Source organism: Apus apus, chromosome 2 (genome assembly GCF_020740795.1).
Source record: "Apus apus isolate bApuApu2 chromosome 2, bApuApu2.pri.cur, whole genome shotgun sequence".
Classification (NCBI taxonomy): domain Eukaryota; kingdom Metazoa; phylum Chordata; class Aves; order Apodiformes; family Apodidae; genus Apus; species Apus apus.
Window position 1 is genome coordinate 66,643,832 of NC_067283.1, and position 72,089 is coordinate 66,715,920.

At 43.4% G+C, this 72,089-nt stretch overlaps 1 protein-coding gene across 1 annotated transcript; it reads left to right on the top strand.

The window, feature by feature from the left end:
* The first annotated feature begins 22,202 nt into the window (after nt 1-22,202).
* ADTRP (androgen dependent TFPI regulating protein) lies at nt 22,203-56,352 on the top strand. Its single transcript, XM_051611239.1, has 6 exons — nt 22,203-22,368; nt 29,601-29,735; nt 31,038-31,139; nt 42,695-42,810; nt 48,381-48,532; nt 55,409-56,352. The coding sequence occupies exons 1-6, from the start codon at nt 22,216-22,218 to the stop codon at nt 55,450-55,452; spliced, it is 702 nt and encodes a 233-aa protein (XP_051467199.1). The 5' UTR covers nt 22,203-22,215; the 3' UTR covers nt 55,453-56,352.
* The last annotated feature ends 15,737 nt before the right edge of the window (nt 56,353-72,089 follow it).

Sequence of the window (72,089 nt, forward strand, 5' to 3'; positions counted from 1 at the left end):
TTTGGTCAAGCCCCCCTGTTCAAGCAGGGTCACCTAGAGGTGTTTGCCCAGGGCCACGTCCAGAAGACTTTTGAATACCTCTCAAGATGGAGATTATGCCCTTAAAAGCATGTTTTTTCATCATGCAAATGCATGAGGTGTTTTGTTTTACTCAAACCATCCTTCAACAAGAAATAAATCTCATAAATGATGGGCAGGTCTCACTGTAAAGGAAGATTGAACAAGCCTGCAGGTGTTGCATGGTGAGGGGGTGGGCATTCATTTCTCTCATGACACCAACCAATCCTTTCACTGCTTACAGAAGAAACAAATAATCCCACCTTCTCTTTTCTCTGCCCTTTATGTTTTTATCCCTTCACACAGCCACAGTTTGCCTGAGGCACTGGACCTTCAAAGGGGGTTGCTGAGACTGAAGGATCCTTTTTCTAAGATGCCCGAGAACTGCACAGCCAACTTTCTAATCACCTTATCCCATGTTGAGGGGCAGCAGGGGCAACAAACCTGGAAATTTTCCATGGGGCAGATGAGTGTTTTTGTGGACAAAGAAGCAACTTAGCAAGTTTTGGTTCAGCTACAGCCTGCTGCTCTTACCCTGGGGAAATATAGCTCTCATGTATGAATTAAGAAGCAGTTATATATGTGGTGACCTGACCAGATCTCTCACCAGTCTCCAGTATTTAGGATTCCTTCAGCCACTGATGCATGCATTTCTGAATTTTGTTAACACATACTAGTGCAGTTCAGCATATTATTGTGATCCAACTGCCCTATGGTTGGGGGTTTTTTTCGGGGATGGCAGCATTTTTGGTGTTTGATTCTTTGATGGTTTTGGTTTTTTTGTTTTTTTAAATTGAAGTTTACTGACTTTTGGACTTTTCTGACTTGTGGAGTAACAAGCTCTGCAGACAAATGTCCCTTATGTAAGAAAATTTCTTCACTGTATGCACAACAATGTACTTTTTGGAAGCTGGCACAGATTCCTCCAAACTTCCTCATTGTCCTGTTAAGTGCTGCAATATCCCTGCTCTAGCACCAGTTGAAATAATCAGGAGCCATCTCTCTGCACTTCAACAGACTGAGAATGAAGCCTCCAATATACTGTGCAAGACTTTTTGTAAAAGTGTCCCATGATGAGCTGCCCCATGGTGTGAACAAGCCATACAAGGAAAGACATGGAGCTGTTGGAGAGGGTCCAGAGAAGGGCCACCAAGGTGATCAAAGGCCTGGAGCACCTGAAGACAGGCTGAGGGATTTGGGGCTGTTCAGCCAGGAGAAGAGAAAACTCTGGGGAGACCTTACAGTGGCCTTCCAGTACTTGGGGAGGGGCTTTTCATCAGAGAGGGCAGTGGTCAGTGATAGGACAAGGGGTAATGGTTTTAAACAGAAAGAAGGGAGATTTAGGTTAGACATCAGGAAGAAATTCCTCACTATGAGGGTAGTAAGGTGCTGGAATAGGTTGCCCAGGGAGGTTGTGGAAGCCCCCTCCCTGGAGGTGTTTAAGGCCAGGGTGGATGAAACTTTGTGCAGCCTGGTCTACTGAGAGGCATCCCTGCTCACAGCAGGGAGGTTGGAACCTGATGATCTTGTCAGGTCCCTTCCAACCTTCACCATTCTATGATTCTATATTCAAGAATGTGACTGGGGCAGCAGGAGGCTGAAATTCCAAGTTTCTCTTGCAGGACTGAAGCCTCCTGTTCTTCCCTCTAGCAGCGGGGAGATTGAGTACTTCAGCACTGCAGTGCCTGCACTTTTTAAACAACCTTGTCTTGTATTACAGGTTTGCTGATACCAGTTGTTACCACACTTATTTTTGTACTAGAAAGACACTGACTTTAACAGTCCAAATAAATGGGTTAATAATAAATGTACTTGCTCGGGTTCATAACTGAAATTCCTATCAATGAAAAATACAACAACAAGATCTGCTTTGGCTTGTGTCAGGTTATGATTTTCTTTTCTTATATTAATTTCATATTAAAAATGAAGTCAACTTGATTATTTATTTACAGTTAAGTCCCACTTAGCTGGATTCAATGGTGAAGGCTGCAGCAGGGAAGGGACAGAGCCCTGTATGAAAACCAGCTGTTGATGTTGGAATTTTTTAAAAATGAGAGAAATTTTCTGCATTTCTTTGTCTATCATTGCCTAATTTGTGGCAAATCACAAACACATTCTGATAGATGAAGATGATGACAGTGTCAGAAGACCCTCATTGTTCTGGAGGTCATAGGATGTCAATGGCAATGGGAAGATCTGAGGTCCCCCTGCAAAGAGATTTCTAGCGTTTTTAGGAATTGTCCTTAACAAAAGTCCAGGCTGAAATTTAATTTGACAAAATTATTTCAAATTAATGTTTTGGCAAAGATGTTGTGTATGTTTTCATTCCTACCATATACATTTGATTGCTAAGTCAGGTTGTTTTCAAGGCTTTTTCCACAAACACAAACTGTGCCAAGATATAAAATTCTCAGTTAACCATACAGTCTATTGTGCAAGCAATCCAAGTCCAAAGCACAGCGTTACTCTTGTCATTAACCCTATAAAAAACGTTAGACAGTCCAAATTCACGTTTCAAATTACCCTTGATGGGCTTGGGCTGAGATATTGCATACAAAATATCCCCCCTGTGTGATGCCACCCAGCTGAGGGGCACGAGCGAGAGAGAAGACAGCCACGTATGTGCAGGAAGCAGGAAGGGAATCGCAGTAAGGGGCAGGCACAGAATCCACCTGCTTTTATGGGGAGCAAACACTATTTGCAAGCAAATCTCAGAGGTGCTAAAACTCTTTGCCCCAAGGGAAGGCCAGGCCATGGCAGGGAAGGGTGCCAGTCAGTCAGACTAGGTTAAAACACAGCTTGTCCCCTTTGCACAACTCAGTGAGAGCACCTCAGCCACGGTTCTAAGATGCACTTTTACCACATCCCACCCATGCTCTGGGTGCCACACCATGCTGCTTGCATCTGTTTCCTGAGGACTTCCATAGTACTTTTGTACTTGCGCTTGCTCCCTCATTCATTACTTAATTGATTTGGTTTCACATGCTGATGAAGTCTTGCATTTATCTGGCTCTCACCTACCAACCTACTCTTTAACCAGGCTGTTGCTTCTCTCTGACTCAGTGAGCCAGTTTCTATTTCCTAGTTCCACTTGATTAACCATCAGCATTATATAGTTAAGGCTGTTTGTTTTATTCCTGTAGGTTCAAGATGACTTTTTACTAGCTCTGCCTACCACCCCTGCAATCAGCAGCAACATCAAAAGGAGATGCAGGACATGAATAGACCAAATACGCAGCTCCTGGGAAGCAGCTCTGCAACATACCAGCAAGTATCAGCTTCTGATGCCTTAACTTTGAAGGGAGATGGTTCCCCCATAACCATTATGCAGTAAAAACTCAGTCATTCATCAACCGATACTGCTGGAAAATTAAAACCTCTACATGTTGGAATCCAACTCAGAAATGAATATACTATTCATTGGAAATTATATCTTGTATTCCTTCACACCCATCCCCTCCTCTGTTTGCACATTGTCCATCAGCTTATCCCAACTTTGAGATGTATGTGTTGTCTGACAGAATTCATCAAATAACTTAATCTGCATGACAAAAATTATGCAGATGATTTGTGAGCAGACTCCACAAGCATTTAATATTCAAAATTCAAGCTGTGGTGATTAGTCTTGATTGAACTCACAAATCAGCCAGTGTCTTGCTGTTTTTGAATTATTAACTCCATTTTTGTTGTGGAAAAAAACACTTATGTTTATTATGAACTCTGAATCTGCTTTTTTGGAACTACTCTGATATTTGCTTGGTTTTTTGTCACCCTCTCCTGCCCCCTTTTTGTTTTAATTCCACAGCATTCAATATTCTCACCAGTAAACCCACTTGCAGAAAGTAAACAGAAAAGGTGCATGAGTTTCAGGAGATTATTCTAGAATTTTGGAATTTAGTTTTACAAAAGTTTTCTGCAATACTTGCTCTGACCCCAGATTTTTCCAACAAATTATGAATTAACGCTGATGAACAGCAGACAATTTGCTGACAACAAGTCAAAATGCCTTAGAAATGTTTTCTTCCTCCTGCTATGTCTTTCTTGCCTAGGATCAGATCAATGGGCATGAAAGACCATAGACCAGGGGTCTTCCATTTAACTATTTTCAGTGCAACATCTTGAAAGTTTTCATTCTCCTTCTTAAGATGAAAAGTCTTTTTGAACTCCATTGTCACTTCAGCACCAGTAATGAGATCAAAATGAAGGGTTTCTTACTTCCCCCCCTCAGTGTACACTTAGAAGAATATCAGAGGCTATCTCAATCTGAATATCTGCCACCTTTCCTCTTGTGGCAGATGTTCTCTTGATTCTTGGATATTACTGCCCTTTACTAAACTTAGGAGCTCAGAGCCTAGGAAGAACGCTCTAAAACAACAACAAGAACAAAATTGTTTAAAAAATCAACTACTTGAATGGAGAAATCAAAATAAATATCCTATTGCTGGCAGGGTTTGTAGTCAACCTTATTATATTACAGCAAGCTAAACAAATCACCTACATGTGAAAGGCAACTGAAGAAGTAAGTATCTAGTAAAGGAAAATCACCAGGGGAAGGACACAAGTTCCCTTGGAAAACAGCCTTCCAGCAAATCAGAGAAAAGCCTTACCAAGACATCAAGTTTCACTGACATTTTGTTTTGGAAATAACATCAAAGTAAATGTTGTCAATACCAAAAAGGAATCTGATAGTAGTATTTACAGTTGCAGTGTGCTAAAATTAAGTTGTTTAAATTAGTTTCAAAACCACCTTTGCTTCAGTTTTCAGTCAATTAGGTACAAATTGTCAATTGGTACAATCCCTACTTATACCCTCAAGAAAAAGAGTGGAGGTGCTTCAGTTACTCCAAAGCATACAGGGAAGAAGAATTGGGGTAATTTTTATTATTGTAATTATTTTTAATAGGAAGAGTTTAATTGGGGATGTTATTTTGAAACAGCATCAAATCACAACTGGAAAAAAATTCGGACTTGATGGTGAAAGAGCCCCTCAACCCTGCACCCTGCTACCAGTGTGACAGCAAGAGGAGAGTTGTTCAGATGCTGCACATGTTCAAGCTCTTCCTTTGCCTAGCAGGGAAGATCCAAGGATCTTTTGGGTCTTGCAGCTTCTGACCAAGGGGAAAGGAGATGCTTAACCTCCTCCTGCCAGGTTTGGAACAACTTTTGGGACTTCCATGGCATGAACCTCAAGAAGGCAGAAAAGGTAGCAAGTATGTTGGTGGGTATGTAGAGAGTGGTGGGCAAAGAGTGCACCTGCTTCTGAGGTTAGGACAAAGGTGTTCTACTGAGCTTTCTGCAAGATGGAATTCCCCAGCAGCTATTTCTTATCATTTCTGACAAAAAAAACCCAGGACTTGGGGAAATTCAGCACATGGGTAAATGGCACTGAGAAATACCAAACTCTGCATCTCCCATTTCTGCTTCAGATGAGGAAACAAACTGAAGCCTGCTTCTGCTCTTCAAAGCAGCTACATCACACACACTTTACATGCATCTTTTATGCCTCTTTCATGTGCCCAGGAGGAGGACAGGGTGAGGGGAATGATTCCAATAACGGAGGTATAAAGCCTAGATTTGTTTCCCCAAGAAGAGCAAGACAAGGTCAGACAAGGTGCAAGTTGTCAGAGCTGTGCCTGTTTATGCTGCAGGGTATTTTTGGCAGCTTTGAGGGGGAATCCCAGTTTCAAAGTGAGCCTTGTCTTACACACAGGAGCTGTCTTATGATGAGGAGCCCACCTCATGGGTGCTTGTAGGAAAGGGGGAGTCACAACACTCTCCAGGAAAGAGGTGCCTCCAAACCCCAGGGAAGGTCCACGGTGTTGCTGCAACACCCTTTGAGGATGTTCAATCCCAAACCAGTGACTTTTCACATCCCTCAGAGGGGAGGGGAAGGGGCTATTCTGTGGCCAGGGATGGGGACAGGGAGCTCTCCCACACCCTCTCTCCCAGGACAGGGCTATTTCATACACCAAATGACCAGGTGGCAAAGATCAAGTGTTGTGCTAGCCTGTTTCAGAAAAACAGCACAACACAACCCAAGACAAAGTAGCAGAGCAGAGCCAGTACACCATGTGAGCACATGCGCCCACTCACCAAAACACAGCTGGCTGGAGTTATTTTTAGACCCACTTTGACAGGGTCCCTTTAAATTTCACTGGCTTTTGTCCATTCATACCACAGAGCTAAACGTTGTTTAAACAGAACACATTATTTTTGGCCCCTAAATCACAGGACTCACTCAGGAGCCTTTTCATGTAAACCATTATGAGGCCTCTGTTTTCGCCACACTGGATTATTGCTGAAAAAACCTTAATCACCAGGTATGGTGATTGGCTTCAAGGATTTGCAAATTAGGAGTAAGCTATCAAATAGCTTCCTAGGGGCTGGAAGCCACACAAATCCCATTGCCATTAATGAGGGCTTATGCTGCTAAATAATATATTTTCTATACATGCACATATATATATACACAGAGAGAGAGAGAGTGTACAGAGCCTTTCAGCCAAAGGCTGAGGGAGCCCTTGGCTGATTTATCCCTGTAGAGAAGCCACGTGGGGTTTCCCTGTTGTAGCATCCTCACTAAACCTAACCAGCAGGCAAAAGAGAAGGGAAGAGGTCTCCCTGGGACCCCTCACTGGGACCATCCTCAGGGAGCCAGCACCCTGGGAGCAGCAGCAGTAATTGCTCGGCAATGGTTTTAAGGGAGATGCTGGCAGAGGAGCTGTGGGAGTGTTACAAGGGAGGTGAAGCACCAGGGGACTTTTAAGTGCTGCAGGAGGAGGGGGGGGGGAAAAAAAAAACCCAACCAAAACCAAACCACAAGAAAAAAAGGAAAGGCAGTTTGTTTTGCAGCTGTATTCCCAAAGACCTCTGGTAAACGGGTGTGCCTCGTGCCTAACCACTGTCAGCTGTGACGAGGAGCTTTCTGACTCCTCTGTGGCAGGAGGAGGAATATCCCCAGCCCTGAGCTGGGTGTCTACATCAGAGCGTGGTTCCCCTGGGCAGCCTTCCTCCTGCCTTGGAGGAAGGATCACCAGAGCCTGGAGTCACAAGCTGAGGCGGGGCTCAGTGCCTTGGCCTGCAGACCACAGCCTGCGCAACCCTGCTTGGGGAAACCAAAACAAAAACAAGCCATGCGCTCCCCTCTGCTCCTTCCTGGAGCTGGCTGCCCCTTGGATGGATTTACGGGATGATTTGCAGCTGTTGCACAATACCATCGACCTCCACAGCGCGGAGGGGAGGAGGGGGGAAAAGGAAAGCCCCCAGGAGGGTGCAGCTCTGGGAAACCCAGTCCTTTTGCTGAACCATCACTGTTGTCCCTGGCTTTCCTCAGCTTGTGCACATTCAAACCCACTATTTTAGAACGACAGGAACATTCAAATCATGACAGATGTGCGAAAATGAAAGGAATGCAAATGTTTGGGTTTTGGTGTGTTGTGTTGTTTTTTGTTTTTTTAATTTGATCTGGAGATTCTCTGCTGCTCTAAATGAAAAAATAGAGAAGCAAAAAGGAGAAAAAAAAAAAGCATGTATCTTGCATTTCCCAGATTGAAAGAAAAGAATGTGTTTGGTCTTTTGCACTGGGGATTTCCAGGCTCTTCCTTCCTCCTCGAGGACCAGCCCCTTGACCCTGCCAGTGTCCCCAGCACAGCTGGAGCCTGTGGCAGGGCCCAGGCAAAGGGTAGGGCACCACAGGGCTGTCTCCAAAATAGATACAGCTGCAGCCACATTTCCTACTCACCATCCTGTATGTGACAATTCAGGAGTCTTGCCCAATCCTGCATAGCCTGACTGTTCTTAGCAGAGGTAATTTGTACAGCAACTAGTCTGAAAAGGGTAAAGAGAGGGTGGCAGTGATGGATGCGACAGAGCCCAGAATATCAAGGAGGTTGAGAGGGATGAGAAGCAGGAATAAAACTGCAACAATCATTCCCAGAATAAAAATTGTAACTCCGAAGAAGTGCTGCCTTGGAGAGAGTCCAGGCAGACACAGACTTCCAATACTTAGGGTTGTTTTGTGGGTTTTTTTTAAAAGAAAAAGAACCCAGAAGGAAAGGCCATGCCTAGCCATCACCACTATAAAGACAATTATTTGAACATCCAAAAAGGTCCAGAGAGATGAGGCATCACCTCATCAATACCTGGGGTGGGAAGCACAGGATGGGGCAGCATCACCCCATGGTTCAGCTGGGATGTGGGCAGCAGGAGGCTGCAGGTGAGATACCAGCTCTGCTGCTTGCAGGTCATCTCATTTTGCCTTTCTTTGCTTTCCCCATCACAATCATGGACCAAATAAATGCATTCAAGTCTCAGAAGGAAGCCTGTAGCAAGTACTCAAGAAGGACTCAAAGCTATAGTAAGAAGAGACTCATGAACATGAGATGAGATTGGGTTTTTTTGCCCTAAGCAAACATTTCCATTTTGTTCACCCTCTGTGACACTTTCTCACTTCATAAGGCAATCTTGGCCCAACCCAGCTTCTTCTTTGCAAGGCATATAATAATCTGGGCCTTGTGGGTAACTTATCCACTTAAAAAAAAAATAAAAAAAATTTTTTATATATATATCAATCACATACAGTCATCACTGCAGATTAAAAGGGAACATATTCTTTCCAAAATAAATGTTTGGCTACTGAGCTTCAAGTGACTTTCAAAGAAGACTTACCAAAACAGCAACAAATGTGAAAAAGCATGCCTACTTTCTGCTTCTTCCCCTCACTACAGAAATAAACCAGGTTTGTCTCTGATGGAAGATTCCACCAGAAGTTGAGGAGAGCTGGGATTACACTGAGAGAACAAAGCCTCCATCGTTAGGGGAAGAAAAAATAAGTTACTTCTATTAAGAGAAAGGAAGAGTTTGGTTGCCATTAGCTGCTATTTCACCTCAACAGTTGAGCAACAACAAAACAATGATTTAGTTTTGCTGTTCAGGGCACACGCATGGATCTTAGCAGATCCCAGGGAGCAGCATGAGGAGAGCTTTCCATGAGATTCCTGGGACAAAACCATCACAAGGGAAAGAGAAGGAATTAACACCTTAATGCAGAGCAAGCATCTACACAAGCAGCTGCTAAGATCACCTGATTTTTGGGGCAGGTCAGCAGATAACAGGACAGTTTAGTGACTTGCATGGCAGTCCTTTACACTGTATGGCATTCCTAAAGAGCCCAGATTCCTTCCCTCCAGTGTTTCACTTAATTTAAAGAGGCTGGGCTATGCTTCTAATCCTTCGCAGGATACAACCAACATTGGAAACTTCTCCCTTCTACTCCAAAAAAACTCCCTGGGTGAAAAATGAACAAGATGAGAAGAACATGATCTGCTAATGATCCCCCACAACTTTCTGACAAAATAGCCCACAGTGGTGGTGGGCAGACATCCAGCTGCAGTGGACACACCATGAACCAGTGAAAAGAAAGAGAGGTATTTAGGGACGAGGGTAGAGAACAAAACCAAAACACAAGACACCTCCTCTTTTAAGTAGCTCTGAGGCTCCCGAGTGATCTCAATGCCCTTGCAGCCAACTCAGGGGGCTGTACAGCCTATTCCACCCCCTCGAGCAGTCCCAGGATTTTCCTCCTCCAAGTGGAAGCAAGAGGACATGAAGTGCTAGAGGCGAACTGGAGATCTCAGCCCAAGCCTAGCCCCAACCTAGCATCTTCTGATGATGGCCCTCTCCAGGCCACAGCTGAGATGCATCCCAATGCATCTCCAGGGAATAAGATTGAATGGGCAGAAATGCCTGTGCACAGTGTGACTTACATGAATGTCTAAGAGCTACCAGTTACAGCTACAGATATTAACCAGCACACTGGAAATATACTGGTTTTACTAAATCTTTCAATTCACCCTGCTTTAGGTAGAGACTTAGTCACAGAATAAGCAACCTACAAGTTAAATGTGACTTCTGACTAAACAGTGGTTAACACTATGGTCTCCTACAGAAATACAGTCCAGAGGGACCTCTTCTTACATCATAGTGCTGGCCTGATAGAAATGAAGAAATTAAGCAATTCATGCAAGGTCATTAATTATGTCATGGCAATAATTTTTTTCATATATGTAAAAGAAAATGCATACATATATAAATAGAAAAATACAGGGAATTCAGAATCCCCCTTCCTGCTTCACCAAACCATATTTTGATTCTGAAGCAACAGCATTAGCAGCACACCCTTCTTTAAGGAAACAGTACCCAAAAAGTACCAAGGCCATTTGGATATGCCACTCCTCACATAGCTACCTACTTGCATAAGCGATCTCCTACTTTTAAAAAGCAAAACAGTTTGAAAAAATTATACTTCAGCTTCCTGCAGACTCTTTGCCCTTTCCTCTTTCCATTCCCTTATGCTGCTTTCCCCCTTGTCTCCTACTGCTTTTCTCTAGTTCTCACTATATTTTTCATTCCTTGACTTCACCTTTTTTGCCTGCCAAGCTTCTCTCCATGGCCTAAACACAAAGCTAATGACTGAGGCTTATTGAAAGAGAAGGTGCAGTCAGCAAGACCAATTACACAGAATGGAGGCTTTTTTTTTTTTCCTCCATCACAGAAATATACTTCAAATAAATTTTTAAGAGTCTATGTGTCCCACAGAATTACATGGCTAACTTCAGATTGCAGCAGCAATCCTTGAACCCATCATTTAAAGATGCCCAGACCACTGTACTACTGAATCAGTTCAAAGAATTCACTTAAATCTATATTCTCCTATATATCCTCATGGCGTTTCTGGCATTACTTCAGGTTTTTGCTATATATCTAAAACAAAAGATCAATGAGTAAACAAGACATCCCATTTCCTGTTTTCTGAACGTATTCAAAGTCCCTGCACACTGAAGTGCAAGGTTCCTGTTGCAGACTTGAAGGGTTTTTGTTCTCAGAGCTTGTCTGCCTTTCCCCACGGCGTGGGCCTTGCCAGTGAAATCTTTTCTTCTTTCTCCTGTAAGTTGGAGTTAGTACTGCAGTGGCTTTTGCAAGTCCAGCATAGCCATGGATTCTGTGGAATCACCAGGGATCCACAAAAACTAGTGGAAGAAATAGATTTGGGATTAAAATCAACCAATTACTCCCCATGGACAATGTTGTCAATAATTTATAGCAAAGCCCTTGCAATGCCACGACTTTTCTGTTGTTGGGAAACAACCTCCTATCTCATGAAGGTGCAAGTCATCTTTATTGCAAGCCAGATCTGCTCAGTATTTTACACATTAATTTCACTCTGCTCAGGAAGACCTCCTCTGCAACACATATCCAGCGAAGCAACTAGTAAATCTCTCTGCCAGCTTTGGGTCCTAAACCTGCAAGCTGTCCTGGGCAGGAGCCTTTGCAGGACCTCTCCTAATTAATTTTTGCTGTGCTCGTGGAAACCATAGCCTGCGTGATCCAGTCCTTGCTACTCTCACAGGATTTCTGAGTGTTCCATGTATCTGTGCACAAACACCACCACTCTGCATTTCCTGGCTCCACTGGAAGGAGACTCAAGCATGCAGCAGGAGGGAAATTCAGCAGAAAGCCTCATCTGGATGGCTCAGGGAGCAGGGCTGTGGGGTGCACCACAGTTTCTACCTCCCACACAGTACAGATGCAGGCCAGGTGGCTCACAGTCTTTATTACTGCACTGATGGAGAAGTTTGAAGGAATGTAGCTTTGGATAGTCTGGAAGTCATTATCCCATAGCACTGTCTTTAGAGTAGCTATTCTGCCTTGAACAAGGCTCTCTTAAAATGTATGCAGACTAACTTTTATGCTTTAATAAGCAAAATACAGCTCTACTTGCAATTAGCTGCTGGTGTATATAGATTGCTCTTTGAGAGGAATATGCGTTTGCTGAACTAGAAGAGCTGTTGTGGAAAACAAAGTTGCTCTTCTCGAGGTTGCTACAAGGTATGTGTAAAGAAACAGAGGCCCAACTTCATTCAGCACAGACCTTTGCTGTGCTGTGCAGTCAGCAATGTTCACATGTAATACTTGGCCTTCCCAAACCACATGCTTTGCAGCTCAATTTTTATTTTTTTTATTTTTTTTTTTTGGGGGGGTGGGGAAATATGCAAAAAAGGCAGTTCAAAGCATCTTCACCATGTGCTGCAGTCATGTGCCACATCCTAGCCACAGCTCAGGGGATCGAACTAGACATGCTCAGGAGACAGTAGTTTGATCCAATCACTGGGATTCTGAGCAGAACCTTTTTTTCTAGGACAGCATCAGCATGCTTCAGCTCCAACACCAAGCTGGCTAGCAGATCACAAAACTTGCAACCTTTTATTTGGTAAGAGTATATTCTTCTGTTTCCCAAAGGCATTGAAAGCAAAACTTCTTTCCTCTCTAAGTGTCCTAAAATACTGTTAGCTTTTAAGCTTGGAAATTTATGTCCCAAGGGAGAGAAGAGCCAGAGAGAGAGTGAAAAGGATAAGACAAGAGCAAAATAAGTGAAACTGGTAATGATCGTCCTTTTAATGTGGCAGTTTCTGTCTCTCCCATTCTGGTGTGAGCTTTAGGTCCCTTCCTTTAACTAACTATATTTGCTGTTTGGTTATTCCTTCATTCAGTACTACAGACAGCCTGGGTTATTCCCTGCTTTGCTCCTGGCTTCATCATGAAGCACACATAGAATACTGTCTGGTTTCATAATGCTAAGCCCACTTAGATGACAGCATCACCTTTCCTTGCAGCCATGGGAGACTGAAACAGGTCACTTTGCTCCACAGTGACTACACGTTTAATTAGAAGAGCAGTGGCACCTGGATTCATGCTTATTGCATGACCCTTTGGGCTGACATGAGGAAAGAAACAAGGGTTGTGCTTACGTACATCTGTGCAAACAACAGCTTCAGCTACTGGAGTCAGAGGAATTACACCAAGCTAAAACCAAGGGCACCAGCAAGCTCTGGACTCTTGGTATCAGTGCAAGATCACCTGCTTTTCCTCCTGTGCTTTCTGCATACGTGCTGGGCTTACCTCCAGGGATTAATTAACCACCTACTGCGCAGTTTTGCAGAGGAGGAAGGGATCAAAGACTGTTTCAACAACATGAAGCTGTCGCTAATGACGCAGAGGCTGGTATTTCCTCTTGGCAGCCCAGTGTGCAGAGAGAGGTAGCACTGGCACCTCCTGAGGTGGCACCAGCCCTCCTTGCCATGCCAGAGCAGCACCAGAGGAAGGCAGTGCCCAGCCCGGGGTACATTCAGCTGCAAGAGAAGCCTCAGTGTTCCAGGAAAACTCCAGCTTGACTTACATGAGGTTGGTGCTGATGATATCTAGGAAAAGCCTCATCCAGATCTGGAGTCCTTTTGTCTATTTTTCCATTTTTGCCTTTCCCTCTCCCACCCCCCGCAATGTATTTTCCTGCTTTGATCACCAGCACCAAAACGAGTCATCACAAGTCAACCTTCTCCTGAAAGCCACCTGCAGCAGCATCACTCAGCATCATGTATGTTGGCACAGGCAACGCCATTATTGTGGGACCCGATCTGGGAAAAAACAGGCTTCTCTGAACTCCTAACCATTCTTTGCACCAACTTCCATCTCATGTATCAGGACCAGCTCATCCAGAAGCTCAGGTTTCCATCTTCAAACAAGGGTAACAATACCCTCCCTTTTTAAAGTGTCTTGAAATGTACAAGTGGAAAGTGGTGCTGCAGGTCACTAAGTGTTACAATTAAACAACAGCAGAAAGATCCTAATGAGGCAGGCAGCTCTGTCCTGCAGATGAATTTGAGTTCCTTGCCAAACACAGGCAGTTGTTTAGCTGTGTGAACAGTAAACAGTGAAATTCGCTGATAACCAGCATCTTCAATTTGAGAGATTTCTTTTCTACCCCAACTTTTAGGAAGGAAGAATGCAAGAAAGCTCCAAATCTTTGAGGAGGGAAGATGCCAGCAAACCCCACTTCCCTCCACCAGCTCCAGATCCCAGAAGCAAAAAGGTATACAAACCACCTATGCCTACACTAAGCAGCTGAAGCACAGGACAGAGAAAGCTCAGATCCCTCAAAGGCATATTTTCTTGGGACAGTGAGAAAGATGAGGTTGGCACAAGAGTTTTTTTTTCAAATGGTCATATTCCAAACTCAGATTCCCCACAGATACCTCTGATTATCTGACCAATAGCCAAATGAAGTGCTGCAAAACCTAAAGGCACTTTTTCTCACCACTAAAAATAGCTGTAAAGAAAGGAAATGTGCCAATGCACTTCATGTAATGGAACTGACAGTGGAAGAAGAAAAGTTAAGGTGGGTTTTGTCAAGAAGGATGTAACAAAAATATTGGGATGTGTGTGCTTGAGGGGTTTCTCTTCTCTTCCCCTCGCCCAAGTTCATTTATACAAAGGACAACTTTTGAGGGATAACTTTTTCTTGTAGCCTGCCCCGTAAACAGCAAAATGCTCTGTGAGAATCCACCACTAAATCAACCCAGTGCACAAGATCATGACATGCTACAGCAAGAGGCCCCGGTGGCAGTTGCACAGGTAAACCACAGCTGCTGCAGCTGCCTGTAGCAGCTCTCTGCCTCCCAGAGGGTGAGCTGAAGCTCTGCCCAAGGGCAGCCTGCAAATAGAGAGAGCAGGGCTGAGGAGCAGAGGGAAAGTGCTTAACTTAATGCCATGTCCATCACCTGTAGCACAGACTGCAGATAGGTGCTGTGTGCCAGAACTGGGTACTACCTATCACAGCTGTCAGGACAACACACACTGTTACCACAGTATTTTGAGGAGGTAGGAAAAGGAAAAGCCACCCAGACAGGAAGACCTGTGCAAATTAAGAACTACAAAGAGCAGATACATGCATGAGAGCTAAAAGGAAGGTGAAGGAAGTGAACTGACCCCCTCACAAATATGTTGGTGTCAGAGAACATCTTTATGTAGGGGCCAGTCCTGGTGATCTGGCTAAGAAATGGAGAGGAGGTAGTAGGCCACTTCAGCCTGGGGAGGCAGGGCATGATGTGCCCAGCAGCTTGCTCTGAACATGACCCTTCCCCAGAAGCAAGAAAATATAGAGACCTTCCCAGGGCAAAGGGAAGGGACCAATTTGTTCTTTGTGATTGCAGGACTACTCATGTAATGCTGCTGAGGACCAGAAGGGAAGACACTGAGACACCATCAGCAGCCCACACAGCTCCTTGCTTCAGAATTTGCCTTATTGTTTGAGAAGGAGATGAAGAGCAGCAGAGAGTTGGTAAACTGGACACTTTCCCACTGACAGTGCTCCATTAGAGCCTGGCTGCCAAGGTAATGCCTCACCCCAAGGGCTGTGCAGTCTGACCATGAGCCTGCACAGCCCTCTAAGAAAGGCCTGTTCCAGTAAGGAACTGCCAGCAGCTGGCTGCTCATGACACGAGTAGGGTCCAGAGCCATCAGCTGTGTCAGTCTCTGCTGATACCTTGCATGAAGACCAGACCAATAGCACTACTGCTCTGAGGTAGGATACCCACTATCTGTCCCCATTGCTAAATAGGCAGTCTGACCAACCCACTGGTTCCATCTTCATTGTCTTGTTGATAACACATTGCTACCAACATAACCTAAGTATGTAAGTGCTTGGAAGCTGTCGAGATTCAATGAAAACCATGCCTTTTCAGCCTTGCCAGGAGAGAAGACACTAGTGGAGTTTGGGGATAAGACAATTACTTATTTACAAGTCAGACATAACGAGATAGAAATGCATTTTTCCAATTAAAACATTGTCAAAGGCAAGGACAAACCAATGATAGCGAACTGAAAAAAGTACTTAGCTCTTCAGTATCTGGTAACGAGCAGGGACTGGACATGGCTTTGGCGTACAAGGGATGTTAGTGTCCTCAAGGAGAGGATATGCTTATACTTGGCACACCAGCCAGCTTGCAAGGTCCTCAGCATCTAGCAGGGTTTGGAAGACTCTTGGGGTTGTGGCATGTTTTAGAACCTGTTGAGTCACCTGTCAAGATTACACCAGTGATGGGGAGTGAACAAACACCTCTTCAACATACCTTGCAGGATTACAACCTTTCCTCCAGCATGCTTTAGGTGTTATCAGAACTTTAGAATGATCTTTAATATGCTTTTTAATAGAGGTTTACAATGTGACCTTAGGCACACCACCTCACTGGTGTGGGTTGCATTTCTCCTTGCATACAGTGGGCATAACCAGCTCCTCTGCTCAGCATATGTTGCAATTTAAGAACCAAAGGCTGTGACAACAGATGTAGGTACTACAGAAACAGGGGATATTCGTAGGTCTTTATTTTATTTTCTACCACCCATTTATAACAATATGGGCTCTTGAAGGTAGATTTGCACATAAACTACAACACTTCAGTGAGCACTGACTGGTGGAGTCAGTGTCAGGTGACTCTCTATTGCCTTGTATATGGAGTAGTTCTTTATGATTATACATAACACACAGGAAGTCAAGAGTAACAGACACTGGATCTGCTAATCTTCTGAAAGACAAGTGGAAAAAAGCCACAAGTGATATATTTTTGTAGTTATGAAATAAGAGAGACTTTCCTGCCCTGCTCCCTGCAATTCTTCTTGCATCAGTTCAGCAAGGTGCTCTCTACATCCACCCCTAACTGTTTATGAAACTCTTCTGTTGAAGATTTATTTTGTCCTGCTTTAGAAGTTCCCGAGTTTCAGTGGTAGATGGAGAAACAAATTATAGAGCAGTTTGATATGTAGTATGTTATCAGACACACCTCTTGCAAGACCAGTTCGTACAATCCTGTTCCCTGCTAGAAGTGGCAAAGAAAAAAGTTAAGAGAAATAAATTTCTTAGCTTGCCCACCACAATTATCTACCAGTAAGGAGTCAAATGAGAACCAGTCATCCCTCATGTATCCAAGACCTAAAAAATACCCTGCTGTTTCTTCCCTAGTGCACTGTGGCCTGTTTGTTTCACTTTGAACTTCAGGTTGTTTGTGCATAGTCTTTCTAAATGGTCAAAGATTCAATGTGAATTTCTGACAGAAATGGGAAAAGGTAAAATTGAGAAGCAATGTTAGGTATCTCTTAAAAAAAGTATGTCAGTGCTTGAAAGCTGTTGAGAACCAATGAAAGCCATGTCTTTTAGGTCTAAGCAGTATTGAAATAGCCAAGAGAGGAGACATTTTCGGGGTTTGGTGATAAAGCAGTTACTGATTTACGGGTTGGAGATAATGAAATAAGCAAATGTTTTTATCAATCAAATATTTCTTATTTTCAAGATCCCTATGTTTAGAACCCAAGTTGTTTCCTGAAAAGGTTTTTCTTTGATTAATGTCATAGTTTTCTTTCACTTAAAGCACTAAGATATGTCAAATCATTGTTGCACTAGAAGTTTTGTTTTTGGATCAAAGTGACATTTCATTTAGTACTCTGAACAAAGTTTAAAAGCCATTGGAACTGAATGGCAAGGAGAAACTCTAAAATCTGAATATTTCCAATTAACGAATTATGCACCAGTCACCACTTTGGGACTGAAAAATCCCCCTGGATTTTGGAATTTTGAAACAGCTTTTAAAAATTCAGAACAAGCATATCAAGATGAGACAAACCAGTTCTTGTCCCCTCCTTAAAAACATGTATTAAAAAAACCCAACAATCTCACACAAAATAAAGAAAAGGCACCCATTCAGTAGGATGCATAAGTTGGTTTTTGAGCTGTGTAACTTTTCTACCTGCTGTACAAAGCAGGTAGATGTTGCAGCATGGCCCATTTTCAGATTGTTAGTGAGAATATTGGGATATTTTTATTTCTTTTCATTAGTTGTGGTTATCACTGCAGCATTGCTGGGCAGCACCTTCAGCTTGTATTAGCATTTAAAATGTTTTTACACTTGCCTTTTGCACAGCTGGGGAGAAGAGTTGGAACACTCAGACTCCTAGAAGCTACTAAAGCTCAAAACAAATAAACCCAGAGAGAATTAAATCTTGTGAATTATCTAGCTGCACGATTTTGGGGATTTTGCCTCAGAGTTTGAGGATGCCTGGAGCATACTAGGCCAGGCTTGCAATTTTGCCAGTTACATCTCATTTCCTACATCAGAACCATCATGTCCCTGGGGACACAGAGCTCAGGCAACCTCACGCTACACACTAAAAAGCTTTCTTGGCTCACATTTATCAGAACACACTGCTTGCACACAGAGCCCTGCATTACCTGCACCTAAACCAGAATACAGCAGAGATGGAGTCCAATACTTCTGGACACACACACATAGCACATGGAGGATGCTGTACAAGAATAGCCCCAGGTTCTGCTTTCAAGGAATGCTGCCCTAATTACAAGCCAGCTTACCATAGCAGTAAATTCAAAATAAGTACCTTATGAAATCCACACACAAAGTAACAGAATTGCATTGAGGGTAGAAACAAGTGTCAAAAAAATAGAACAAAAACACTTACCCAGCTCCTTATGTTTTCTTCACCTTATAAAATCCCTCTGACCTAGGTAAGTCCTAGCTGCATATCAGTCCCTTGTTCTTAGATTATGCATAGGAAAAGGAGCTAGATACAAAGACCAAGTTTTGCTTTTTAGGCCCCCAAACCTTTCCTCATGCTTTGCTTGGCTTTGAATCCTTTCCTCCCACCTGGCCTTAACTACTGTCACCTGCCAGTAATTTCCTGCCTTGCTCTCACTTGTTGTGCCATCTCTGGATGCTTCCCTGACAGAGAGCAAACCTTGCCGGTGCAAAAATATTGAAGAATATTTGAAAAGTGCCTAACTAGTCTCTAAACTAATTGTCAGCCCATGAGGAAGCAGGAATTTTTCTTTCTACCAGTTGCTTCATTAGAGACAGGCTGAGGTGGTAGCCAAGCACTATACGGTAATGATGGACTTATGGGGGACTGACAGAGGATGAATTGAGGAGAAGGACCTGGGGGTGTTGGTCAATGAAAAGTTTAACATGAGCCAGCAATGTGCACTCACAACCCAGAAAGCCAGCTGCATCCTGGGCTACATCAAGAGAAGCATGGCCAGCAAGTCGAGAGAGGCGATTCTGCCCCTCTGCTCTGCACTCATGAGACCCCACCTGGAGTACTGTGTCCAGTTCTGGAGCCCCCAACACAGAAAGGACATAGTGTTCTTGGAGTGAGTCCAGAGGAGGCCACAAAGATGATCAAAGGGCTGGAGCACCTCTTCTATGAAGACGGGCTGTGAGTTGTGGCTACTCAGCCTGGAGAAGAGCAGGTTCCAAGGAGACCTTAAAGCGGCCTTCCAGTATCTGAAGAGGCTACAGGAAAGCTGGGGAGGGACTTTTTACCAGGGTGTGTAGTGATAGGACAAGGGGTAATGGTTTTAAGCTGGAAGAGGGTAGATTTAGGTTAGATATTAGGTTGAAATTCTTTAGTGTGAGGGTGGTGAGACACTGGAACAAGTTGCCCAGGGAGGCTGTGGATTCCCTCTCCATGAACATCTTCAAGGCCAGGTTGGATGGGGCTTGGAGCAACCTGGTCTAGTGGAAGGTGTCCCTGCCCGTGCAGGGGGGTTGGAACTAGATGGTCTTTATGGTTTGTTCCAACCCAAACCATTCTGTGATTGTATGACTGCTGGAAAGCCTGGAAATCCCGTGCCCACCAGAGGATATACACAATGACATTACAGACAGACATGTTGGTCTAAAATATTACCGGTTCACACTGTTTGCTGTCACCTCTGTACCTGAACCATGCTGATACTATGCGTGAGTCAGGCTCGTTTTTGGTGCCTGACTCACTCTCTCAGAAGTGGGCATGAGTGGGGGACATTTTGTGTATATAAGGTGATTTACAGCTCCAATTACTTGTTACTATTCTTCAGCTAATATACTAAGTGGGAGCTCCCAGTTTGCTTCAGCACAGTCAGCTGTTGCTGCTGAAATCAGATGAGCCCCTGAAGCAGAGGAGGAGCATTGGCAGAGGGCATGAATGCGGCTCAGTTGCAGGGCAGCAGCAGTTTCCATCTGGGGTGTGGTGCCAAGCAGGTGGAAACTGGGATTTCCCTAAACCATCCCGCAAGATCTGCAGCAGCACATCTGCCAGTGGCCCTGTCTGCTCCTTCCTTCCCTCCTCCCCTCCACTTCCTGCAAAAAATTTTGGGCTGAATTTCCTATTTCCTGAACCTTCATTCCATACCCATGGAGAGAAGGCACAAGATACCCCCTTTTCAGTGTATTTGCTCACTGCACCACACTGACAGTGAAATAAAAAAAGACTCCATGAAGTGTGGGGTGTTAGGCTTCACATCCTATCTGTGAGGTTTCTACATCTGAACTTCATCCCATATCTAGGCTGAAGGATACATATCTTGCTTCTTGTACATGGGAAAACAAAGCAGATGGTCTCAGTCTGTAGGACAGGTGTCCACATCAGAAAACTGTCACCGTATTTGACACCTTCCCAGCCGTACTGGCCAAAATCCTCCAGAAAAGAAAAATTCTACCTTGCCATTTTGCATACATTTACATTCATTTGCATGTATTTTGGGCACCCACTGAGGAGAAGCACATGCCTTCCCGTTTTAAAAGTTGCACTAAGGCAAAACCTCAGAAAGGCTGGTGTGAGGATAACCTGTTAAGTGCTGACTGCCTGGTGCCTTTGGTATGTAAATCACTAATGAAAAAGGCCCTTCCATGCCATGGTCCTATTCTGCTCCTGCCTTTTGTAACAGGGATGAGCCTTAACAAGGAGGAGCAGAAGAAGCAGTTCAAGACAGTGCTGCCCCTTTCCAAAAAGTCTAAAGGCAACTAAAAACCCTTTTCTCTTAGACTTCCTAGGAAAAGACGGGTGACATTGCCTTAGTCCAAAAAACATAGTCCCTTTTTTATTTTGTGTTTTCTCCTCCAACCTCAACCAACCACAAAAGGATCTACATTTTTATTTTTCCTAAGTGAGGCAGAAATATTTCATTGGGAATATGATGGCTGGAATGCCTGAGAAATCTGGACTTGGGTAATCTGAATTAGGGGAGAAGTCAATGAAACACAGGAGGATATTGCAGTGCCTGTGTGGAAGGGCTGTTTCTCAACATGCGTGCACGTTGCTGTCTGAGTTCGTAGGAAAACATCCCACATGGAGCCTTATGTCCGGTATCAGGGGGAAAAAAAAATGCAAGAGGAAAACCAAACCAAACCAAAACACAGTAGATTGCTCAATGCTGCCTGTAGGCCAGTTAGAAGGTGGGGGGAGGGAAATAAAAAAGAGATCTCTTAATGCAGCCCCGTTTGGCTGAAGCCCAGCTCTGCCTACAGGGTCAGGCTCTGCAAGGGGCCAGCAGAGCATCCCCTCTGCCCATGCTCCGTGGGGCAGGGCTGGGGAGTATCCGTTCTTCTCTTCTGTACCCAGCCCCAACCGCGTGGTAATGTCGTGCCAGGGAAGAGGGGCTGTCTGAAGGTGAATGGCAGCAAGTGAGGAGGCAGATAGGCAAAACACCCTGCTCAGTGCTTAGGGTTTGTCACCCAAGATCTTTGCCCCGTGTTCCCAGCTCCACCAGAGCTTCCAGGCAATGAGCAGTTTGGCTGACCTGCCTCACACATCTCTCAGCTGCACGGAGCAGTGTAAAGGCAGCAGAGCCTTTTTCCAGCAAAAAATGTCAACGCTGGCAGTGATTTTCAACCCCAAGGACCTTTGCCTACGAATCCTCTCAGCTTCCTTGCCACCTCCATAGCCTATCAACAAATCAACTCCGGTTCTCTTTCACAGGCTCTTATGTTTCCCACTTCTTCCTTTGACACAAGGTAAAAACAGGTGCTGAGGCTTCCCAAGCTGAGCTGGAGACACAGTTGCACCCAGGCCACGAGAGAGGAAAATGCCACTTGTTTTCACTTGCTACCCAAAGTGTGACAGCCCGTTACACAAAATCAGCAGCAAAGCTTCCCCCACTTTTGCAAAAAAAAAACCACCCAACAACACAACAACCCAAAAAACTTATGTAACTCCACAACTAATCTTCACTAATCTTGAGCAAGGCATTTAAATCTGGAGAATAAGCCTATTCTTCTCAACCCCCCACTCCACCCCAGCCTATCTGTACAGTGAAAAGGGAAACAAACAGAAGCAAAGTTCACAGCTTTGTGAATATTCCTTTCGAGAAGAGCAAAGTGGCAATGTGTCCCGAGTCTGCTCTGAAGTAAAACCTTCTGCCCTGCCATTTCCCTTGCACAGTGACTGAGGACCTTAAGAGAAAAGCTGCTTTTGGACTGATTATCACTTGCTCTTAGCTAAAGCATGGAAATCTCTACTCTCACAATGTACCATTGCCTTGCTTTTGTCTGGTATTTTTTTGTTGTTTATTCCATCACACTCCTAAGAACAGAAGATCGGCCATCTGAAGTGTTCCTTTACGGTGGGCAGTGGAAATATTTGACAGTCCTCAATCTGGTAAGCAAATCATGTTGTACAGTGATACCAATATGTCTATTTGTTTGTCTACCATCTGTGCCTCAAGACATATGCAGCTGGTATATTTGCTGCTGTTAAACTGCTTCCTTTAACAGTTTATTCCCCAAAGGAAACTAAGGAGGGATTCATGCTTTTGCTGTGAAATGCATTTGCAGGTTTTATGCAGAAAGAACATTGGCTGGCAAGCTGCTTTTCTTTCAGAAGGTACTCTGAAGCTAGCTGCGTCTTCATAAGAGACAAGTTATCAGTGAAGAGAGGGACAGAAATGTAGGGTATGTCAGGCAGGACACACGCAAGTTGGATGCATGTTATCTAACCCTTAATACAATACATGTTATAATGCTGCTTGGACTTTTTCTTCAATTTTTAAATAGGCTTTGATGTCCTGTAAATTACACAGAAGATAAAACAAAGCACAGCACGGTACTAATTTAGTCATCCAGAGTACATGCTTAGTTTGAAAATCAGTTGAGAGCATGAGGTAAAGAAATTCCAGCCTGCAGAGGGAGGTGCTTGTGATGTTATTACATGTGATTTTAAAGTGCTATCAACTGCTTGCTGCATTTCCTAAAAGTGCAGGGGAAAACATAGACTGTAATGTATCTGATTCTCCTAACATGCCAGCGTTTCACAAGATAGGAAACAAAATGAAAGCACGTGAGATACCCTGGGAAAGAAGACTTGTTCACAGTCCAAGTGGTTCATCAGTGACTCCTGGCAGCGGTGACAGCAGGGCGGAGAGACTGGGTTTGTGGTGTGGAGACAGTTCTTACAAGGGACATGCTTCACGGACACTTGCAAATTTGAAGGATGACTACAGGGACCTCCGTAGCCTTTTAACCATTCTGTGTGATCAATAGAGTCAAATATTAGAGTTTGAGGTCTGGCCTGGGGTATGTTTGTCCTTACTTTTCTTCAGAAGGACACAGCCTACTGTGCAGTTCAATGGAAGCCTAAATGCCCCCCAGCTCCAAGGGGGATCTTTGGAGACCCCTGGAGCATCTGGAAAATTTGGGTCCATTCCAACCTGAACCATACCGTGATTTTGTGAAATATTTGCCACCAAGAGGCAGTAAATTCTGAGTGAGGTGGATGTAACAGCCTGAGCTTCAGAGAGCCACAGTGCCCTTCTCAGTGGCCAAACTGGCTGTGGATGGATGAGGTCACACACCTCATTGCAGTCAGGATGTCATATGATGGTTTGTTGCTATGTTATCTTTGTATCAGTGCACCTGGGCTTTTTGTGTTGTTTTTAAAAACTATTTTTTTCTGAGATGCCAGCGATTTTGGTCAGGATTCAACAGCTTCAAGGATATTAAGTTTGTCCTGCTGAAACATATGCCAGTAGACTAAAACACCATTAGCCAAGTCCTAAGCAAGCTGCCTCTCATGTGCCCAGCTCCTCTCCTTTGTTTTTCTGGGTAAAGCTGGCCCCATTAAAATATCTGCCATACTCTCAGGCAGAACAGCATCTCCACCCTCATCCTCTAGCACTGTTATGAGGACATCTGTCACCCAATATATGACACTGCTCTAAAGCATGAGGTCAAGAGGAGAAAACAATTAACTCACCTCCAGTATTTTGGGATGCAGAAACACTCACTGAAACCAACATAGCTTCCCTTAGTGACCAGCAGTGGATGATCAAAGGCTGCAAAATGCAAGAGAATGTATAAATATAAAGTGAACTTTCCATGGCTCTACCCTCACAACGTCATATTGTCTTATTCAGCCAGAAAGTAAGTCCAGTCCAAGGTAGCTAATATGCATTCAAACCCTTTCCTTCCTCTACCTAAAGAAGAAATACCTGTTTATACTTCTGGGACCTTTCCTTTTCTGCACTGATCAGTGCCACCATGCAAGTGTGCCTTGTGTAAAAGAATGGCTTGCTTTGTTGGTGTGGCTTCCTGGCAGCTGAACTGGATGCCTCTTTACCTCCATGTTACAATTTAATGGTCCATCCATCTTCACTTTTTCTTTGCCACTCCGAGAGCTCTACAGATTTTCCCCTTGGTTATTCTTTTTTGTAAGCTGGAAGTCCAAGCCCCTTTTTCATCTCTCTTCACAAAGGGTTGCTTCTTTCATTAAAACATCCTTGTTGCCCTTTGAAGTAGTTTTTCCAGTTTCAGGAAGGGGTAAGAAGTAGGGCAAGCTGCAGTGGTCGAGCTGAGAGCTCAGCATGGATTCATACTGTGACCTGAAGGTGTTTCCTTGTCTGTTGTTTATATCTTCTTAACAATGCTTAACTCTCTATATGTCTTTTTTGATTACTGGTGAGGAGCAAGGAGCCAGCAGTTTGAGAAAGCAATCTGTAAGTCCAGCATTTCTTTCCTGGGTGGTGATAGTTAATTTAGAACCTACTGTTGAAAAATATATAATTGAAGTAGCTTTTTTCCTGAAATGCATTACATGGCATTTACCAACACTGATTTTTGCCTGTTATTTGATCTCTCAGGCACTCAGTACCCTCAGATTCTTTGGCAATTTTGCAGTCAGGCTTTGCTGTGACAGAAAAAAAAAAAAAAAGGAAAAAAAAAAAGGATTTGCAAAGCTTTACCTCCTCAGTCTTTGCTCCCTTCCCCAGCTCATGTACAGATCTGCTGAACAGCTCAGGCCTCATTAAATCTCCGTGACTAGAGGCCCTTGCTCCACTTCTCCAGTCCTTTGTCTCCCATCTTTTAACTGCTTATTGATCCGATTTCAATGCTGAAGCAGAGCTGTCAGCCAACAGGGACATGGTTTGGGCTGAAGATGTTGCCTATCTCTCACACAGAAAATGTGGCAATGGCTGCTAGTCCTTCTACAGAAATGTGGTTTTTCTTTCAAGAAAGTGTTACCAAAAATTGGAAAGTCTCCTTAGGAGAGAAATGCTGTCATACTCCCCTTCTCCCATTGAGCTAGACAGCGCTTGAGGGTATCTCTGGGGAGCAAAAATTTCCTGAGCTGCTGTATGTGAAAGGGGGTGAGAAGACAATATGGCCTGGAGGGACCATGGAGCTCCCCCTGGGGTTTTAAAGGACCTAGAAGAGTCACCCCATGGTGTAATATTAAACCACTCCCTGATGGCTGCTGAGGGACATCATGGAACAAGAGGAGGCTGTCAAACAGAGGGACATCCATCAAGTGCACACCAGACGTCATTTTTCTGTGCTTTTGGAAGTGTTGCCAAGAAATGCTCTGGGATGCTGGGAGATACGGTCCTGGGATAAAAATGTGACTGCTGGGCTGTGCTGGTTCAGCAGAGCTCCCACACTGGGCAGGGCTGGGCTGTGCCTTGGAGGCTTCCCCGGAGCCCGGCACTCAGTGCCCTCGTCCAGCTCTTCCGCCTGTCTCCTGCCAGACTGTGATCACCTGGCTTCTGGCACCAGCTGGCTAAATCGCTTGGAAAATTTCCCTAAAAAATTCCTCTTAGCTCTTTGGAATTGCATTTAAAAATTTCCTTCTGCAGAAAGCTGCCATGGCCGGCTCGCTCTGATTTGAAATGGAAATACCGGGAAACACAACCTTTTTCAGGGATATGCATCTTGAATCCTAGCTCTGCTGGAGGGATGCTGGAAGAATTTCTTCTAGATATGACCCTCTTTTAGCACTTCATTCAATTCCTCACTAGTCATGCAGCTCTCCCAAGAGAGCTATAGCTCTGACGTTAGTTCAGATTCATTTATCTAGTTAATGATCACAGCAATCAGGATTCAGAAAGGAAATATTTTTGTGGAGGGGGGGGGGGGAAGATAAGTGGGTTTTGTATCAAAGGAGTTCATTGACCGATTATCGAACAAGCAGAAATGAGAGATAAAAATGGTTTTGCATTCATTTGTCTGTGACACAAAACAGTACAAGCTGAATCATTCATTGCTTGAAATATCTGAGCTCATAAAAACCTGCTCACTGCTGTAAATCTATTAGTAAATCATTGCATAACGATCACACTACACCTTTAAAAAACTATTAATTGCATTCCTGCCCCATTTTTTTCCTTACGCCTTTGTCTCTCATAATTGAAATATTTTCAGTTCTCCTGAAAGCTGTGTTTATTTATTTCAAAATAGACCCAGTGTTTAGTATACATATTTTCCACATCACTGTCATGTGAATGGATGTGTGTCTACATTAAATGTTGACTGTTATGTCTAATAGCCTACTCAGAACATTGGATTTATCCCCACCTTAAGGGCAGAGCTCGGAGCCTGATTTATTTGTACTAGCTGGAGATTTCAATATATACATATGGCTCGATTTTATATGTGAAAGTAAATAATGTCAGGTTAGTTAAACAGAAACACCCCTTTGATCACTGCAGCAGATAAAAATTAAGGTTTGTCTTGGTCACTGTAACTCTCAGTTTGGAAAATCGATCTGGCCAAATTAAGTATTTCTACAGCACATGGAGTGCCATGGAGCTCTGCAGGGGTGAGAGAGGAAAGCAGCATCTCTCCAACAGGGATAATCATATCCATATTCTCCTCTTTGGGTTAATCGTCAGCTTTCTGAATGCTTCCAGTCTTCCTTCTGTACGTGTGGGAATACTTCAGGGGATCCTTTTTATTTACAGCCAGTGAATTTATATTCCATGAGCGGTTACAATGGATTTGTGAGTGCCAGCACTGCTGTTTGGGAAAGTAACAGGACATCTGGAATAATTTGATGTTTTCATGTAAAGTTTTTGGTTGTTGGTTGTTTTTTTTGGTTGGTTGGTTGGGGTTTGGTGGGATTTTGTTTGTTTGTTTGTTTTGTTTGTTTTTTTAACGTCAACATTTTCCCATTAGTGAAAGGCTGCGGGATTTGGATGCACTTTTCTTACAGGAATAAGCCTGGAAAAGCGTGTGTTTGGAGCTCAAACTTGAGTGTACCAGTGCTGCACTCCAGCAAACTGGGCATTACTAGGGATAGTTCTAGTTAGGTTCAGTTTTCTGGCTTGAAAATTGCTTGTGTATTCTTCCATTGCTCCTGAAACTACATGGTGATCACAAAGCGACTGAAACCCCTTTATACCCACATTGATGGATAAGGGTAGAGCAGTGCAAAAACAAGCTCCCGAGATGGAGTTCAGACTTCAGTTGTTGTCCTTCTCCATGCTCAACCAGAGAAATGGGTCAGGTTACACATTCAGATAAGCATTTTCCATATGGAAGATAACATTTTCCTCCCCTGTGTATGACAGAATATTTACCAGACTGAGAATGTGGCTGTTTTGGGACTGTTTCTCTTCAGAAATGTTTGTTTTAGTAAATTCTGAAGGTGGGGGGTGGGGGGGAGGGTGGGAGGGAAGAAGAAGCCTATCCCATGATTAATGTAAGGCTGACCATGAACAAGATAATAATAACCCCATCCTCTGGGAACCAGGCCTCTCCCTAATTGCTTTATTGGCAATTAGTCACCATGTGTCACCAGACTGTCACCACCCTCATGTCAATTTTTCATGTTTTTTACAGAAAGTTACTTCGGACTCTAGAGGGTGTAACAAGAGCTTCTTTTTATTACTAGGCTTTTCTTAGCTCTTCAAGGACTTGGTTTTGGTGTCCTGGTAAGGCCAAGGACCAGGGCAGACATTTGATTGAGCATGTGCTTGGATCCAAGACCTTTCTGAACCAGATCCATGACTTAGAGGGCTGAATCCGTACTGGTTGAAATTGTGCCTGCAGTTACAGAGGCTAATTGTGATAATGGGGAGGGAGAGAGAGGAAACCACATTTAAGACAGCTGGTTTGGATGCCTAAGAATTGAACAAAGCCATATGTGTGTTCTGATGAAGCTGTTTGGTTTTTTATGTAAAAATGTGGCTGTTCACCCCACACTCTTGAGAGGAAACATGGGCATTGGCAGCTGAACAGGACGGTGCATGACCTCCAATACTTTGCCCTAGGCAACTCTGGGACTTGCAAACTAGAGCTTGCAGAAACCCTTGTTTGAAGATGAGCATGGTGAAATCACAATCCCCTCCTTCCCTCAGATATTTTAATAACAGAGAAATTTCTGATGGAAAAGCACTGCACTAATTCTGTCCCCTCCTAAGCATCACCCTTCTCAGCTCCTTCAGAAACTGGTGAAGTCATCAGCCAGAGCTTCAGACACTTTGCTCTAAATAAATATCTGACTCAGAGCAAGATCATGGCAAAAGAGGTCTCACCCTGAAAGCTGTAATGCAGCCTCCTTCCATTTCAGCGTGGTCAGCTGGTCCAGCCTTTGCAGTAAGGCTGCATTTCCCATATTGCATCACACTGGGACAGCCTTAGGAAGAAGAAGCCACCCAGTTGGCAGAGTTGAACCAGACTCACTGCTGAATGCAAGGTGGCAGGCATATTTTTCTGTTAGGCTTTGTCTTCGTGTGCCTGACAAATCTGGTCCAGAATGATCTTCTGTGTCAAGTTAAGAAAGAAAACAAGGTGATCAGAAAAGCAATATTGGCTTAAATAACAATATTCTGAGAATTTCATACACAATTTGCTGAATTTTGTTTTGTCACCACGCACTTAATTCTTTACCAAATTCTCCTGGTACCCTCCTCAACCAAACTCACACTCATTACCTGTAAATTATTTAAAGAAAGAACAAAAACAACCAACCAGACAAAACAAAATAACCCCCCAACTCCAAAACTCATTAGCTATAAATGGTTAAACTGACTCAGTTTTAGTTACTGATGTCTGAGTCTTGGTTTCTAAGCACTTGAAACCCTTTCCTGAATCCCTCTGAGTTCAGAAAAAGAGGTTCTGTTTTTTATAACTTCTGCACCTAATTCTCCTGTTAGAGCATTCTGAGCTCCTTGACACTGAGACCAACTGCACCGTTAGTCCCTGGAAAGCAGGCCCTGTGCTGGCTAAATGGTGGGAGAAGCTTCCTAGCAGTTCCTTTACGGGAAGCATTTCCTGGCGGCATATTTTGTTCTCTCCTGCTCAAATACGTTTAATGTAACAATTAATATAGGGAGTGTGAAGGAGCTGGCTTTCAACACGTCCTTCCACCCCTCCCATCTGAATCACATCACACATCTCTGTTTAGTCTATTAAACGAGATACTGTTGAAGTTATCTGCTGAACAACTTTATTTAATCAGTTTCAGTTAGTAAAAAAGATTTAGCCAACAGCTATTTCCCTCACGCGGGCTTGCAGCTCATGAACAAAACAGCTCCCTGAAGAGCAAGAACAGAGTTCATTGAAGAACGTGCTAATTAAAGCTGGATGAGTTTCCCTCATTAGGTGTAATTACTTTAGGTTTTGCAGGCTGTCTTCTATGGGGTGTCCTTCCTGGCTGATGTGTTGAGACTAATTAAGAAGCTGCGATGTGCTAAGAGCGTCATTTCCAGCAGAGACCTTCTTTTCAGTGTCCTGGCTTTCCCATTGTCCACAGTAAGTAACCTCTGTGCATGAAAATAATGTTTGCATAAATGATTGGGGGTGTATGACACAGCAGCCTCTTCCACAAACTTTAGGGTTGCTGTCCCTGAGCAAACACAGAGTGACCCTAAAGGGTGAATGAGGTTTAACCCCTCCATTAATCCCACAGTCCAAACAGCTGTGGATTTATTGACTTAGGGCATTTCTCTAAAGGGCAGACTGGGCAAGGAGAACATGAGAGGGTACCTACGGGGCAGCAAAATCTCACATCCCCTTCTCTGACTCCAGCATGGTTTCAAATAAGCTCTGGAGAGAGATTCACAGCACAATAATTATAGTCATAGCCTACATCAGATTCACCAGGGATCATCTACTCCCTCACAGGCAATGATGTTTATCAAAGTGCTGCTTATCTGGTGCTGTGGGTAGGACAGGAACCTCTGGGTTACTCCTACGTGTAGGTACTGCTCTGTGTGATTGAAGCCTGCAGCAATCTCTGAATCTTTAAAGGCTGAGAAGCGCTGCTTAAATCTGGTCAACAAGCAGGTCAGCCAGCTGGCTCACTAAAAAAGCCCTGCCAGTGATGGAGATGGAGAGACTGGCTAATGTATCTTCCCTGCACAGCAGTATTCATTCGCCATGCCCGCAGGACTAAGGGACAGGGTAGTTTCATTCTTCCAGCATCTCACCTCCTGATATCCAACCCCAGGCACAAAGTGTGCTCAAATACAAAAAAGTGCAAACCAGCTTCCAGGTATCAGTAACTGATACCAGGATTCATTTCCTCCAGGTCAGTTTTCCCACTATAAATCCTCCTCTCCTGGGAAAAAAAAATGGTAGCCCACAGTGCAGCTTGCACCTGCAGTTTGGGAAGCAGACTTATGAATCCTGAAGATAAGGGTAAGTTTTAGGTGCACTGTCTTACCAAGGTCTGTTTTTACTTTGTGACCGAGCAGAACAAATGCTGTGGTTTGACAGCCAGTCCCTCGAGGAGAACTTCTGGACCATCAAAAGGTCCCATCTGAAAAAAAAAAAAAGAAAAAGAAAGTTTAAAGCTAATCTAATATTCCACAGAAAATGTCACTGGTGGCAGTTCATAAAGGAGATTTTTCTCACAGTATCAAAACAGCACACTGCCCCTCAGAGTAAATGCCTTTCTTTATGTTGAGAGATACGTGAGTTTATCTGGCAATATAGCTGTTTTTTTTTGTCAGAGATGTTTTGCTGTCTCAGAAATGAAAGCAGTAACCAAATCCCATCAATTATGCTTGTCTTTCATTTTGAAATGTCTTTCGTTTTGTATTTTGGTTCCAGTTTGTGTGTATATCCTTTTGGACACTGTATACCTACAACCGAGAGCTGGTTTACCCCAAAAGCATTGATGCAGTCATCCCGCTGTGGTTAAATCATGCTATGGTGAGTAAGAAACATCCCTGCCTCTCACAGAGAAGAGAGATTGTGCAATGTGTGTCCCACTGTTGCAGTGTGTCCCTTCCAGAAGAGTTCCACGACTCCTTCTTTCTCACCTCCTCCTTCCTACTTACCTGAATCTGAAGTTGAGCTGTACACAGCACACAGATGCGTGTGCTTGAAGTCACCTCAAGAAGCTTTTAGCACACGAGGAATGTCAGTGAATCAGTGCTTGTCAAACCTCTGAAGTCAATGAAATTATATGTAGTCATAGGGGAAAAAAACCTTCTTCTCAGTTATGGTAGCTCCAAAAAATATAATTGCTTCTGCAAACAGAAGTCTGTGAAAAACAAAATGGCTGGGAGTACAACGAAGCATTTCTTAATTTTTAGAAAAGGTGAAAGAACCAAAGAACATCTGACTGCTCAACAGCTAATAAGCTAATGTGTGCACAGCTTTGAATAGCTGAATTGCAATGATTATTTACAGATTTTCTATATATACTTTCCAGATTTCTCCTTCATTTGCTCTGGCTGTTTTTATGATGTGTTGAACAATCACATATTTCTCATCAGTCAAGTGTGAGGAGGCTGACAGGAACATGGAAACTGTGGGTGGATTGTAAGGTCAGGGAGGCCTCATGGGGCTACTGGGAAGGGGGAGAGAAGGGAGAGGCTCAGCACTAGGCTGAATCAGAGAAGCCAGAAAGTATGAAATAATCACACAGAAGACTTGTTTCTCCCCAGACTTCCTTTCTTAAGTGCAACGCTTTACAACTCACTGCTGCAGTTCCTGATGTGTGTTGAAGGTAAATGCAGAAGGTTTTGGGGTTTCTGGCTGAGGACACTCACTGAAAAGTTTTGAGCAGGCACTTGATTTAGATGGGCCTATTCAGAGATGTGTGCCTGGAATCCAACCACCCATAGGCATGTCCATATTACTGATACCCTAGTGATAAACTGCAGGCATCCTGCACTTTTAACCTTATCACCTGCTCTCTGCCCACCAATCCATCTCCACCGGGGCTCTTCCATGGTTGTCCAAAACTCCACAAGGATGCAAACAGGCAATTTCTCAAAATCGCTGTTCACCAAAAAGGAAGATTCCTTGTGTCCTCAGCATCATGCTGGTTTCAAGACCAGCATTCAGTATGGGTGACTGGTGGAAGTTTAAACTCTTCATGGTAGTGGAGGTGCTGGGGAAGGGGAGGGCACAGGGTGGAGCTGCGAGGAGATGGGCTTTGCTGCTTGTTTTAATTCCAGTGCACAGCTGAGAATTTGCCCTTCCCATTTCCACATTTGTTTATGACATGAGAAGGCTGAGAGGTGCTAGAATGGACATTTTTATTTCATGTGCAATAACTCTTTTCAGAAATCCCTCAAGCATATTTGTTGTAACTTCTTTCTTACTGTACCTACATTTCATAACAGAGTCATTCTGACAACAACAAAAAGCTTTTCCACTTCAGAAATGTCAAAAAAAGGGGTTAAAAAAAAGGAGAACAATTCTTCCTCAAAATTATTTTGAAGAGAGAGAAACTTCACATAAAACAAAACTCTATCATAGCCTAGTATTTTATTTCTAAAGTTCTTCATACACTGCAGACATCTCACATTTGACAGTTACTGGGTGGAAATTTTTCCTTCCAGTCACAATCAAGCATAAAAACATCTGCCAACAGAGCAGACTGATCCCTGCTATTCAAAATCCCCATGTTTTGGGACACCTTCCAACAGGTGCCTTCAGGCTTAGCAGAGACATTTCCTTCTTCCAACCCAAAATATCTGTTGGGAACACTGGGAAGATCTAGGGAGCTCCTTACACTTTAAGGGACAATCTCCAAGTTCTGATTGCCAAGCAGACTCTTTTCTTTGGGTTCATTTCCTTGCACATTGCTACACTTGATGGCTCTGAAACTACAGACATTTCATGGCAGACTGAGGCAGCATCTAGCTGACTTTGGTGGAAAAAGACATCAGTGTATCAGTAGTAGACGTCAGTGCCATATCTTTTGCAGTGGGAGTATTTTTTTTTTTTTTAAATCTCAGTCTATTTTAACATTGTAAATAGGGAAAACATATGTTGTTATGCAACTGAAGAGTGAACCTAAAAAAAAAAAATCATGCAAAACCACTTCAGGAATACCAAGCTCCTTGAATTTGCAGTGATGCTGCAGCACTTTCCTTGCAAAAATGAACTAGCCATTTATTTCTCTCACATTTACTGCTCTCAGAGTGGGAGTGTGTTGTTGCCCACCTGGTAGCCAAGAGTCATACAGAGAGCATTACATTTTAGGCATGTTTTTTGCTCTCTGAGAAGACACATTCTCTGTTTTGCAGAAAGGATGGCTAATGCAGAAAGGAATCTTGCTAACGTTTGAAGTAAGCCAGACACCCCAGACTACTTGGGTTTCTCTCTTTGCCTTTCTATTGAGTTTAACCCAAGGGCTGTGCCTCAGTTTCCACTTCTGTTTGTCTGGGATAATTGTATTTTACCATTTTATACAAAACTTATGAAAAAACCCAACCCTACCTATGTCTCCAGCACAATTATGTTATTTGCACAAGATTTTCGAAGTGGAAGATGGCTGAGACAAAAGATACACTGGTCCATTTATCAAGTGAAATTGTTTATTTCTTTCCCAGTCATCTCTTTTCAAGCAACATCTGGATACTCTCCAGAAGGCAACTAACTGCTGGAGACAGCTTGGATTAAATTATATGCATGTATAATTCAACTTAATGGCAGTATAGGGGCACACTCCATTTTGAAGGGGCTGACAGAACTGAATGCTAAACAACGAGGGGCAATGGTGGGTCAGAAGAGATAGATTAAAATGTTTTTGAGCTAAAATGAAAGGAAAGATACACAGAAACATTGGCCAGATGTGTCCACAAAATTTGTAATGGTATAGTTATGTGGGTTTTCTTTGTAAAGGAGGTTTATATTTTCAGTCCAGTTCTTCTAAAACACAAATTTTCTTGTAAAGAAACCATAATTTTCTTTCTTTTCAGGTTGCAGCTAAGTTTAATTTAGCCATCTCTTCTCTTAATTTATTCTGTAGCCATTTACCCTCTTGCCTTGACAAAAATCAGCATTTTAGTGCCCTAGGCACTTTACTGACACATAGTTATGAACAGTGTATGTTCTGAAGATCTCATAAACTAAATAACTAAGAATATAGAAGTGGTAAATTGAAGCACAGAGGAACAAATACTTGCCTGCCATACTTCCAGCAAAAATGACAACGGTCCCCAGATGGCCTGAGCCTCTCAAGCTCCTTCGTCCTTTGCCTTGATGAAGAGTAGCTAAGCAGTATCTGCATGCAAAAGGAAAATAGAGAGGAGCAGAAGAACAACCTGGACACATATGAGTAATTTCCCCCTGCTGAAGCAAGCCACTGATGCCCTGACAGTAAAAACACCTTGATAAAAACACAAGTTTCTTGTGTTACACCCTCCTAGCTAAACCATTACCTTCCCTATTGTGGACGCAACTACATCAAATGTTACTTTGGATCAGAATGATCTACTTTCCTTTGGAAAAGAGAAGAAGTTATATGAACTCTGACGTGAGGGCATCTGTGTGAAGAATTGTATCTCCCTCCAGCTATTTTAGGAAGCTGCTGCAACATTAACCAACCAAGGGGTTGGTGGGGCAGAACCTGCTTGTCCAGGCCACTCTAACTTGGCTCCTGCTCCAAGTGTTTACACAAAAAGCACCTCAGGTTCATCTCTGACCAGCTTAAATTCTTCTCCTTACAACTGGTATTTAAAGCTTAATAATTTTGCATATTTACACAAGAAAGAAACATTTCCATTTGTTTGCATTTCACAGTATCTCAATTTTAAGCTGTCTGGCAGCTATGGACATTCATAGTCTTCCAATTACATTCAGCTTTTGGCAAAGAAGAAGAATGTGTGTGTGAGGGATATGGCACATGAAATTAATCACCCCACACATTCAAGAGCAAAGACACTTAGCTTTTCCCAGCACTACATATATATATTTTTTGAAGTTTCCATTTTTGTTGACATAAGCCCATTTCCTCAGGGAGAAAGTATGTGTTTCATAGACAAATATTATGGCAGGGAATCCTCCCGGGCTGCTGCTACCCCAGCATGCACAGGTGCAGCCTCTGTAACCCACTCCACCAAGGCACAGCTGGAGACAAATATTCCACAAGGAAGGATGTTTCACTGCAGTCTCATCTCAGCTTCCAGCTGCAGTGCAACATCAATTTCTTAGATGACGTATCTAATCTCAGGGAGAAATGCAATTAAAATTCTGGCATTGACATGGAAACAAAACATTTGCTAGTAAGCAATAGGATATTCAGCCAGGACCTTATTTCCAAACATGCACGTCTGTAGGCAGGAAACGTTATCTCTGAAGGTCTTTTTTACCTTTGATCATAAAATTGGTCTGACGTTTTTCACAATAACACTCCCAAACTCCCTACACGTCTCAGGAAAAGATAATGTTGCTTTTCAGATGAGCATGAATGGACCTGGAAAGGGCAGAAACGGATAGCAGCTGACTGTTCAGAGAGGAGTGCTGCTGGAGTTAAATTGAGCAATAGCTTCCTGACTAATTTGTCACCATACCTGCACAGTAACAGGACTCCTGGTGCCTCCTGTTCGATCCATAAAATAAATCTTTGGTTCTCCGAAAATTCTCTGGTGGCTGAGAATAAAAAAGACAGGTAGCAACTCTGGGAAAGAACTATTTCTTTACCTAAACGTGGGAATGTACTAGTTAGAGAAATAAAATGAAAAATAATGTTTAAGCTCCTCCCACCCTGAAAAATACAGAGAGGTTAAGAAAGGAGGAAAAGTGTATAAGGACTGATTACAAGAGAAAATTTTGAAGGAGACATTTGAATTAAGGCAGTATCTTAGCAAAATAAATCAAAAGAGGGAATTTGTTCCAAAAACAAAGCCAAGAAAGGAGAGCACATACAGAGATTCAGAAAATTATGAGGAGTATAAAACTAAATAGAGGTTATGGTGACAGGAAGCCATTTAGTTTTATTATGCTCAGATAACACAGGCTGTAATTGTTTATGAAAGAATCCAGCCCAAGGAAATTTCCATAGAGAAGAGGACATTTCCCAACAAAGACCTGAATTTCTGAGTAAACACCTCTAGGGTCAACCAATGAGCACTGGCTCCATGGGCCTCATAAGACAGCACCAAGGTGGGTTTTCATGTTTTCTTTGCAGTAACATACCGACGGAGAAGATCCAAGCATGAGTATCAGCCCCGAGTGGCTGTCAGCACACAAGCTCCATGGGGAATGTGTCTGAAAGGAGAAACACGGGCAGTTTTTCAAAAGCACTTGATGGTGTCCAACTGTGCCCAGTGGAGTTTAGCTTGGCCAGTGGTAACTGTTTGTGAAAAATCCCCTGCTGAAGTCTCACACGTTAATGGAAAGCAGACACGGAGGGTATGTAAATGCAGAGGAATTAGAACCAGACAGCTATGGTCAACCGAGGCACCGTTTCCTTCACTCTGGAGTCAAACAGGGTCACGCCGAGTCAAACTGCGACACACGCGTTAGGCAGACGGGTGATCTCAGCAGCTCTGGGGAGATTATTCATGGGCTTAGAACTCAGCCTAGGCTGGAGCCTGCAGCTGAACACAAACTCTACCCAACCCTGTCTTCTCAGCCCCAGGAAACCTGCTCTTATTTGTGTTCTCAACAGCAAAATGAGTATATAACGTTGACTAAATACACAAATTACTCAAAATACGCAAAGTAAAAATTCCATATGGTCTCACCAAACAGTGGAAATAATATCCAGAGAGGATTATTTATCACAGTTTAAACTCATGAACCTGAAATGTATCCTGGAAAACATACAACGTAGGGTAGGAAACAAAAAATAAAGAACCAGGAGAATATTAAAATTTCATTCTTCTCCACAGGAGATTAGTTAACATGCCAATATTTCAGATTAAGTTCAGCATATGTTTAAGAAACTTTCTTCCCCTTGCATTCATCTGCCTGGCTACATGAGCAAAACAACAAAAATAATGTTGCAATTTTATAGCTAGCTCAGATTCACCCGAGTTTGTCAAGAAAAAAAAGGAAAGAAACCAAAACTGAGTAAAAAACCATAACAAGGGCCAAAAAAAGCCACAGAGAATTTTCAAAGCGAATGTTTCAAATCAGAATTCAGATCACAAGTGTGGCTAGTTAACAAAATTACTCTAATGATTCTGAAAGTCCCATAACTTTTATCTCTCCACTGTACAAATAAATTTTTTAAAGGTACTTACAATACCTTTGTCCTTACAAAATTTGCAAGCTGAAAGCTTTCCTCAACAAGCAGAGGTTACTAGACAAGTAAATATATTACTATTTCAAGGAACATAAAAATAAGTGCTAACAGAATTCCTGCCAAGAGAAGAAAAAAGCTCTCTGATTCTTTTTGCTTAACAGAGAGCCTGATCAGCACACACAGCTATTGTTTTATCCTGTTTTCTTTACGTTAGAGTGAAATAGGTTTCTTCTCCCTCTGTGATAATTATTTTTGACAGTTTCGCTGTTTATATGTGAAACTGAGAAACTGTTAATTGAAATAAAAAATGAGTCACTGTTTCCAGCAATTTTTGCCAGTGTTTTGATCTGTGTCAATCTGAGCTTAATTATTAAGTTTCTTTAAGGCAAGAGGCAAAACTGTAGATTTGAATTCGGCCCCCTACAAATTCTGCTCTCTTCAGACACACATTAGTTTAAGGACATAAAGAGCAGCTAAATAACATATATTTAATGACTGTGCACTAGAGACCTTGGTAAAAATAACTCGCCTGAGAAAATACATCTATTTTTTTGAGAAAGATATGAGAAGTCTTTAAGGCCTTTCAGCAAATATGATTAACCATGATCTATGGTCTATCACTATTGCTGCTGCCAAAGTCAACGTTTATCGGCTGTGAGAGAGAAATCATTTGGAAAGGCAACTGCGTGTTGTAGGCAAAGGGCAGGCTGTGCACCCTGTAGCCAACCAGGCGTTCCTCTGGTGTCTGCTGGATAAATACGCATCTGCTCTTGTAAACAAGCTGGGTTATTTGGTAGAAGCTTCACCATTATTTTACTATTAATGGACAAACTGGGCTTGGCAGAAATACCCAAAGTCACCAGCAGACTCTGGGTTAGCAGATGTGCAGAGGGAAGATTTTCCCCACTTCTTTATTTGGCCTGGGGTGTATGTGTACCTGAGAGGGAAGCAGAGGAGGAAGAAAAAAAAAAAATTAAAAAAGAAGTTTTATATCCACAAAAGAAAAAATGCTAAACAAATATGTTTTCATCCTGGAAGTACTTGAAGTAGCTGAGAGCTGTTGTAGAAGTTTGTCTCAAGAAGTCATTTGCATGGCAAGTTGAAGTGGCCCTGCAAAAAGTATGTCTAGTTAATGTATACACTGATCCTCTTCAACTAGGAATAAGCTAATAATCTGTTAATAAATAACACTGGATTATTAAATGGCCAAACATTTTTCAGAAGATCTAATTATTTCTACAGAAGACACAGAACACACTTTAAGTCAGGTGCCAGTGTCATCATTGCACTTGAGAAGAAAGCAACATTTTATGCCACAACAAATTAATTTCTTTCTTGTTTTCTTTTCTTCTTTTTCCAAATCAGGATATATCCAAGACCTCTAATAACCTGTTCACAAAACAAGAGGCAGACAGCCCCATTCCTGAACACTGTCACTGATCTTGGAGTTGGGAGCATTCTTCCAGGGAGTGAGAAGCTCGGCTTCAACTCCCTGTGAATCAGGCAGAGCAGATATTTAAACCTACCCCTTCCATTAAACTCTTGGTTATTTCTAAAAGCAGCCAAATTTTCATCCTTGCCAGTGACTTTCAAACTTCTTTTCATGTACATGCTCTTGAGTATTTTCTCTAACTCCTCTGTAAGAGGAAGAGCCTGCCAAAAAATGTCTAGTTAAGCAGATCAGCATTTTCTAAGCCAACAAAGAATAAAAAGGAGTGCTCCCAACCACTACCAATTTCCTACCCATCACCAGTGTGAATGCATGTGTTAGAGCAGTGGGTTTCCCCTCACCACCTCCAGCTTGTTGTGGACTGTGTCATGCTCTCCTCACGTTAAGGTGTGCTGCAGGGTGCCTCCAGCCATTATCCAGTCTGATGCTGCTCAATCCTGCCAGACAAATGAGAAACTGTAAATGCAAAGCTCTGCTTTTCTCTCCTCTTCCCATTTTCCTGTGGGATCCCTGTATTGTTAGGCAGCACAAAGATGTACAAACTGGGAAAGAGAAGTAGACTGAGTGGAGATGTTGGTGGTCCTAGTCATGATAGTTTGCTCCCGTCAGAAGAAGAGAACTCATCTTCCTTCTGTGCTCCTGGACACCTACATTTGCACCAGCTCTGTAGTCTGCACAGCTCTGGGTAGCTGGTTCAGTTCACTGAGTCAGAGAAAAAACAAGGCTGGTTCAGAGATGGCCAGAGGCTCCTTGGCAGAACCACACTCAGCTTCTTGCCTAACTTCTCGAAAGGGCTTGCCTGGCTGCCCTAGGTGCTCTCTTCCCTGCTTGCTCTTGCAACACATTTCCCAGTATAAAGCTAAGTCTCTCTTGAGGAAAACTGAGCCAATTGCCCTTGCTCCTTACCCATTATGGACACGGAGAACTTGCCCATCACAGTAATTGCTGTATTGACCTCTAAAGCCTTTGAAACATCTCTTTTTTTTTCCTTTTCTCTGTAGATGCAACAACACGTTCAGTAGTGATTTTCAGGGGCTGCCCAGTCCCCTGAGTAGGAGGACCATAAGGGTGGGAACAGTGAGTTTCCATTTGTGGACAATGAAATTGTAAAGGACTAGCTGTATCAGCTGAATGTTCAGAAGTCCTTGGGCCCTCATGGAATTAATCCCAGAGTACTGAAGGAGTAGATGTTATGGCAGGACCCCTCTCAATCACCTACCAAAGGTCTTGGAAGTCTGGTGAGGTCCCTGCTGACAGAAACCTAGCCAACATTATTCCAATTTACAATAAAGGCATGAGGGAAGACCCAAGAGCCTACAGACATGTGAGTCTAAGTACAGTTCCTGGAAAAATAATGGAGAAGATTATACTGGGTGTTATCAAAAGGCATTTAAAGAATAACTCGATCATCAGGCACAGTCAGCATGTGTTCACAAAGGGAAAAAGTCCTCTTTAACTAACTTGATATCCTTCTACAATAAGGTCACCTGAGTAGTGGATGAAGGAAAGGCAGCGGAAGTAATTTTTCTGGATTTTAGCAATTAAGATTTTTTTTATACTGTCCCTCACAGCACCCTTCTGGACAAGTTGTCCAACAGTGAGATCAGCAGGTACATGGTGTGCTGGCTGAAGAACTGTCTGAGTGGCAGAGCTCAAAGAGTTGCTGTGAATGGGGCTATAGCTATGAACCAGCTTATAGTTGTTAAAAGTGTTTAAATTCATTGACTAGCAAGAACATTTCATGTATCCCAAAGGAATATCCTGAAGCCCATTGGATGCCAGATGAAAACCAGGACCTATCTCCACTTTGCATAATGGACAAAACCACTGCAAAAACCTGATAGTGAGGATGAAGCACAAGTTTTCTACCATTGCTCTCTTCCGTGGGCATTTTGGTTTTATTCAGAGACAAACTATTGAACATCTATGGAAAATAAACATTTTTATCATTCTAAAAGCAGCTTAACACGTATATTTCTGACTAAAAGACATTGACAAGGTTTATATATGAAAACTGTGTGCACCAAGATATTTTCCTGGTTAAATTAACCCAGGAATTACTTGTACTGATACAACTAGACCTCTGCTATCAACCAAGCAGGCTGTAGAGCTGAGGAATATCTCTGTGAAACAGAACAGAGAAAACCCTCAGTGCCAATGAGTCAGAGGAACTGGAACCAAATACATCTTTTCTATCTCCTTCCTTTGGAAAATAGCAATAGAGCTGGAAGGGTTATTTTGGTAGAAGAGAAGCCAGATATGAATAGCAGCTCCTGGGGGTGCACTGGGGGGCCTGAAGGAGGACATGGAGCTTGGCAGTGGCAGTCAAAAATGGATGTCTGCCTCTAAAACAAATAGGTAAAGAATGTTTTTATGCATGTTGGATGTAGTTCAATGTGTATTTAAAGGATATAAGATATCTTTGTGCCAACTCATACCATAAATACACATCAATAAAACTTTGATGCCACCTTACCATATCAGATATTCAGCACAGCTTCTGACAAATAGGTAGGTTGAAGGTAGTAGAACCAATTCCTTTGGATAAGAGGAAGCTTTATACCATACACCCAGCAGGTTGTGCCTATAGGAAAAAAACAAAATAAACCATTAAGCTGGATGACTTCATATGCTGTCACCCACCTCTTCCTACCCCTTCCCATCTACCTCTGAAACTATTTGCTTAATTATTATGAATGTAAGCAACTTGTCAGCTACAGTTGTTGCTATAGTTTTCTCCCATTGTACCTCTTTGATTGTTTTTGCTGTGTTTTCCCTCAGTTTAGCCTTTGTGTCCTAGATATTGTAATTGAGAATTATTGTTTTGTTTGCCCAGGAAACATTACAAAACTCCTAGTGGGGAAGTATTACCCCGACAAATTATTTTCTGAAGTTGCCACAGATCAGCCAACAAGGTAAGGAGCTGGCATCCCAAGAGCACCACGTTTAACCTGCCAGCCCAGGAGGAGTTCTGCTGTGCTCCCAGCCTCCACACAGCTGCACAGCTGACAAACATCCCTCCTGCAGGCAGCTCCACACCACAAAACACTCAGTGCAACCACTGTCTGCCCTGTGCTGAAAACCCACCATGCTCAGTTACCATCATAAAAGCCCTTGAAACAGATGCTCTTCAATACAATTCAAACTCTTCGACAAAAAAGAGGAGAGAAGAAGAAAAAGCCACTCCAGCAAGCTAACTTCTTATTAACTCTTGGTTGAGCTTATCTGAAGTTCCTTCATCACCTTGAACCACTAACTTAGGTCCCCTGTACATTTACCACTCTGCTTTTCAGTTTACAAAGAGAAGCACAACACTTATTTGCACTGGAGTAAGTAGTAAACAACAATATATAAAATACAATACAATAGTAACCTGAAGGAAGGCAATTCCTTCAGTAACAACTGCGGAAGGCAATTCCGCAATTGCTTAGTGAGTTTGAGGAGGAGACTTTGGTCATCCTCAAACACACGTAACAGTGGGCTTAAATATCTTTTGCACTCTCATGGGAATTACAAAAAAAATAAAATTGCATTATAAAAATGTAAAAGAAAAGCTCACTTGTTATGAAGAAAGGTGGACTTTGTTCCAGTACATTTTACAGCACAGTAACAAGAAAATTTCTCTGCTTGTTACTGCAGGGGGTACTTCTTCAGTATTTATTTGGGTTTTTTTAATAATAATTTTAAAATGTGCATTCGTATACAATAACATTCAGTATCGTTAAATAATCCTTTGCTCACGGGCAGGCTCTTGAGCTCCGTGATCAGTAATGATGGAAGGCAAGGCATGTGATGGGTCATTGATGGGCTCTCTTTTCTCCTCAGCACACAGCTGTTTTGCCATTTGCTTTCCTGGAAATCTTTGCCACCCCGCACCGCTACCCAGCAAAGAAGAAGGGACTGATCTTACTGGGATTCGTTGCTTTTCTGTATATCAGTTGGTAAGAATTATGTACCTTAAAACATTTTCCTCAAGTGATCTACTTTGTTAAACAAGGCCAAACACTTTACTTAAGTTCCCTGCCAGGCATGTGGGAGAGATCAATCTGTTCTGTGGAGAAGCCATTTAAATTTCAGCTGAGATCCATGAAAACTATTTCCAGACATAGGTAGATGAGGTATCTTCAAACATGATACAGCTCCTGAGATTACACAGGGTATCTCTTCCTTTCCTGGGGCCTCTTATAGAAAGATAACTAAATCATCATGAACTCAGGAGTACTTTGGGTTATTTCTACTGGGCTGAAGTTCTCCTTTAATTTCTACCAGTACCATCAAGTTTACCTCTGCTTACTGACTTGCTCACTGCAAAACCACTAAATCTCAAATGTCCGGGAGTCACAGGAGCAGAAGAGGAGTAAAACTCCATTTGGTATTTGGCAGGGACACATGACTGGACTTAGAAACTTGAGACAGAAAGCAATACTCATAGCCAGGTGCAAATTGATGGGCAACAAGGGGGCATCTGCCTCACTACCACCTCCGACTCCACCAGTAGTGGGACCTGCAACCTGTAGGAGGGTGATCCTAAGAGAACAAACTGTAGCTAATCAGGGCCCCCCCCCCTCTGCCCATAGTCCTCCAACCACCTCCTGTATGTGTCTCACAACTGGAGCTGGGTTTGCATCCTGCTCATCGCATCTAGACTGTGGTGCTGGGGTCTGGAGGAGCTGCCCACCCCATCTTAGCTATGGGCAGCTGCCAGCACTTCTAACCACTTTGAAGGTGCTTTATGTTGAGAATCAGCTCAGGAGCAGGTCTGCATAGGTTCAGGACATCCTGTGATATCAGACATTATCCAGAGCTCAGGAGATAACAGAGGATACAGACCAACTGGTCAGCAAGGGGGGAATTTGTCCTCATGCAAAGCTTTCTGAGAAGTCACTGGGACTATGGAAGAAACCATCTTTCCTATTCCTACCTGCCAGTTCTCACTCTCGGCTAGAGACTGCCTTGAGCCCACCAAACAAAAATCTGGAATAGAAAATAAACTGCCCAGGTGAAACACTTTTATGACTTGGAAGCCATTAGAGTGGCTGTGGAAGCAATGGACTTCACTGCTACATGACGTAACCAAGTTAGGAACCATTTATCCTAATCCAGCCCCAAGCCTACTAGGATTACGACCACAGCTTCCTCAATTCCTTTTCTACGTCCTGGTTCACCCAGTTGCTTAACACCAGCTTTGTTGTGCTTGTCTTCTGACAGCATTTGGATTTTAGACCAGACAGCTCTCCAGGCAACTATTGCAGTCATTATGTGCTGTGCTTTCCCCTAAAGCCCATGTCAGCTGAACAATTTCATCCCACAGGAGACACAGCTCATGCCAGACCCTGAATCCTCATCAAAGGAGGAGATTCAACACAAGAATCAACATATTTGAGCCCTTCCAGTATCTTCTTTGAATTGATGTTGCATGATGCTGCCAGGGTCCTGAGGAGAAACTGGTCCCTTAGAGAACTTGTCCCCTGTGTCCCAGGGCCCTGATAACTGGATAAATTATACTAGGATCTCAATAATGTTGCTTTCTCTTCTCCTGAGGCAGCAAGCAACATACCATCTGCTTTCTTTCTGTCTCCTTGTCTTGGTTCCCTCCACCATGGACAAAAACTTTCACAGAATCACAGAATGTTAAGGGTTGGAAGGGACCTCTGGAGATCACCAAGTCCAATCCCTCTGCCAGAGCAGGACCACCACAGAATCTAGAGCAGGTCACACAGGAACAAATCCAGACAGGTCTTGAGAGTCTCCAGAGAAGGAGACTCCACAGCCTCTCTGGGCAGCCTGTTCCAGTGCTCTGACACCCTCACAGTAAAGAAGTTTTTCCTCATGTTGAGGTGGCACTTCCTGTGCTTTAGTTTGTACCCATTGACCCTCTCTTATCACAGAATCACAGGATCTTAGGGGTTGGAAGGGACCTCGAAAGATCATCTAGTCTAACCCCCCTGCCAGAGCAGGGTCATCCAGAGCACATCACACAGGAACACGTCCAGGTGGGTTTTGAGTGTCTCCAGTGAAGGAGACTCCACAGCCTCTCTGGGCAGCCTGTTCCAGTGCTCTGTCACTCTCACAGTAAAGAAGCTTTTTCTGATGTTTATGTGGAACCTCCTATGTTCCAGTTTGCACCCATTGCCCCTTGTCCTATCACTGGACATCACTGAAAAAAAGCCTGGCTCTGTCCTCCAGACACTTGCCCTTAACATATTTGTAAACATTGATGAGGTGCATCCCACTGGGGCCCATGGATTTGTGTATGTTCAGTTTACCCAACTGACCTCTAACCCAATCCTCACTGACCAGAGGAGAGTCTGCCTTCCTCCAGGCTTTCTCTTTTACATCCAGAGTCTGGGATTCACAAGGGCTGGTCTTAGGAGTAAAGACTGAAGCAAAGAAGGTATCCAGTAACTCTGCCTTCTCTGCATCCTCTGTCACCAGGGCTGCCACCTCATTCAGCAGTGGGCCCACATTTTCCCTAGTCTTCCTTCTACCACTTTACCCTCCTATTTTTATGCCTTACCCCTTCCTTCTCTAACCAGAGAAATTAGAATTCACATATTCAGACAATTTTGTTTTGTTTTTTTTTCTTAGCACTCTCTCATTCCTGAGTTTCGTGACACAGTTTCAGGCTGGTGGGGCAGCCTGTTTGTCACTTCTCTTTGAGACGTGCTGCTCAGTGCAAGGTGACAGGCTGTGCGCCTTCAGAGAGAGTGGGATTGCATGCCTGTGTTAGCACTCATGGTGGGAAGTATGGCAAACTCCTCAGATGTGTTTCTTTACCCAAGAATCAAACCTTTTTGGACTTATTGGACCCAAAGGTTCTGCTTAGGGAAGTGCTGCCCACTGTTACAATGACACATCCTTATAACAATCTGCCCTATTCTTAATATTATTTACATATTCAATTCAAATATATATAATTTTACCCATAAAAATGTATTCTCCCCTATATTTAATATATAAAGACCATTTTAATGTTAACTCCAGGCATCTTCTACCAGCCACACTTACTAGCTGTTAACAATGGAGAAATATCAGTATCTGACAGCCACTGTAAGACATCTTTTGAGAGAAGAAAAAGGCTGAAAGAGAGGGCCTAAGTAGGAGAAAAGAAGCCCTATAATGCAGGCATATTTATCCTCTTCCTTTCCCTTCTTTCTCTTTTCCAAATACTGCTTTGCAAATGGTTCTGGAAAAAAGGAGCAAAGCAGCTGCACCGCTATGTCCTACCTACCTGCTTCTGAAAGGCCTCTCCTGCAGGAAACAGGTGAGGTAGTAACACAGGGTACTGAGAAGGCTGAGGTCCTTAATTACTTATTTGCTTCAGTCTTCTCTGGCCAGTGCTCCAGCCTCAACACAAAGGTCACAACAGGTGAAAGCAGGGACTGGAAGAATGAATTACCCCCCACTGTATGAGTAGAGCAGGTTCGTGACCATCTAAAGAACCTGAAGATGCATAAATCCATGGGACCTGACGGGATTCACCCACGGGTCCTGAGGGACCTGGCAGATGTGATTGCTTAGCCTCTGTCCCTCATATTTGAGAGGTCATGGCAGTCTGGTGAGGTTCCTGCTGATTGCAAAAAAGGGAACATAGCCCCTATTTTTCAAAAGGGGAAAAAGGAAAACCCAGGGAACTACAGGCCGGTCAGTCTCACCTCTGTGCCTGGCAAGGTCATGGAGCAGATCCTCCTGGAAAGTCTGCTAAGGCACATGGAAAATAAGGATGTGATTGGTGACAGCCAGCATGACTCCACTAAGGGCAAGCCATGCCTGACCAATCTGGTGGATGGTGGCAGAGGAACTGATGTCATCTACCTGGATTTGTGCAAGGCATTTGACACTGTCCCACATCACATCCTGGTCTCCAAACTGACAAGGTATGGATTTGACAGATGAACTGCTCAGTGGATAAGAAATTGGCTGGATGGCTGCACCCAGAGAGTTGTGGTCAGTGGCTCAATGTCCAAATGGAGGCAGGTGATGAGTGGTGTCCCTCAGGAGTCAGTATTGGGACCAGTGCTGTTTAACATCTTTGTTGGAGACATGGACAGTGGGACTGAGTGTATCCTCAGCAAGTTTGCTGATGACACCAAGCTGTGTGGTGTGGTTGACACCCAGAAGGGAAGGGATGACATCCAGAGGGACCTTGACAGGTTGGAGAGCTGGGCCAGTGCCAACCTCATGAAGTTCAACAAGGCCAAGTGCAAGGTCCTGCACCTGGGTCAGCACAACCCCAGGCACAAATACAGGCTGGGGGGAGAATGGCTGGAGAGCAGCCCTGAGGAGAAGACTTGGGGGTGGTAGCTGATGAGAAGCTTGACATGAACCACCAGTGTGTGCTGGAGCCCAGAGAGCCAAACACATCCTGGGCTGCATCAAAAGAAGTGTGGCCAGCAGGGCCAGGGAGGTGATTCTGCCCCTCTGCTCTGCTCCGGTGAGACCCCACCTGGAGTACTGTGTACAGCTCTGGTGTCCTCAGCACAAGAAGGATATAGACCTGTTGGAGAGGGTCCAGAGAAGGGCCACCAAGATGATCAAAGGCCTGGAGCAGCTCTGCTATGAAGACAGGCTGAGAGAGCTGGCATTGTTCAGCCTGGAGAAGGCTCCAGGGAGACCTTATAGCCACCTTCCAGTAGGGTCCTGACGGGTCCTACAGGAAAGCTGGGAAGGGGTTTTTCACCCGAGAGGATAATGATAGGACGAGGGGTAATGGTTTTAAACTGAGAGAGGGGAGATTTAGGTTAGATATTAGGAAGAAATTCTTCACTATAAGGGTGGTGAGGAACTGGAATGTGTTGCCCAGGGAGGTTGTTGATGCCCCATCCCTGGAGGTTTTTAAGGCCAGGTTGGATGAGGTTTTGTGCAACCTGGTCTAGTGCCCTGCTCATGGCAGGGGGGTTGGAACTAGATGATCTTTAAGGTCCCTTCCAACCTTACTGATTCTATGATTCTCCCCTCCTCCTACTTTTAGACCTAGATAAAAGGTGCTAGTGAATACCCCTTTCCCTCTTTCCTCCTAAAAGCTTCTTTCCACTCCCCAAAGCCATGCTCAACAGTGGCAGGATAGAGACAATGAGACACAACACTTTGTCTCCACAAACCCTTGAGAACTGGATAGGGGCTAAAAAGCTGTTGCAAGTAAAGAGCAAACAGGTATGGCGGAGCTTATCTGAATGAGCCTCACTTAGAATAAATAGCCAAGTGCACATCCCTATTTCTGAGCATTTTGCTATTTTACTGTTACTTTACTGCTGTTACTAGCCAATGCCACCAGGGTGACAGAAGAACGCTGTGTGCATCTCAACCTGCCCTGAAACCCAGCTAATTTAGCAGTGGCTCAAGTGTGCTTCACAGCAAATAGCCCAAATGCCGAGGAGATGTATCAACAGCTGAGCTAATGTTCTCTGTATCAAGACTGTTCTGTTAACTTGGCCCTTCAGGAGTTAGAAATCATGAAGTGTTTTTTCTAACTGAATAGTCCTAACCAAAGGTGATTTCTCTCCTTGCCTAGGGTCCTGTGGATTTATTCTGTGACAGGAGAGTGGGTATATCCTCTCTTTGCTTTGTTCAGCCCAGCTGGGCTAGCAGCCTTTTTCGCCGGTAGCCTTGTCATCATGGTCTCCTTCTACAACTTCGGGGAGTTCCTCAACCGTATGATATGGGGTCAGTCCAAATTTTGTTTTCACTTCCACCTATATGAAAAAAAAATATACCTATCTATCTATCTATCTATCTATCTATCTATCTATCTATCTATCTATCTATCTATCTATCTATCTATCTATCTCTCTATCAAATGAGCTCTTGCAATTGCCTTGGTGGGTGGGAAGAGGATGGCATTTGAGTGTATAATAGAGATTGCCAGGTCCTAACCAGTTATTATGAGAGAACAAACCAGAACAAGCATCCCAACCCGGCTGGAGAAAAGTCTGGGCCAGGTTTCTCTAATGGGATTCAAGAAGTGTCTCTTACCAGCATAATCACTGGATTTTTAATTCCTTTTCAAACAACGGAGCAGAGAAGCCAAATCGCTCTGGCTAAAAGTCTTACACTTGCATCATGTGGTGTTTGTCAGACTAAGGAATGGCACTGTTTACTGAAAATTTATGGGAAGGCATTAGTGTACCCATTAGTGCACTTCAGCAGCTCCGTCAGTAAAGGAGCACTTCAGAAAGTCTTAGAAACTTTCAGCTTTGGTAGTGGTACAACCAGTAGCAGTTTAAAGAAAATGAAGGCATTTTCCTTGGACAAATGGGCAGTTAGGAAAAGAGCAAAGTAATTTAGGAGTACACATTCAACAACTGCAAGAAAGAAAGAACTGATGAAGCAGCTTTGGGGGTTTTACTTATTATTATTATTATTATTACTACTATTATTTTATTATTTCTGGTTTCCTCTCTCCTTTTTCATTCAAGACTAAGTTTTTGAGGATGAAAGTGTTTCTGTCAGGAAAACGTGTATATTTTATTCAGGACAAAAGTGTGAACATTTGCAATTTCTTAAACTAGCTTTCTGATGAAAGAAAAAACACTGCAAAAACACCTCTGAAAGTAAATAAGACAACCTCCCTCTGTTCTCAGGGAACATTTGATGACTGATCCGTTTTGTGAAGTCTCACATGCCTGTCAAGCCAAAGTAGTGTCTGTAGCTAGTCTCTCACCATCCGTACTCAGCTACCTAAAAGCAGCAGATTGACTTTCAAATGTGCTGTATAACCAACTTCACTGCTTGGTACCTGTGCAAATAAGATGGTTGCTCTACATGTCCATGTTTGGAAATTTTGCCCAAATTCTGTTCTTGCATAAACATAATACGAGATGAGGATTGCTGGTAAATGAAAACAGATCTGCAGCCTTTCTGCACTAGCTCTGGAGGCATCACATAAATAGTAACTCTTAAAATCAAAGACCACATAATCACTACAAGACAGTATAGGTCTTTACATGTGATCCAATACATTCATCACTGACTACGTATTAGTAATTTCAAGCCTAGAGTATAGAATCATCACAGAATCATAGCATGGTTTGAGTTGGAAGGGACATTAAAAGATCATCTAGTTCCAACCCCCCTGCATGGGCAGGGACACCTCCCAGTAGATCAGTGTCTCTGATGCATAAGTTAGAGATAATCAGAATTAAAAAAATTTTAGTGTTAATTGATCAGACAAAAGGTCGTGCCATGCAGAGATCAAATTACTGCAAAAAAATCAGAAGTATTTTGAACAGCTGACTAAATATACTAGCTTAAGAGATGTTAATTTACAACAAAAGAAACCAGTGCAAGCACTAAACTTGTGCACACAGAAAGGCCCAAAATCACCCCCAGTTGTGATAGCATGAATGTAACCTAAGAGAACACACATATAAATGTAGCATACATGATAGCTTACATCCGTATCTGGTGTGCTCTTGGAATCCAAGAAGGCCTCCTGTGTGTGGTGGGTCTGCCTCTCCATGCATATTTGATATTTTTCAAAGGAGCCACGAACTCATGGCCTTAACAATTACATGGTATTTTCATCCACGTGTGGGACCCTCCCTCTGAATTACAGTTTCCCACATTTGCGCAAACTTTTCGCTGCATCATATGCATCCTCAGCTCTTCACCCCCAGGACTGGCAACATTCCCTGGATTTGCTGTACATGGACAAAAGAAGCTACAAGCTGCACCCCAGTAGCTGGCAACTCTGCTTTCACAACACAGGGGCTTTGGCAGCAATAACCTCTCTATGAGCTCCTGCCCACCACCCCTCATTCCCTCCTACTCCACCACACATGCCTGTTTCTTGCAAGCAGGGGCTGTTTTCAACTCAGATCATTTTCCCCATCCATTTCCCAGATGTGTCCACTCAAGAGAAGGGCAGGACTTCCTTTAGCTGGTATTGATAACAAGGTCCCAATAAGAATTGAAACACAGCCAGAGGAAAGCTATTCCAAATTACAGTGTGCCAGAGTCTTAATACGTTCCTGACTGAGACAAATCTTTGGCTCAGCACTGCCAGAGTAAAAACAGCTGTGAACTGAATGAAGAAGTGATTCCAACATACCTCTCACAGCAGAAATGGTTCCACGTACTTTTTTTCATCCTGCCCTTTCCTATCTCACCTTCCTGTCCCAGTAAGGGAGATGAGGCAGCTAAAATAACCCTGCAAGAAAACAAACAAACAAACAAACAACAACAACAAACAGCACACATAAAGCAAAACTATCTGGGGTGGTAGAGGGACAGACTTCTTAATCTCTCCCAGTCCACCTCCTCCCTCCTCCTAAAGAAAGGGTATGTGGAAGGGCACTTCTGTGCTTCAGTCCCTCAAAGGCCCAGTTTGAGTTACAGACTAAGGAAATTGCCCGCTAGGTTCCTGTGGGCACATCTGGAAGCACCTTCTCCAAAACACCTGTAGCCACCAAGCAATTAGACTTGATGCTGGTGGCATCGGCCTGGGCTGCTGTGACCTAGCATCCCCCCAAAGGGAAAGGCTCCAGGGCAGTGGCTTCTTTTCTTTCTTTCCCACCTGGAGGAAGAAAGCGTGCCAAGTTTGTGCCCAGCTAAGCTGTCTTTATTCAAAGGTGCAAGAACTGATTAACAAATAGCTTCACATGAGTGACAAGCCTGGTTTCCTTCTGGACTTACATCCTGTGGCAAATGAAGCTTGTCCCACAGCATACCATGCTTCCTATGGGCTCTCTTCCATGCTCCTTTACAGCTTCAGGCCACTATCACTTTTTCTAAAACCAGCTACATAAATATTTATTCTTTTTCACCCTTAAGGGTATATTCAGTTCCAACTTAGTCTGAAACCTATGGATGGCAGCTTTCAGCTTCAAGCAAGTAATTTTTAAAGCTATGTCTTGTGCTTGACCAAAAAGATGCAGTATCTTTTCTGAGAGCTGGAGAATCCAGACTGTCAAAAAATATAACCCTGTTTTTCCTTTTCAGAACAACCAAATGATGGCAGACCCTAAATTTGTTGTTTGGTTGGGTTTTTTTTTAATTATTTATAAACAAACTGTTTCATATAGTATCAGAGGTTTTAAAAATGTATTCTGTCTCGTGTGTCTCTCCCTCCCCTTGCACAGTTGGATTGGTGGTAACTAAGGCAACCCAGCTGCACAGCCTGAGAGGCACAGAAGATAGCACCAGTAATGACTTTTTTTGTTTTGTTTTAAATCCCAGAGTTTCTAGAGTACTAGACAATATTGAGCAATACAGAAACTCCAAAGAGGATAATTGGAAACAATGGGCTGATTCTTTCACTGCCATAAATTTACCTCAGTCAAGAATTTGGCTGCAGAGTCCGAGTGCCAAAGATGAACTGTGTGACAGCTTCTGCTGCTCCCTGTGGGTAGAAAACATTATGTAGGCAACTGATCGTATGTTAGTTTGACCAGTCGAACTAGAACCCTAAAAAATAAAGCAAAACAGTTTTTCCCTTGGATTTTGCTGCTGGTGAGACAACAAGATCCTTGGGAGAAATTTGGATCAAAGTTTTCCACATCAGACAGAACAACATTTCAGATCAGGTCTCTTCTTTGGCATCAGCATTTGAAAAGGAAGCAGATTCATTTGTCTTTCATCTAAAAAACCTGAAAAAAACCCAACCCAGCCCAACATTCATCAGCTGCTTCATTTCAATGCTTTGACATGCAGGGGGATTGGGGCTAGCAACAGCTACCTGCTCCACCAGTGATTTAAATACCTGCTGAGGGACACTGGGCAAACCAGTTCTGAGATTTTACAGCCAGAAGGCCTCTGCCAAGTCCAGAGAAATGCTCATCCCCAGGTGATGGAGCTGTCCTTCGGGAGAGAAATGGAGCAGAAAGGCAGGCTGGCTGTCAGAGAGGGCAGCATCTCCAATAGACCCATGCCTGGATGCTCAGTGTCCTCCAAATGGGAGAGCTTTGGCTAGCAGCTGGCTGAGGAAGATGAGGGGATCAAAGCCAGAATTAAAGATAATGTAAAGTGAGGGATAAGGCAGTACAACAAGAATAAGAGACATCACTCTCAGGAAAAAGAGGAAATTTATCGTGGAGCAACATCCTTGTGCCCAATGCATGGATGGATGTGCTCCTCCAGATCTTCTACAAGCTCTTGAGTATCTTGCAAAACCCTTCCTGAAATGTATTCACCTCAGGCTGAGCTGAAGTTAGACAGCGATCTTCCCTTTCATGTATCTTTCCTCTTATTTTGGAGTACTTGTGCGTTAAATGCATTTTCTAGAAATATATATAACAGGTTTTAGGAACTGATGGGGTTTTTTTTCTGGGTTTTATTTTCATATTTACGTGCTTGTGAAACCAAGCTCCCTTAATACCCTGCACACCTGGGTACTGGGAGACCCAGCCGAGGTGACAGCGCATGGATCTGTGCAACATGAAGCGATACTGCAATGTGATGGAAGCGTCCTGAGCAGCTGTTAGGATTGCAGAAACCCGTGTGGCAAATAAAGCGATGCAAAGGGCAACTGTGTGGGGTACAAAGTCATCCTACTGTTGTACTGGTGCTGGCTTAAGAGCAGCAGTTGTTGTGGGAGCGCTAGAATGCTCGTGTCCTGCAGGTAGTTATCAACCCAGATGCAGGTGCCACCCTTAATGAATACAGTGTCCAGGAGGGATTTTTAAACTGAGCCTCCTTTTCAGAAGATATCTTCATTTGTTCTATCATGCCTTTAAAAGCAAAGAATAAGAGTCCAGGCTATATCTAGTTCTTTCAGTGAACAAATGATATTTATATCTACAATTTCACTATACTGCCAGTGATGAATGGAAATAAAAGTTAAGACAATTTATGGCCCAGAATTTGCAAACTAAATACCAATATTTACTTTTGTCTCATCCATTCATCCTAGTTGTGCCACAAACCTGTGATGGCATATTTATGTCCTTCATATTTTTCACTCCCCCACGCTGAAGTTTACCCCTCGGGTAGAGGAGTCCAGATATTTAAAAGAAACCTGCACCATCTGTCGCATGCCCTCCTCTTGCTGACAAGTTTATCTGATGATCCACAGGAGGGAGACTGGATCGGAAGCTCTGGCAGCCCAGGGCTTACAATTTCATCACAGGAGGCCAGACATTAACAGGTGCTTTCTAATATGCTCTCATTGGACTAATAGTTATTGGTAGAATTTTTTCTCCTCCATCTTAAAAATTTCTATTTGGTCACTACAATATACTTACAGGATCATTTGGGAAGGAAGAAATGCAAGGATTTTGCTCCTTATCAGGACAATTGCCAAATGCCGTGCAGGCTGGAGATAAATAAAATACAGCAATTAGGGTTTCACAGCCTCTGTGGTCAGTGCATAAGGAAAGCTCGTTTAAAAGAGGGTTCCCTGTCAGTAAATGATCATCAGCAGGGAAGAAGAGGGGCTGAGACACTGCTTTAGATAAGGGTATTCAAATATATTTGGTTATTGCCACTCTTAGTAGCCCATGGTAGCATACCTGGTCTGTAGCTGGTGTTTCAGAAAGCTGTGGGTCATCTGTAGGCCTTCTGCCATCCTGGCCAGTCATGTGAGGTTGCTCCAGGTATCTCTGCTGCAGGATTGATACAGAATCTCACAGAATCTCACAGAATCTCAGGGGTTGGAAGGGACCTCAAAAGATCATCTAGTCCAACCCCCCTGCCACAGCAGGATCACTCAGAGCACATCACACAGGAAGGTGTCCAGGCGGGTCTTGAATGTCTCCAGAGAAGGAGACTCCACAACCTCTCTGGGCAGCCTGTTCCAGTGCTCTGTCACTCTCACAGTGAAGAAGTTTTTTCTGATATTTACCTGGAATCTCTTATGTTCCAGTTTGTACCCATTGCCCCTTGTCCTGTCGTTGGACATCACTGAAAAAAGCCTGGCTCCATCATCCTGACACTCCCCCTTAACATATTTGTAAACATTGATGAGGTCACCCCTCAGTCTCCTCTTCTCCAAGCTAAAGAGACCCAGCTCCCTCAGCCTTTCCTCATAAGGGAGATGTTCCACTCCCTTCATCATCTTTGTGGCTCTGCACTGGACTCTATCAAGCAGATGCCTGTCCTTCTTGAACTGAGGGGCCCAGAACTGGACACAATACTCCAGAAGCAGCCTCACCAATGCAGAATAGTGGGGGAGGAGAACCTCTCTTGACCTACTTGGGTGCCTTTTCCAATGAGCTTTATTTTTAAGGCTTTCCACATATTCTTGCACCAAGCTAGGTTTGTTTGGTGGCAGACACTTTTTCCCCACTAGCAAAGTACCATGATTTTTGAGTGATGTAGTGCGTTGTAGATTTCAAATAATTCCTCAGTAGTCGAGTAATCCCTTACTTGCTAGGGACATCCCAGGCTCATTTGACTTCTGCAGCACTTGGGCATGAGCTGCTGGTCCCAGCCATGCACTCCTCATAGCTTGCTCCCACTCTCAGACACGTTTGGTTCCCCAGGGATGTCAGAAGGCTGGGGCCAGGTTCACATCCTCCTCCCAACCGTGTGCTTGATCTGTGAGAGGACTTCTCTGATGGGCCTTTTTTCCCCAATAATCTTTTCTTCTCTGCCTCCAAACAGGAGAGTCAATAGTAATACTGGACTACAAGAGGAAAGGCAAGTGAATCCTCTTCAAACCAAACAATCCTGCCATGAATGCTGAAGCCATGAAGTAGAAGAAAATGAATGCAGCTGTGATAAATCCTTCCTCCAATGCATCGCAGCTTCTGGTGAACCCGTTACGTCATCAGACATATGCAAAACTGGTGGAAAGTATTAAATGTTTGCCTCTTACATGATAACTCTGCAACTGCTATGAATAAGAAAATTGTGTTCATCTGTTTACACAGATTTCTCATCTCTTGCACAACGTACGTGAGGATGTGTCCATGGTTAAAACTCGTCACTGGAAAACAAACTCCCTCATGAGCTTGGCACCACTCTGTAAAAGACCTGTGAATGCAAGCCAGCTCTTGTTTGGATTACCCTTCATCAAGTCTTGAAAAAATTTAGAGGAGGGGTAGTTTTAACAGTGCTGTGACTTTCAAGCTAGCTAGCTAACAAATTGGGCTAACAAGGACTGTAATTAGGAATGTCTGCTCAAAAAAGTTCAACATGAAGCCAAGTTCTTCTAATGAGAAACATTCTGGTATATTGATATGCATAATATCTCCCCTCCATTTTAACAGGAAATCTGAATGCAACACTTTCTTCCTTTTTCTTGGTTTCAGTTAATCTTGCAGCAAAAGTAACTTAATTGTACTGACTGTATGCTTGCTTTGACAGAAAGCATGTTAATTTAAAGCACTGTTTAACATAAAGCTGCCTGCCATATAATTACACTCCATTCACGTTTACTAATCTTGCTCAATATAGTTGATTTGTTATTAGCCTCAACATCTTGTTAACATCTAAAACACTGGAGATCTGATTTGCAAATTCCAATAAACAGGGAAAAAATGACACTAGCTTAAGTGTTCCTTAATGGTCAATGTGAAAAAGAAAGATCTCTCTTATTAGCCTGGCATTTAAATAAGGATTTGAAACTAGTTGCAGTACTTAAATGTCTTGCTCCATTGCCAAAACCCCGAGCTTAGAGCTACTGGGCATGCATTTCACAGGGGTGTTATTTTCATCTTTCAGCTGCTTCTGGAACTTAGTGAAAATGAAACACATTGTAAGCTGCCTGTGAGCATTAAAAACAAACAAACAAATAAACAAAAAATGTGTATACATAAGACTGCTCTTCTCCCATGTTAAGCACCTGATAAAATTACAGTCTCAGAAGTTAACATAATAGGGCTAGACTGTAAACTAAGTGAACTCAATGAAAGGCGTGTGTGCCTTCAGTAATTCCCAGCTTAGCCAGATAACTCTTGCCTGCTAACTTTGCAAGGGGAATGTAAGCAATTACACCGCCTCCCACACATCCCCCCCTTTTCTGTTGAAGCTAAAGGAGAACATGGAAAAAATTCAGCTGAAAGATGCTGGTCAAAGGAAATATTTCAGAGAGGCAGACAGAAGAAAAACATGAAGTGAATTAGGGAAGAGGAGAAAGTTCAGGGGACTCCCTGTATAGGGTTGTTGGGGTGGGATTTTTGGAGGGCTTTTTTCTGGGTGATTGTTTTTGTTGTTGTTTTTTCTTTTTGGTTTGGTTTGGGTTTTTTTTACTAATAGCCCATTGCAAGCAGTTTGAATGTTAGAAACTCAAAACAAAGCTTGGGCCATTCTTTCCACATCCAGCCAAGAGATGAACAGTAGATCTTGTCCTTGGCTCCTGCATGCACCAAGATTTACCTCTGGGATCTGGTGTGGTGGTTTTTCCTGCTGGATCCTTGTAGTCCAGCAGGAAAAGGGGGGGTGGGGGAGACGTGAGGCAGGGGGGATGAAGTGGGGCGAAGGGGGGCAATTATTTCTTTCTTTGAAAAGGGCTCAGGCATTGATCTGTGTTATCTCCTACACAGAAAGGCTGAATCCCAGACACACGCTTTGGCAGAGCGATCAGGAATGCCCATCCCCAAAACACAACTGCTAGGATCTCGTGTTTGCTTTGCTGTTTTCTCCAATGCACATGAAGCTCTGCAAGGCGAAAAGTGTACATTGCTGACCCCAAACCCCCATTTCCCCTATGATTTCAAAAAGGCTTTACTGAGGTCACCGAGTACGGGTCTGGCCTTTATAACATTTACTCTGGATTTCTCTTTCCAGTCCGTTTCTCTCTCTCATTGTATTTTAAGTACGCAAAGTCAGTCAGAACTATTTATTTATAGATTTTCAGGGCTGTATAAACGAGATGTTATTACTGAATGAGATGCCCGCCCACTCACCCAGTGCAGCTGTACAGGAATCCTTTCATGCTGCTCAATGGTAGGCAGTCCCCATCGGGAGGAAAACGACGTGCTCCCCCTCAGACCAAGGGATCGCTGCTTCAACCCTCGGGCGAAAAACCAGCAGTGAACTTCTTCCACAATACAATGTGCAGTATGACAACCACAATGACCTAATACTGTTTAGACCTGATGCTTTTATTTGGTAGAGAGAAAATGAAGGTTTAAGATCATCAGAGAAAAAAAACCAAAAAAAACCCTCAAACTAGAATCTGCCCCTGGACTTCCTTTTTTTACGAAATCAAGCGATTTTGTTTTGGAGGGAGTGAAAGAGATAGGGACAGTCAGGAGATGTAAAAGGAAAATTGGTTGTTATTTGAGACAGAGCACCATCTGAAAGTAAGGACCCATCCCATATACACAGAGAGCTATTTCCAGCAGCAACAGCTGGAAAGCAATATCCATCATGATTAGGAGCTTTCATCTTAGCTCACACCTTTGTAACAATTTACTCTCACAAAAAGCATAGGCAAGTGCTAATTTATTCCCTCCCCAATTTCCCACACAAATTTATTGGTTTGGGTCTCTGCCAGAGCTTCAGGGTCACAATCTGACCTCAATAACATAACTTAGGTTTGTTCCAAGCCTTCAGTGGAACTACTGAAGACTTACTTTGATGGATATGGGGCCGGGATGTGGCATGCAGAAAATATGCATTTACATTCTACCAAAGTGTCTAAAATAGTTGCCCATGGAGGCTGAAATCCAATTTGAGACCCTGAATTCACTTGGCAGAGCACATAATTAAATATTTTGTGCCACAAAATTAACCAGAGAATCTCAGGGGTATTGGTAAGAGGAGGCTTAGAATCAACCATGAGAGCCAAACTAAGCCCCATTTCGCAGGCAAGTTATTTAATAAATATTGGCAAAAAATAATTGCATTCATATGTGGATTCATAATATTTTTTGTTAGTATTGAACCTTCCTGATTATCTGAGAAAGAGGTCATTGGCTGTGTGGACAGGGGAGGAGTGGCTGGAGAGCTGCCCAGCAGAGAGGGACCTGGGGGTGCTGACTGACAGCCAGCTGAACATGAGCCAGCAGTGTGCTCAGGTGGCCAAGAAGCCAAACACCATCCTGACCTGCATCAGGAACAGTGTGACCAGCAGGACTAGGGAGGTGATCCTGCCCCTCTCTCAACCTTGGTGAGGATGCACCTCCAGCACTGTGTGCAGTTTTGGGCACTGCAGTATAGGAAGGACATGGAGGTGCTGGAGAGGGTGCAGAGAAGGGCAACTAGACTGGTTAGAGGTCTGGAGAACAGGTCTTCTGAGGAGAGGCTGAGGGAGCTGGGGCTGTTCAGCATGGAGAAGAGGAGGCTGAGGGGAGACCTCATTGCTCTCTACAACTACCTGAGAGGAGGTTGTAGTGAGGTGGGTGTTGGGCTCTTCTCCCTTGTGACTGGTGACAGGACAAGAGGAAATGGGGTCAAGTTGCACCAGGGGAGGATAAGACTGGCTATTAGGAAAAAGTTCTTCACAGGAAGAGTGATGAGGCGCTAGAACAGGCTGCCCAGGGAGGTGGTGGAGGCATCGTCCCTGGAGGAGTTAAAAAGATGGGTGGATGTGGTATTTCAAACCCTGTGTTTCAAGATGTGGTTTAGTGGTTAGGGGTTGTAGGGCGGATGGTTGGACTTGATGACCTTGAAGGTATTTTCCAACCTTGATGATTCTATGATTCATACAAATAATCCCAATATCAAGTTCTGCTCTTGAACTAAAGCTGCTGTTTACAGCTAAGAACAGTGCAATTGAATTAACTGTTCAGAAAAAAACAGCAGGCAAAAAACAAACACAATTAGAATAGGCCAGGCCTTGTAACAAGTGTTTGAAAGCTCCAAAGTGAAATGTTTGCCTTTTTTAAGTCTCCAAAGGCCCTACCCTGCAAGGAGTTTAATGTTTCTGAAAAGCAAACCAAATACCTAAGGTGTTTGATGTCAATACACTTCAGTTTAACTTCTAGACATTGGTGTTTAAAAACATGGGTTTGTGTAAAACATCTAGAATACAGCCCAATAATAGTGCTGAGTTATAAAATTTAATAACAATATTTGATTTCAAATGCCATCTTCTACCAAATGCTCTCAAAATATTTAAGCAAATGTTCAAGTTCCCTTCACTTTGGGAGGGTGATGTCCCTCACTACCTGGGGAGCAGCACCTACACATGGAAATAGCACTTTTTTTTCTACATCTGAGACAAACACAGCTATTTCCTCTAAGCATACAGGACAATCCAGTTTCACAGTTGATAAGGACTGTGTTCCTCAGAGAGAAAAGTGGGGAACCTACATATATCAGCACATACCTGGCTTTTCATTTTGAGATGTTGATTCAAGTTTCATAGAATAGTAGAATCATTTGGTTGAAAAAGACCTTTAAGATCATCAAGTCCAAACATTAACCTAGCACTGCTGAGTCCACCACTAAATCATGTTCCCTAGTGTCACATCTACACATCTTTTAAAGACTCAACCACTTCCATGGGTAGCCTGTTCCAGTGCCTGACAACCCTGTTGTTGAATTCTTTTTTCTTAATAACCAATCTTAACCTCCTCTGGCACAACTTGAGGCCATTTCCCCTTGTTCTGTCACTTTCCTTAGTAGAAGAGACCAACACCCACCTGGCTGCAACCTCCTTTCAGGTCGCTGTAGAGAGCAATGAGGTTTCCCCTCAGCCTCCTTTTCTCCAGACTAAAAAAACCCAGCCGCCTCAGCTGCTTCTCATAAGACTTGCGTTCTAGACCCTTCACCAGCTTTGTTGCCCATCTCTGGACTTGCTCCAGCACCCCAATGTCTTTCTTGTAGCGAGGGGCCCAAACTAGGTGGCTAGTAGAAAAATATCTCAACAAATTGATAAAACCGGGTGGTGTGCAACCACCTAGCAACAATGCCATTGCCAGCAGGTGAAAGACACATTTGTCAATCTACTAGAAGGTCACATGCTACAAACACCAGTTTTTCCTTCTACTGCTTTTCTTTCACATTAGGATCAAAAGCTCTGGTACCAACATCCCCTGGCTCTGACGCAGCACACAGGCAGTTCAGGCCCTCAGTCTAACAACTCTGTGTTATGGGGTGACTGTCCCCAAGTTCAGAGGTGACTGTTCCCACAGCAGAGGCAACTGAGCAGCAAACATACCTCCCTGCCTTGCTGGTGGAGTCTCACCCAGAGGCTTGAAAAGACGTGGCAGTGTGTGCTTGCAGCCCAGAAAGCCAACTGTGTCCTGTGCTGCATCGAAAGAAGTGTGGCCAGCAGGTCAAGGGAGGTGAGTCTCCCCATCTACTTCACTCTCTTGAGACCTCATCTGGAGTGCTGTGTCCATTTCTGGAGCCCCCAACACAGGAAGGGCACAGAGCTCTTGAAGCGAGTCCAGAGAAGGGCCACCTTGCTGGAGCACCTCTCTGCTATGAAGACAGGCTGAAAAAGTTGGGGCTGTTCAGCCTGGAGAAGAGAAGGCTCCAGGGATGTCATAAAGTGGACTTCCAGTACCTGAAGGGGCTACAGGAAAGCTGGGAGGGACTTTGTGCTAGGGCCTGTAGCGATAGGATGAGGGGCAATGACCTTAAGCCAGAGCAGGGTAGATTTAGGTTAGATAGTAGGAATAAATTCTTTCCCGTGAGGATGGTGAGACACTGGCACAGCCCAGGGAAGCTGTGGATGCCCCGTCCCTGGAAGCCTTCAAGGCCAGGATGGATGGGGCTCTAAGCAACCTGGTCTAGTGGGAGGTGTCCCTGCCCATGCAGGGGGGTTGGAACCAGGGGATCTTTGTGCTCCCTCCCAACCCCAACCATTGCACGATTCCATGACTCAGGCCTTTTCCTTGTGACACGCCACGGCAAGGCGCGAACACCAGTGCCAAAACGAGGACACGCGTAGATAAGGGTCCTCCACGCTTAAACACTTCCTTCCATCAGGCTTAGCGAAGGACAATTCCGGGAGCTCGCCTCCGAAAGGGAAAAGCACCCTTGCAAGCGGGAAGCGCGGGGGGGGGGGTGTGGGTGGGGGGGCAGGTTGAGGCGGCTGCGGGCGCGCTGCTCCCGAGGCGCCACAGCGCCACCTGGCGGAGCGCGCTGGCACCGCCGCCCGGCCGCGCAGCTGCGCGCTCCCGCCCCGGGGGGGGGGGGGGGACGCGCCCCGGCTCGCTCCCCTGCCCGCCCCTGCCCTCCGCGCGCCCGCGCAGCTGCGCGCACCCGGGCGCGGAAACTGCGCCACAGGCTCCCGCGTCTCGTGCCGGCAAGCTGCCTCCTCCCCCTGCGAGAGCTGCGATGCTCAGGGGTGCTGCACCTGCGGGTCGCTGCAACGGGAGAAGCGGGGCTAATTAATAGTCAATTACGAGACGCACCGGCGGAATTTGCCGCGCAGGCGCTGGCGTTTAGTCCCCAAGCAGCCGTGGAGGCTCTTTGCACGGGCATTTTTTTTTCCGCTAGCGCATCTGGGCGTCCTGAGCAGCCCCAAGCCCAAAGGGCACCCATGCGCCGTCATCTCCCGACCAACCAGCGCCAAAACCACAGGGACAACTAACATAAAGTTGATCAGGCAACACGTAACAATCGTGCACGAGAAGAGGAACAAGAATTAGAGCACGTTATTTTTATCCGTAGGCTCAGGTTTGGGGTTGTTTTGCACTTTTTTCTTTTCTTTTTTTTTTCTTTTCTTTTTTTTTTTTCTTTTTAAACAGATGTTGCCAAATAGTTTTGTCCTTGAATCACACATACCTTAGAAATGGCTCACGGTCTTTTGAGGAACAACCCCCAGGCTCTAAATCCTGACATCGATAAAGCATCCTCCTCCTTTCTAGCTGCCAAACGACAGCCATTGTTCCTGGAGGATCTAGCCAAAAATAATTCCACGTGCAACTGCCTTCCCACTGCTGTCTCTGCAAAAGTACTTACGAGTTCCAGAGATAACTTTATGGATGATGTACAGCACAAATAAATAAACCAAATCAACCAAAAAGGAGTGGAACAACTTGAAAAGCTTGTAGAAACATTAGAAGTGGGTGGAGCAGGAAAGTTGTAGGGGATGGAGGAGAATAAAACTATGATAAGGAAGAGTTTATGTTAAAAGACAGTGCAGCATTTAAGTTAAACAGCTGGTTTTATGTTGTTGTGTAGGTGAAGACAAAACACAAATGAGTACCCTGTCTGTGTGCTCCTGTCATTAAGACTTGCATATTCATCTCGAGCAGGGTATTTGCACACTTGCACCTCAAATGGTGCTTTTACGCGGCTCTGACTTTAGAAAGAAAGTAGGTTGCAAAAAGGGGAAAAGATACGAAAGGATGAAGTAGTTTTCTGGTTTAGTTTTTTTCCCCCCTTTCTTCAACTTCTACTACAACTTTGTCAGTGTTGGTTCTCAAGACAAAAAACATCAGTTTGAATGACTATTTGTGAAGGAATGTAAAATGTTTACCCCCTCCTGCTTGGGGGAAAAAAGGATATTTGAAGATGAAATATCTGAAAATCATAGGCAGCACAGGCACACAACTAAATATACGTAGCCTGTGGCTTCTGGGCGGCCTGTGCTGAATTCAAAATGTTGCCAGAAAGGCATACAAAGGAAAATAAAAAAAAAAAAAAGAGAGACTTGTTTCAAAGCACTTTCTTAGTTACTGAATTTGCCTCCTACCTGTAGTTTAAGAAACACCAGTGAAGATTCAGCTTAGCTTTTCTGCTATCAGTAGTCCAGGCCACAGCAGAGGCATCTTGGTCAACCATTGGAACTTCATCTTGCTCTTGTCTGTGCATCTGTTTTCTGATAGAAAATAAAGGTAATTCATCTTCCATTAACAATTGATTTACCTTACTGACAAAGAAAGCCCAGAAAGGAAAAATCCACATACACACTGTAAATTGTGTGAAAGTTTGACTTTCAAGTTTTCTTCCACATTTTCACGCCTAGTGAGTTTACTTAGTTGCTGCAAGTCTCAGTTCTAGATCCTGACACAAGTTTAGAGCTGAACTTTGGCCTCAGTCCTGAATCAAAGGTGTAGGAGAACCAAAATGATCTAAGAAATGTCATCTCAACTATTTCAGAGGAGAGCTAATTTTTTACTTTGTGGTTTTTTTTTGTTGTGGGGTTTTGGGTTTTTTTTTAAAGTCCAGTTTGAAATTCTGGCAAATACTGAAGCCCGTGTTTCCATGTAATGCTCTCCAATTACAACACACTTTCTAACCACAGCTTTTTTTATTGCTAACAAAACGTTGCAAATGCCTGCTGTAATGGGCCTCTGCTTAGCCATTACTGGCTCTTTGGTAAGTAGTCTGCAGTGTTAGAAGGTCACAGAAGAACAGCAGAGAAAGGTGGTGAGGAGAGAAAAACCACAAGCCTCAAGTGTCCAGCAAGACCAGACTCTGGGAGAGTCTCAGTTATGCTCTCTCTGGAAGTGTGACCATCCCTTATCAAGGAGAAAAACATTGCCAACATACAGCATGGTCTGTAGACAAAGCCTGTGCTGCTCAGATGCATCCCCCAAGCTCTACCCCTGGTGGTGCGTCTATGTCCTCATCATAAAAGCATGTCCCACTGAACATACAGCTGCAGCACCCTCCTCCTCCTCCTCGGAGCTGGCATTTCTGCGTCTAGAGAAACAAGCACATGGGTGCAGGTCTGACCACCTGAGTCCACATGGTGCAAGCTGCTTTCAGAGCTGAAGAAGAAGGGAAACGACCTGGAGGGAGTGGTCCGGGATGTCATTCCACCAGCGTGCTCTTGTCATCAGCTGGAAGAAAACCCAAACAAAACAGTCACAACGGAAATGGGGTTGATCTGGTCATCATGCTGACAGAAAAAATGCATTTCCTTTCCGTGGTGGTGGTGCCTTTTAAAAGTTTCTGGTTTGTTTTGCTTAGTTACTGGGCTTTGGAGTTTCCCAATTATCAGAGCACTCACAAAGCACTCCTACATTCTCTGCCTGTGCATGTGAGTTCTGTCTCCTATTCCCCCATGAGAAAGACATTTTTAACAAATTGATAAGATGGAATTTTTCCCATACAGTTGTTATCAGGCAATGGGAGCACTGCATGGCATGTTAGAAATGAAAAAATGTGCTTACACTCTTTCTAACTTGGACTAGCCCCCCCCAGTTCCTCCTCCTCCTCGTCTCGGGGTCAGAGCCTGATAGAGAAACATCTCCCAGGCTATGGCACTGCTGTTGCTGTAGCAAATGCCAGATGCAGCCTTGCGTCCTGAGTTTGGTTCTTTTGCACATCTGTCTTAACTGACAGGGAGCTTCAGTGAAGCAGAAAAAAAGAGTAGCTGAAGGAATGAAAAATAAACCACTCTATCAAACATCAGCTTGTGAAACCCACGAGCTAGACCTTATTTGTTTATCGCCTCATACTCTTTGAGGAGCAATCAGTAAAGACTGATTTTCCTCAGACAGGACTGAAAACATCTGAGATCTGGGCTTGTAATACCAAGTGTGCTGATAACAGGGTTTGTATGGGAAGGTTTTCCTTTTGAAAAGACCCAAGGGGCAAAGGGGAACTCACCGCTCATTAAGAAAAAAATCCACAAAACACCTAAAACTTCCAAAGGCTTAAAAAGAGGAGATTCAGGTTTGGGCAAGCAGCACAGTCATAGAATAATCATATAATGAACTGAGGAGTTCCTGCTGTTTAACTCCAGTTGCTGTGAGCTTTGGGCTCTCCAGGGTGTCTGGAGCAGCCAGAGCTTTCCAAGTGCGGGCAGGCAGCATGGGGTGGCCACGTCTTTCAACAACGCGCTGCTACGGGCGGGCAGCGTGGGCCAGCTCAAGGGCCTTGCTTCCTGCCATTGTTATCCCTGCAGCCCTGGAATGTCATCCAAATGGATTTGACCCCTCTCCTAAACAACCCGTGCATACTTCCCTGGTTAGGGCATTCCTGTGTGAGGAGAGGATGGAGCTGGAGGGTGGGGGTGGAAGGAGAGAAGCTTGTTCCATCGGTGCCGAAGCGATGCAAGCCTGCTGCTACTCACCCGGATCCAGGTTTGCTGTGCACCTCGGAGGAAAAACAGCTCACCCATCCCATGGGAAGTGGATCTGTGCACCTTGGCTGCGCTCCACCTGCAGCGACCACTAAAGGGGAGTGAACATTTAATGCAAAGGACGCAGCTCTTCACCCAGTTTGCACTTGCTTGAGAAAGAAGTGTAGTCGTTGCCAGTTATGCCCAATGCTTTAAGAAAGGTCTGCTGCTATTTTGAATTTTCAGGTCTGAAATGCATTGTACTTTCGTACAGTGCAAGAAGCAGTCTGCCCCAATGCCTTGCTATGTTTGCATGTGTTTTTTATTTCTGCACATACTTCATATTGATTTTGCACAGCATTCCCCTGCACAAGTGCTGGCTTTGTGTGAAGTTCTCATTTTGCAAGCTTTCTTTGAAGGAGAGCTGACTCTGTTTTCCTTTTTCTTTTAAAAAATATATCCATAGGAGAATTTTCATAACAGTTCACTGCCACTAAGCCTCTGACATCCCAGATGATGCCCCAGTTCTGTCCCCTGAGAATATATCTGAGGGGTCTTTGCCTTTCAATTTGGTTGGAAGCCACCCAAGGAAGACCACTCTTTTCATCTTTTTCTGATCCTCACATTCCTAAAAAGCTTTGTCCTGTTCTCAGACATCTCTGTCTGTTTCCCCCCTCACATTTATACCAGAGTATACCCTGCTAAAATTCCCTTTGCCTTACTTTTAACTAGTCCTCAAAGTATGTGGCAACATTTCCCATAACAAAGAATAATCACCAAATAGTATTACAATCTGCTTCCACTTTGTTCCTCTTTATTCTATTCCTACAATAAAAACTTCACCATTTCCTCCATGACAAGGCTGTTGATGTCCAAGAAGAGGTCACTGCCACCGCTTCAACTTCTATTGTCCCATCTACCCCTCTGCCCACTCATGAAACCATTTCTAAAAGCAAAATATTGAAGTAAGTCCTTAAATCTGAATCCAGTTTTTGCCTTAGTAATTGGTTCTCAACTTCTGTTGCAGGGCATGCCCTTGTCCCCTGGAGGGGTTGCAAATGTGAGGACCACTTTCATTCAAATTTCTCATGTCTGTCTTAAACAAAGTGAGCAAACAAAAAGCCATCCTACCTCTTGTTTTCTTCTCCTTTCCTCCTCCTCCAGCCTATACCTGACTCCCTAGCAGATGCCAGTCACCCACCCTCTACAAAAAGCCACATTCCCTCTCCAAGTACAGTTCCCTTCTTCCCCTCCCAGAAGCACTGCTCCTCTTCCTTCTCCCTTTCCAAACTTCTGCTCTGAAGCAGACACGGAAACTTTCTAAAACATTATTAACATTATCTAATGAAAACTTATTCAGAAAAATATCTATAGTTGGGCATGTATTAGTAGAATTTTTAGTATCACAGGGCTATGGCTTTTTTATAGCTTTAAGTGAAAGTGAATGTCAGAGGATAATAATCAGAAATTCTCTTGCAGCAGATTGACCTTCCTCTTAAGCGCATATTAAACAATACTTTGTTAGAACAGATCTCAAGGTACTTTGGGTAGGCACTTCAGTTGAGTGTCAGCATAGCTCTATTTGATGTTAGTGGCATCATGTCAGTTTAAGTCTGGAGTTGCTGACCTGGCATAACATAACTCTGTAGTAGGGCTTTTTTATCTAAGAAAATCTAAATATTCCCAGAAATATTAATTAAGCCTAATAATGGGATAAAAACTTTAATACCACATTTACAAGCAGTGCAACTGAGTCCTGAAAAGAGAGGGCCCTGGGACTCCATGAAATCTACTGCTTCTGGATGAGTGCATGTGAAAATGTGTCTAGACTGGATTTTCAGTACGACTCAGCACAACGGAAGTCAGGGGAAAGGGTTGACTGACAGTACTTTTCATGGCCAGGTCGTAGGGGTCTCATGCTGGATTACCCTCAAATAGAAAAGCACATAAACCAAAAGCTACTTTTAAAACACATTAAGCTAAAAGGCCTGACCAGAATGCTCCAGACTTATAAGAAGAGGATCTGGGTCTCCTGGCACCCGGCACAAGACCCTACATTCATTCCCTTTGTCTTTACTGGGCTTTGGATCAATACATGCAAAAAACGTTTCCTCTGCGCTGGGCTTTAACTTTGTCCATCCACTCAGCTATGCATTCCTGCACAGTCACATGCTATTATTATGGCTTTAATTAGTAAAGGTTACACAGCTCTACCTATTGTTTCAGTAAAGTTTTGGCCACAAAGCTCACGTGGTCATACTGAACCTTGAAAACCGAGGCTATCAAGTAATCAAGCTAAGCACATTTGCTGTAATTACAGCTCCCTATTTGTTTTATTCGCACACACTCACCTTCCTCTCCTGCCCTCCCTTCTCCCAAACCTTGCTGCCAGTTTACCAGTTTGGAGCAATTTATTGTTGCTTTGTTGTGAGCAGTGACCCTGCATCATGTAGACAGCTGAATTAAATCCTATCGCTGCACCATCTGAACTGACATTTCGACAGGGGCGACATGGGTGTGCCCTGGCAACAGCATGGCAGTAAGTGATGCTACAGCAGAGAGACACCATTTGAACAGACAAAGCACATTGTTTGTAGCAGGGCTGCCTTGAGTTCAACCTCGAGCCAGGCTCTTCTTGGCCAGTGGATTCAAATACCATAATTGATTGAGAGTTCTTCCTGTGTCAAAACAATAACGAGAGGTAAAAATGGATTTGGATGTTCTTCCCCTTTCACTCTCCTCCAGACTCTGAAGAAACAGACAGCTTCATCACACATGCACAGAATTAGGTATTTTGAAATAATAGTGCAGACAGAAGTCTGAAATTGTGGAACAAATTCTGTTCTTAGTTGCACTGGCCATAGTCACATGTAAACTACATCCACATTTTGGCCCTTGCAGTTTAGCAGAACTTTCCTCTTCTACAGGTAAAAAAAATGGTATCTGATAATCTACATGAAGTGATTATTACCTCACACATCACTCCATATGGCTGGGTTTTTTTTATATTTCATCCATCTTGGACTGTGTTACTGAGCATTCATTTCACTTTTTTATTCAGCCTGATATTTTTTGGTTCTTAGGAATTAGCATGAGGTAGTTACATTTGGATCACTGTGATGAATGCTGACACTCAAAATTTGCAATAGGTTAGCTTAAAGTGGCTTATTAATTTATATTTTAATACTTGGAAACTCTTATGTTAATAGTCTTACTTATTTAAGCTTTGCTTGATTTATTTTAATTATGTGTCTTAGAGAATCAGGTTACTAATCAGCATAGTTTGTTACTGCATTCTGCTTTTCACTGTCTTTATGTCTTTATTCAACATGGCATGAAAAGTACTTCAGTTTGGGCTCTTTTTGTTTGTGTTCTACACAGCAACCTATTAGGTCCTCTATTTTTCTCAGAAGAAATTTGAAGACTAGAACCTTTTTTCTACCTTTTGTGCTCTATTTAGGAAAAAAACACCCAGACCAACCCAGATTTTCTTACAATTACAGTTTCTTACAATTAAATGTGATAAAATAAATAGATCTCGGAACAAATGGAGCCAACTCCTCTAAGACAACTATTCTTGGAATTCTCCCCCCTAAAAATTAAGCATTTATGCAATTGGAGATCAGAGAACAGATCTGATATAACAAAATTGTCCATTGCTCTTTCTCAAAAAAAATCCATTCAGGATTCCTTAAAAAAATTTCTGCAAGAGCTAACTTTGGAAACAGAATGGTAATTAGTATCTGTCTTCTTCCGCATCTGTTTTATTTTCTCAGGTATTATGTTTTTAAGCACAGTATTGATTAGCTTTGATTTAATGCAAGTTTTCTTGTGACTACTGACCTGTAACAATGAAGATTTTTCCTCCTCAAATACAAAAAAGAAGCAATATTCTTTTAAAGCAGTAGGTATCAAACCATATTGTGATTTGAATCTATTCAGAAGTTAAAAAAAAAAAAAAGCTATTTATTCTTAGTAAAAACGTATTTTAACACTCCTTTTACTATACCTACTTTTTAAATTCCCTCCCTAACTTTCCTACTAGTAAAGACTGCAGTTATCTAAACTGGGCAGGTGATAGATGGACAAAGAAAATTCAGAATGAATTCACAGTGGTAAATATCAACCATATTTGATTTGGCTCTGTGTGAGAGAAGCAACACCTATTTTTGCCTGTCCTGAACAACCTTTTGTTTTTCTTTTAGAGCACAGAACAGTTTGCATTTTGTTAAAACCAGTGCCACTAATAGAACTGAGCATAATTTCTAACACACTGGTTTGTCACTGTATCAAATGCATATTGGAATGAAAAATGAGTGACGTGTATTAATTTTGCACTGGAGATTTGTTGCTAGCTCTTTCATTGCTGTGCTCTGAAATGCTGGTAATTAAATCTGACAGGCACAAGAAATGACTTCACATGAGGCTCGCACATCACAGAGCTCCTGTGGAAGGCCAGAACATCAGGTTCTCCTGCTTCAGGCCTCTTTTGCTCCTCAATGGGCAGTGACAAGAGCACATTACTGCGCGAATACCATTTACTTAAGGAATCCAAGCTCTCATTCAGTCTGCTCTCACGTGAGCATCTGTTTATGACAAGGCTGTGTAGCACAGAGAAGGGTGAGACAGTAGGTAGGATGCCACTGCTTGTGCCAGCTAGAACATGTGAGGATACTCTACAACTGAAACACAGGTGATAAAAAGATCATGTCCACATTCTGCCCCTTCTAGCGATGACCCTTACAAGACTAGGTCCTGTTCATTTTCTGTTTAGCTAGCTTGATGTTACACACTTTGTGAGCAGAAGGGACAACAATTCAAAGCCTTGTCTGGTATTTCAGAAAGCTCTTTTATTTGGTTGGTTGGTTTTTGTTGTCCCTTCAGGAATAGCACTCTCTGCCTGCTTTCCAGTGTCTCCAGTTCAGTTTCTCCAACTCTTTCTTTTATGCCAACTACACAGAGCAAGAAAGGATTATAACAGAGAGAGATTTGGAAGTTCTCACAAACCAACCCCTTTTGCTAAATCTGTCTACACATTTCCAGCTTCTCTGAGTACATAGTGAGACCAACATGAGGATGAAGAGACCTGTAGAAGGCACAATGTTACTTCCCAACCTCTGAGATGCAGCTTTTCAAACCTTTTTCCCTTGGTGCAAATGATTTCATTTCTTATTAGAAATTTTAAGAAGTGCTTAAAGAAATCCCACAGCAGTGTAAGGTTAGGAATCAGAACTCTGTGTAATGGATATAAGATATTTTAGCACTGGAGCATAGACTTACTTTTTATTCCACAGCTTGCCTTTACTTTCTTCCCTTAGGATCTCCTGCATGTCATACAATTTCACAGTACTCTTCAAGTCTTGAGGTTGCAGTGGCAGTAGGGACAGCAGCTTTTTCCTGCAACACAATGAGAGCTTTTATTTATGCCATGAGTATCGTATCCTACTTAAAGATGCCACGATTTTTGGTTGTGTGGTATTTTAGTTTGTTTGTTTTGTTTTTTTTTAAGAAATAGGCATTTTAGAAAATGTGTTTGCTTCCTTAAAATGCTAAGCAACTTCACAGTGTCTCAGAAGGAGGAAATAAAAGTAATAGTCATCTTTTAAGAAATGACAACTGGCACATAAGTAGCAATAGTGCCTCATACAGTATAATTGCTGGCATTTCAAAAGGTGACTGTGTAAGCATGGATATCTACAAGGCACCCTGCTGTCTGGATGCTGTTTGAAAGTTGCTGTAGCTTTGTGTGATTTTTTGGTTGTTGTTTGGGTTTTTTTTGTGGGTTTTTTGTTTGTTTGTTTGTGGGTTTTTTGTTGTTTTTTTTGTGGGTTTTTTTTGTTTGGTTGGTTCTGTTTTTTTGTTTGTTTGGGGGTTTTTTGTGTTTTTTTTAGCTTTTATCTTCTCTTTAAAAGCAAGTTTAAATGTAAAGCACAGCTTGGCAGGCAATTTAGCTTCCCAGTGACAGAACTATGGTCTCTTATAGTGTCTGGAAAGAGAAAGAAAATAGGGTGATAGATTCTGAGAATTATTTTAAAAAACCTATAATTCTGTGGCTCTTTCTGTGAAAACAAACCAAACCAACCAAACAACAACAACACAACCCAACAAAAAAACAGCTAGGCAAGAGAGCAGCAGACAATTAATTTATATTGAATAATTTTTTACTAAAATTTCCTTAAGTAATATATCTGGGTTATTCATTGTCACCTTAAACAGGTTCATAGGATCAAAGGTTAACACAGGTTGGAGGGGATCTAAAGAGATCATCCAGCTCAACCTCCTGCTAAAGCAGTCAGCTACAAACTTGGGGGTTTTAAAACATACATCTCCCAATTCTTTTTGTTTCTGTCATAACCACGACTTATAACCAGAAAGCAGCCTTCTCCTCGTCAAGCTTTTGAAAACAATTATATCTTGCTTTTT

Bases quoted from the DNA above. Each gene is read 5' to 3' on its own strand.
- ADTRP (XM_051611239.1), top strand. From the start codon at position 22,216: ATGGAAATCTCTACTCTCACAATGTACCATTGCCTTGCTTTTGTCTGG. The intron at 22,369-29,600 runs GTAAGCAAATCA...TAATTACTTTAG, and splicing joins ATTTGACAGTCCTCAATCTG to GTTTTGCAGGCTGTCTTCTA. The intron at 42,811-48,380 runs GTAAGAATTATG...CTCCTTGCCTAG, and splicing joins GCTTTTCTGTATATCAGTTG to GGTCCTGTGGATTTATTCTG.